This window comes from Pan paniscus, chromosome 9 (assembly GCF_029289425.2).
Source record: "Pan paniscus chromosome 9, NHGRI_mPanPan1-v2.0_pri, whole genome shotgun sequence".
NCBI lineage: Eukaryota > Metazoa > Chordata > Mammalia > Primates > Hominidae > Pan > Pan paniscus.
In genome coordinates, this window is record NC_073258.2 from 111,510,919 (window position 1) to 111,583,007 (window position 72,089).

At 39.9% G+C, this 72,089-nt stretch overlaps 1 protein-coding gene across 1 annotated transcript; it reads right to left on the minus strand.

The window, feature by feature from the left end:
- Positions 1-20,435: 20,435 nt before the first annotated feature.
- Positions 20,436-21,416, minus strand: LOC100990297 (heterogeneous nuclear ribonucleoprotein A1-like). Its single transcript, XM_003805494.5, has one exon. The coding sequence runs from the start codon at positions 21,414-21,416 to the stop codon at positions 20,436-20,438; it is 981 nt and encodes a 326-aa protein (XP_003805542.4).
- Positions 21,417-72,089: the final 50,673 nt, after the last annotated feature.

Sequence of the window (72,089 nt, forward strand, 5' to 3'; positions counted from 1 at the left end):
CTCTTCTTTTAAAACTCCTCCTTAGGTTTTGTGATATTCATTGCGCTAATTTCCCGGTTTCTCTGACCATTCCTTTTTCCTTTACGAGTTCCTCTCTAACCTGTCTTTTAAAAGTTATTTCTTTAGTCCTCTTAAATCTTCTTGCTTTTCATCAGTTTTATCTACTTCCAAGGCATCAACTTCTGTCTCTATACAAATGACTTTTATGTTCTTATATCCAACATCAGCTTTTCTTTTTAGCTGCAAATGCGTATCTCATTTCCAACTATCTGCTGGATATCTTGAACTAGGTATTCTAAAATATGTCTCAGACTTCACCTATCATATAACTGAGAACAGTCCCCCATCCCTTGCTGCCATTCTGACTTCCATAATTATGTTGATGACAACTCCTTTATTTAACTTAATTATCTGGGCTTGAATCCTTAACATAATTTTTGTCTCCTTCCTATCATTTCCTCTTGACATTTTTCTTAATCTTTATCTGAGAGTCTTTTCCTTATGTTTTCCTTTCTACTTAATGTGGTACAGTTGAGATAGCTTGACTACATTTTGTCTTCTACTATAGTTACTTATGCATTTGTCTTACACTTCTTAGATTAAAAAGTTTTTTAAAAGGCAAGAACCAATATTTAGAACATGCTACCTTACATTGCAAGAGGGACTTCTAGATGTGATTAAATTAAAGACTTTGAGATGGGAAGATTATCCTGGATTATTGGAGCAGGCCCAACATAATCACAAGAGTCCTCATAAGACGGAATCAGGGGGTATGAGTCTGAGAAGTGAGGACAGAAGATGAACTCCAGCATTACTTAGGGGACAGGGGCCACAAAATGCAGATGATTCCTGCAAGCTGGAAGAGGTAGAGAAATGAATCCTCCCCTAGAGACTTTGGAAGAAGCACAACTCTGCTGTCATTTAGATTTTAGCACACTGAGACTGATTTTGAACATCCGACCTCTTGAACTGTAAAATAATAAAGATAATAAAGTTGTGTTGTTTTAGTCCACTAAATTTGTAGTAATTTTTTACAGTAGTCATAGAAAACAGATTCGAGGGATCTTGCTGGAAAGTACATTGTAATATTAGATGATGTCAAAGGCATCAGTTCTTAATGGTGGAATTTGAAGTACCTGTAAATCTTTAATAAGATTTTGACTAATGTGATCATGTATATTAATTATCTATTGCTGTGTAACAGAGTACCCCTAAAACTGGTGACTTAAAACAACAATAGGCATTTATTATTTCTCAAAATTTATGTGGGTCCTAAACTGAGAGATGGTTGGCTGGTTGATTCTGGCTCATGATCTCTAAGGTTGCAGTCAAGATGTTAACCAGATTTTCAATCCTCTGAAGGCTGAGTGGGACTGGAATATTCACTGTCAATGCTGAGATTGATGCTAGTTGTCAGTATGAGGCCTTTGTTTCTCTCCACATAGGCTTTTTCATAATAGGACTTCTTGAGCACCCTTAAAACAAGGCGGCATGGACTTCCTCCAGATCATGAAATCCAAGACACAGAAATCAGCAGAAGCCTTCCTTTTTATAACCTAGCCTCAGAACTCACAAAGCAACAGCATCATGTCCATTATATTATATTTATTAGAAATGATTCACCAAGTCTGCCCCACATTCAAGGGGAGGAGGATTAGACTCTCCCTTTTGTTAAAGAACTTGGGGATATGTTTTAAAATCACAACATGCCTTAGAAACATAATAGCTAGAGCAATTACCCATTAACACACATATGGCATCTTGAATTTCACAATAGTATATAAAATAACGTATATGAGATAGTATATATTTTTATATACACCATCTCAATTGAGCTTTATAAAAGTTTGGCACAACAGGTTATTATTATTACTACCCCCATTTTATAGAGAAGGAAAGTGGAGTTTAGAGACCTAAAGAAATTAACCAAATCTAGTTTTGTGACTCGAAAACTCATGCTCAGTTTCATCTTCTACTTTCACTTTTTGTTTCACAGTTGCTTCTTTTCCCCAAAGCACAGATATCCTTGGTGAGACATAGATGTTGTTGTTACTATAATTCATATGGTAATCTGCCTCTACTTAATGTCCAGTGACTCTACTGAGAATAAAGAAGAAATGTGCTGATAAGCAACTTCAGCAAGTCTCAGGATACAAAACCAATGTGCAAAAATCACCAGCATTCCTATACACCAGTAACAGGCAAGCAGAGAGCCAAATCATCAATGAACTCCCATTCACAATTGCTACAGAGAGAATAAAATACCTAGGAATACAGCTAACAAGGGACGGAAGGCGCTCTTCAAGGAGAACTACAAACCACTGCTCAAGGAAATCAGAGAGGACACAAACAAATGGAAAAACATTCCATACTCAGAGAGAGGAAGAATCAACATTGTGAAAATGGCCATACTGCCCAAAGTAATCTATAGATTCAATGCTATTCCCATTAAACCACCGTGGGCATTCTTCTCAGAATTAGGAAAAACCACTTTAAAATTCATATGGAATCAATAAAGAGCCTGTATAGCCAAGACAATCCTAAGCAAAAAGAACAAAGCTGGAGGCATCATGCTACCTGACTTCAAACTATGCTACAAGGCTACAGTAACCAATATAGCATGGTACTGGTACAAAAACAGACACATAGACCAATGGAAAAGAATAGAGAACTCAGAAGTAAGATTGCACACCTACAACCAGCTGATCTTAACAAACTTGACAAAAAACGATGGGGAAAGGATTCCCTATTTAATAAATGATGCTGGAAGAACTGGCTAGCCATATATGCAGAAAATTGAAACTGGACCCCTTCCTTACACCATATAAAAAATTAACTCAAGATGGATTAAAGACTTAAATGTAAAACCCAAAACTATAAAAATCCTAGAAGAAAATCTAAGCAATATCATTCAGGACATAGGCATGGGCAAAGATTTCATGACAAAAATGCCAAAAGCAATTGTAACAAAAGTGAAAGTTGACAAATGAGATGTAGCTCAACTAAAGAGCTTCTGCCCAGCAAAAGAAGCTATCCTCAGAGCAAAGAGAGAACCTACAGAGTGGGAGAAAATTTTTTCGATCTATCCATCTGACAAAGGTCTAATACCCAAAGTCTATAAGGAACTTAAATTTACAAGAAAAAAACAAACCCATTAAAAAGTGGGCAAAGGAAATGAACCACTTCTGAAAAGAAGACATTCATGCTACCAACAAACATATGAAATAAAGCTCAACATCACTGATCATTAGGGAAATGCAAATCAAAACCACAATGAGATACCATCTCAGGCCAGTCAGAATTGTAATTATTAAAAAATCAGAGGATGGGCGCAGTGGCTCATGCCTGCAATCCCAGCCCTTTGGGAGGCCGAGGTGGGTGGATCACCTGAGGTCAGGAGTTCAAGACCAGCCTGGCCAACATGGAGAAACCCCATCTTTACTAAAAATACAAAATTAGCTGGGCACAGTGGCGCATGCCTGTAATCCCAGCTACTCGGGAGGCTAAGGCAGGAGAATTGCTTGAACTTGGGAGGCAGAGGTTGCGGTGAGCTGAGAGTGCACCATTGAACTCCAGCCTGGGCAACAAGAGCAAATCTCTGCCTCAAAAAAAAAAAAAAAAAGTCAAGAAACAACAGATGCTGGTGAAGTTGCAGAGAAAAAGGAACGCTTTTAAACTGTTGGTGGGAGTGCAAATTCATTCAATCATTGTGGAAGACAGCATGGCAATTCCTCAAGATCTAGAAGCAGAAATACCAGTTTACCCAGTAATCCCATTACTGGGTATATAACAAAGGAATATAAATCATTCTATTATAAAGATACATACACACATATGTTCATCGCAGCACTATTCACAATAGCAAAGACATGAATCAACCTAAATGGCCATCAGTGATAGACTGGATATAGAAAATGTGGTACATGTACACCATGGAATACTATGCAGCCATAAAAAGGAATGAGATCATGTCCTTTCCAGGGACATAGATGGAGCTGGTAGCCATTATTGGCAAACTAACGCAGGAACAGAAAACTAAACACCACATGTTCTCACTTATAAGTGGGAGCTGAACAATGAGGACACATTGTGGGGGAAACAACACACACCGGGGCCTGTCGGGGGCGGGCAGGGGGTGGGAGAGCATCAGGAAGAATAGCTAATGGATGCTGCTGGGCTTGATACCTAGGTGATGAGTTGATCTGTGCAGCAAACCACCATGGCACACATTTACCTATAAAGCAAACCTGCACATCCTGCACATGCACCCTGGAACTTAAAATAAAAGTTTAAAAAAAAGAGATGTGGGGCCGGGCATGGTGGCTCATGCCTATGATCCCAACACTGTGGGAGGCTGAGGTGGGCAGATCACGAGATCAGGAGATCGAGACCATCCTGCCCAACATGATGAAACCCCGTCTCTACTAAAAATACAAAAATTAGCTGGGTGTGGTGGTGGGCACCTGTTGTCCCAGCTACTCAGGAAGCTGAGGCAGGAGAATCACTTGAACCTGGGAGGCGGAGGTTGCACTGAGCCGAGATTGTGCCACTGCACTCCAGACTGGCAACAGAGCGAGACTCTGTCTCAAAATAAATAAATAAATAATTAAAAAATAAGAGAGATGTAATGCTTATTGCTCATCTGATATGTCCCAGACATGGTGCTGGTCACATACTGGTGACTTCCTTCAGGTTGAGACTTATTCATCTCTCTCTTCTCCTTCTCCCCACTCAAATACTAAGGAGTGGACTTTCAAAGGGCTTGATTTTTGCACTTCTTTTCTCCAGCTATGCTAACTCTTGGATGATGTCATCTAGTCATGGCTTTAAATGCCATCCATACCATGATGTCTCCTAAATTTATATGATCAGCTGTGGCCTCTCTCCAGTGCTCCACACTCACTTACTTAGGTACCTACCAGACATCTCTACTTGGCATATTCAGCCCAGCCTTTACAAAACTGTACTTTTGACTTCCTTTCCCCTTAAACCTCTTCCTTCCCATTCATTGTGAATGAGGCTTATATTCATCCAGTTACTCAGAGCAACAAACTTGGAGTTTTTTTGACTTGTCTCCTTCTCTCATACCTACTTCATCAGAAAATTCTATTAATTTTATCTTCAAAACATCCCCCAATCCAACCACTTCTCAGCATCTCTGTCACTAACCCCCCAGCCTTAGTTATCAACCTCGTGCGTAACCTGTTCTAACTCTTTCTGCTTATATTCTTGTCTGCCCTCCTCTCAGGTCCATTCTGCATGCAATAGTCAGGGTGATCCCTTGAAAATATAAACCATATCTTGTCACCCCTTGCTCAAAATCCTCTAGTGGCTTCCCACAACACTCAGAACAAAGTCTGAACCTTTTTTCAATGTCTCCAAGGCCCCACCCAGTCTAGTCCTCGCACACCTCTCTGACCTCATCCCCGCCACACTCACCCTTGCTTGCTCTGCTTCAACCATAGGGGCAGACTTGCCTTTCTGTGAACACGCCAAGCATGCTGTCACTGCAAGGATTCATACGTCCTGTCCCCTCTGCTGAGATGCTCTTCCACCAGATGGCCACCTGGCCTGCTCCTTTACTTCATTCCAGTTCCTTAATGTCTCAAACAGTCCTTCCCTGGCCACCCTCCTTCCAGCAGGCCTACTCTTCACCCTCCCTCACTTTCTGTCCCCTTATCCCACTCTATTTTTCTTTAGAGCACTTATTAATGCCTGGCATTATACATAGTTGTTGAGTTAGGTGTGGGTTTTTTTTTTTTTTGCCTGTATTCTTTAGTAGAACATAAGCAAGAGCTTTATTTTATTTGTTGAGCTAATAGTAGATATTTAGTAAACATTTTGTGAATGAATTCATGTTTTTACCCTCCTACCAGTACCTAATTCCAAGTCTAGAACATAAGAACTGCTCGATAATGTTTTATTGGATAATCTCAATTATCATAACTAACTTGAGATGTTAATATTCTTCTTATTTGACATAAATATTACATAATTTGCCTAAGGACACCCAGTTGAACAGAAATTTTATTCCTGACCTGACCTCTTCAACTTCAGAGCCTCCGTTATTGCCTCTTCTTCCCAGGATTTCCACTTCCCCATTCTGTGTCTGAGGTGTTGGAAGGGCTCAAATGACAACAAAGGCTCCTCTGCATTGTGTTCATAAAAGAAAGCTAAGGAAAGCTCAGGTAGATGGGATCTGGGTCTCTAGTAACCCAGAGAAACACAGTTGGCAAATTCCAAGTGCCATATCTTCTCATAGGCGCAGGCAATAGCATTCTTGCCATTTTACTCCTCAAAGAGCTGTCTCAAAATGCATACTGTGAGTTTTTTTCTGGGCAATCAACAAAATTCCCCCAAATAGCAGTCTCAGGCCAAGTCCTGAAGGCTTCAGAGCTCACATCCTATTTCAGTTCTCTTCAGATCTTGGGAGTGGGGATGGTGGATAAATGGGGTAGATCTTTAATGACATTCTGCATGCTGTGCAGGCCAATTTCAACATTCCAAAGAAGCCGTGAGTGGGAGTGACTGTGGTTCTTCATACTTATAGGAAACATTAGTGAACCAAATAAATTACTTTTCCAAATGTCTTCATATAAGTAAGCCTCTGAAATAAGGCTATTTGGTACAGGTATCATTTTCTTTGTAACTACTGCTTCCAAGGCTGCCCAATCTAAAGGGTTCTCTTCAGTGGGTACACGTCTTGGATCCCTAACTAGGTTGGTGACCCTTTGAAAGCAGGGATCACAGTATACCTTTCTCTGCTGTCCTGTTTTATTTGCTATGATCAGCATATAAGCTTATCTCTGAGGAGGTGTCTGAAATAATCCAGGCCAAGGTAAAGCCTATATTAGGAAGCTTCCTACCCCACTCTCCCATATCCCATCTCAATCAGGTTTTATAGTCTAGAACAAATTGTGCTGCATTGACCGATTGACTCATATGCCTGGAGGGAGCTCTGGTTACTTGCCCATCAGCCACAGCATTCCCTGAAGGCTTCTTACACAGGTCACATCAGAGAAACTAGGTGTATGGCCAGCAGTCCAGTTTCCCACAGAGACCGAAGCCCCTTCCTGAAATCTAGTTCTGACAATCTGCAGAGTTCATAGCCAGCCTCCTATTCTGGGCTGGGCCCTATTCTCCACCTCAGCCAGCTTGTGAGTGCAATTCTGTATTGACCAGAGCTAATTTGCCCATACCCAGTTAAGTGTAATATCACCTCTACTTGGACTCCCCTGCCACTAGCTCCACCCACTGGTTTGGTTCTGAAGCATCTCATAGTTTTCGATACTGGATTTAGACAGCAAACTCTGGAACTCAGGAACCTGTTGCCCCAGTACTAATTCCAGTTTCTCACTTTTGTTGCTGACCTATGTTACTGAGTTCTTTGCAAGACTTAAAGCTGTTACCAGAGTTATGACAGCAATAAAGCAGGTACTCAACAATACTAGCTAGAATAAAAAATAAGCATTTCTCTGTTGTGAATCTTCATGTAACAAGAAATGTTGGTAACAGAGGTTGATGTTTCAAGCTTCACTTTGTGGAGGAGAAACTAAAGCTTCTCTTATAGGAGAAAGGAAGATGCTGGTAGATTCAGGAGCTGCACTGTGTTTCCAGGTATCCTGCTGGCACCATTTTCAAACCCTTCAATGCCTCTGACTCAAGGCCCTTAAATTTGACCTATCAAGGTACTTTAGATCTCCTTAGCCCTTTAAAGTATTATGGAACAATAAAAACTGGACTACTCTATTCTGTGTCACTTAGCATCGTTAGTAAATCTGCCTTTTATACCCTTTCCAAAGGTGTTAAACGATGACCATTGTCTCAGTTTAAAAGGACAGCTTGAAAAGTTCACTTTATATATGGAGATGGTACTCCTGACCCTAACAGGAGAACATGCACTTACAGTCACTTTTCCAGGAGTGGGGAGCAGCCTGCTCTCCACTCTATGCATTTTCTCACTCAGCAGTGTGAGAACAGTCAGAAAAGCACAGGATCTGTTTGGTTTGAGATCCAGTGTTCTCACTTATTGACACTTTAACTTTTTTTGTTTGTTTGAGACAGTCTCGCTCAGTCACCTAGGCTGGAGTGCAGTGGCATGATCTCAGCTCACTGCAACCTCTGCCTCCCTGGTTCAAACGAGTCTCACACCTTAGCCACTGGAACAGCTGGGATTACAGGCCTGCACTACCACACCTGGCTAATTTTTGTATTTTTTGGAGTGATGGGTTTTGCCATGTTGGCCAGGCTGGTCCTGAGCTCAAGTGATCTGCTCACCTTGGCCTCCCAAACTCCTGGGATTACAGGTGTGAACAACCATGCCCGGTCGACCCTTTAACTTTTGACAAGACATTTAACCTCTTCCAGTCTCAATTTTCTCTGAGGGCTGTTTGTGAAGATTAAATACTATAGTATATATTAAAGAACTTCAACAGTTATAAATTTATTTACCACATTTTTGGATATATTAAAGATAACAATAGCCAAGATCAATAAGATAGTTAGATGTGGTAATGAGATGGAATTTTCCTTTTGTGCAAAGCTGGCTGGCTCATCTGGGCATTAAAACCATAAGGAAGTTTTCTTTGTAAGGAAGAAAACTATCTCAGTGTTTTTTTTGTTTTTTTTTTTTTCGTGAAAGTAGTTCCTAAGACGTACTGTATCTGAGAGGTGACCCCATGAAACTCCAGCAGGAGAAAGAGGAAGTGATACAGGAAAGGGAAGGCATCCAAGAAGGGGTGTGTTATGACACCATCTACCAAAGTGGGTGACGGAAGATTTTTCCCATGGGAAAACCCTAGGAAAGAGCACAAAACACATGCCTTGGAACTATCCTACTGGAGGCTGAGGGAGCTGGGTGTAATTTGTGCACTCACTCCCATTACTCATTGTTGAAATGAGTACTCACTGCTGGAGGTGATGGTGTTAATTCCTGATATTTCCAGCCTGTGCCCTGTGTGTGTGTGAGTGTGTGTAAAGAGGGTGGCTAGAATTCAGCCTTCTAGAAAAACCCTTAGGTACAGAACTCGTAACTGGAGGTTGTGTGCGGCACACTGGGCAGGATACCGACAGAATCTGCTATGAAATTTATCTGTGGTACAATAGTAAAGACATGGAGTCAATCCAAATGTCCATCAATGATAGACTGGATAAAGAAAATTTGGTACACATACACCATGTAATACTATCCAGCCATAAAAAGGAATGAGATCATGTCCTTTGCAGGGACATGGATGAAGCTGGAAGCCATTATCCTCAGCAAACTAATGCAGGAACAGAAAACCAAACATTGCTCATTCTCCCTTATAAATGGGAGCTGAACAATGAGAACACATGGAAATGGGGAGGGAACAACATACACTGGGGCCTGTCAGGGGAGGGTGAGGAGTGGGGAGAGCATCAGGATAAATAGCTAATGCATGCCAGGCTTAATACCTAGGTGATGGGTTGATAGGTGCAGCAAACCACTATTGCACACATTTACCTATGTAACAAACCTGCACATCCCGCACATGTATGCTGGAACTTAAAATAAAATGATCTGTGGTATTTGAACTCTATGCCAGGTACAAAATTAAGTATTTCCCTCTAGTTAATGATGATGAACCCATGGCTCAGAGAGCTCATATCTAGTTCTGTACTGAGTTGTAATCCCCTTGAGATCAGGGATTGGCTGGTACCTCTTACGTTCCCAGTGCTAGACACTGGGCCCCACACCTTACTGATGCTCCTTAAATGTTTGAGCTTGATAATTATGATGATAATTTACACAAAGCCAACTGTTAATGAATGAATTGGGGATCATACTTTTATATCTATGATTTAATTATACTTGACTTTCATAATAACTTTATGAGTTATTATGAGCAAGAATTGTTATTATAAGCTGAATTCTACAGGTGAGAAGCCTGGCAGTAAGTCATGATATATTTAAAAGGCCGAAAATAAAGAGCTAAATCTTTTTATCTGGAAAATATAACTTACAGAAAAGTTACAGTAATGATAAAAGCTAATAGGTGGTCATTCAGAAAACGTAGTCAACAATGCCTGGAAATTAGAAGCAAAATTCCTTTTTATTTAATAAAGAACATTTAATATAAACTTTAAAAATGGTTATATGTGTTTTAATTGTTCTTAAACTGTTTTTGTAAAACTGTTGCCACATTTCCAGCATTTTTATGGAAACTTGAGGGGAAAAAATTACTCTGTGAACTTTTCCTTTTCTTATTAAGGCAAATAAACAAATAAAGATGAAACTCTGTGCATGCATCTGAGACCCAGATAAGGGTTCCTTTGTCGCTCTCACTAATATAGAAAAATCTATTTAAGTTTTCTTACTTCCCCTTTCCTTTCAAACCTGATCCAGTTAGTCTTGGCTCCCACCCCCTCCTTCCCCAGTTATAAAACCAAACAGAAAGTTTGTACTGAAGGAACAAGTCCCTGCAGTGACTCAGAGGAAACAAGCATTTATAAACCATGTTTCCCTAATGCCTCAGTACAAACATGGCTGTGGCCCAATTCCAGATTGGACAAGGCAACACTCACTCGTGTGGCCCCAGCAAAACTGAGTGTCAGAGGGGGCTAACCAGATACAAGACCTGAGCTGCAAATGGCCATGAGGCAACACTACACCTTGGAGATCTTTCATCACCAAGAATCAAAGCAACGATGGCTGAAACAAAGTCAGGCAAAGAAATGTTGGACTTTGCTGGAATGGAACCTTCTCTTTGAATTTTCTATATAGGTTGGCCCGGCTGCAGCTTCCATACTAGCTAATCCCTTCTTAGTGGTGTCTGCGAGTTGTTTTCTTTGTATAGTATCTTTGCCCTAGGTTCTAGGTAGACCATATCTGCTTGCAATACAAAGGGTTACAAGGACAGTTTGGTTTTGGCTGTGGAGTCAGTCACATCTAGTTTTGAATCTCAGTCCACCACTTCATATTTTCACTTGACAAATGTTTACTAAGGACCGATTTTGTGCCAGCCCTGGTTCTAAGTGCTGAGAATGAGGAAGTGAGCAAGATAGTCAGGGTCCCTGCTCTCCTGCTGTTACATGCTAATTGGAAGAGCTATGAGAAACAAAAACAAAACCAGAGAGATTGTCTGGCAGTGATGGTAATAATGCTATGGAAATAAAATTAGAGAGTTAGGTTGGGTGAGCAGGGAAGGCCTTCACAAAATGGTGAGGAGGAGGCTTCTGTGAAGAGATTACATTTAAGCTGGGAGCTTAATCACATGAAAGAGCCAGTCAGGATAAGAACACTCCTGGCACACACAAAATCCTGGAAGAGGAATAATCTTGGCCTATCTGAGGAACAAAAAGAAAGCGCATGTGGTGAGTGAAGGGAGAGTAGTATGAGAAAAGGCTGGACAATGTGGTAGATGAGAGATGGCCCCTCACTCTTAAAGATGCCTCCCATAGACATGTGGGTCTATTTCCCCTCCTCTTGAATCTGGCCTGGCATCTGACTGTTGTGACCACTACAGCATGGCAGAAGTGATGTGGTGCCCATCCTGAGCCTAGTCTTTAAGATGACTGGCAGCTTTTATCTTTGTCCTCTGTGGCCCTAAACTGACATGTAAGAAGGCTGAAAACCTGCTGCAGGGCCACATGGACAGGCCCTGAGAACACGTGAAGAAAGGGCCTCAGCTGAGCCCAGCCTTTCAGCTGCCCCTGCCAAGGTGCCAGACAAGTGAGTGATATGGTCTTGGACCAGCTTAGCCACAAACTTAATACCACCACGTGACTCCAGTAAAGGCCACATGAGACAGAAGAACCATCTAGCTGAGCCTTGCCTGAAGTCCTAACACAGACAAAAATCATGTGATCATGTGATACAATTCAATGGTTATTGTTTTAAGCCACTAAATTTTGGGGGTAGTTTGTTTCTTAGCAAATGATTTCCAGAAGAGAGAGAGAGAGAGACAGAGAGAAAGAGACTGTAGCAATACTACTTTGACCTTGATCCAGGATAAAGAGTTTGGCCTGAGATGGATGAGAAATCATGGGAGGGCTTAAGCAGAAGGTGTAGAGCTTATAAAAGGTATATTGTGAAAATTATATTATATATAAATAATGATAGTTTGCCTGTTTCCATTTCAATAAGAATTGTATATTGTTGCTTTTATTTTTCTTGTTTTATCCCATTATCTAGGGTTTCTGGTTAAATGTTTAATGGAAGTGGTATTATCAGGAATTTTTGTTTTAATCTTCATCAAAAATGGAAGCTTTAACCTTAATTCTAATACTAAATGTTAATCTTATTCTAGACTGGATATTGGATATTGGACTGGTAATTACACTACTAAATTTGATATTTAAACTAAATCTTTTGTTGACACTCTTTTTTGTTGTTGTTAAGTCTTTGGAAGTTTCCTTTTATTACTGATGTGCCAAATTCTTTTTTAATCACAAATAGATTTTGGAATTCATTAAACTTTTTTCAGCCAAAAGAAAGCTCCATGGTATTTTAAAACTTAATTTGAGTGCTATTTGCTCCTGGCTTTCTAGTTCTTTGACCTTGCACAAGTAAACTGAACTATCTGCGTCTTAGTTTCTCAAACTGCAAAACAGGAATAATAACAGTATTTACATCATAGAGGTGTTTGGGGATTAAACAATATAAAATCATTAACATGTAGCACCTGGTTAAGGGCTCAATAAATGGTAGCTGTACACAATATGCTACGTGCCAGCATAGTGTGCTATTTTTATGGCTCAGTTTCCACCTGAAGTTCTATATATAGCTGGAGGAGACTCCAGCTATATTCAAATTCCTCTCAACTAGTTCAGGAAATCGTTAGAGGAATCATGCACATACTCACATACAGGGCTTTTGCCATCTCAGTTGCATATCCACTAGAATTGGCCAGCCCAACTGCCATTTGGTATCCTCCAGGGCCTCTTCTTCTCTGATAATGGTTCCATGGATTCTCCAAAATGGCAAGCCCTATTAGCCTACTGAACAGTGGCTGCTTTGTCCCTTCCAGTGGGGGACATGCCAGGCTGCTGCCTCTCAGACTGTCAGTTGAGCTGCAGCCACCATCAAGCTCAAGTGGGGCAAACATCCTCACTTTCTCCCCTTTGGAAAGAAACTGCCAAGAGAGTGATTACTTGACCTTCCAGATCCCTGTAGAACTTTCTGTGTTACTATTTTATTGTATTATATTATAATTTATTTCAGTGACACCTGTTATAAGGTGATACAGTCCACTTGTACTCTGTGAGCAAACCTGTTCACTGGCCCTCTACTTGGCCTCTGCTCTCTACTTGGCCTCTGATGCCCTTCCCTTCACCCAACTTCTATCCTGGTTTGTTCCTTAGATGAGTTTTTTCAAAGTTGTGTTGAAAAAACTTTAGTTCACTTCTTCAGACATGTCCCATAAAAGAAAAGTGCTCTTGATTAAATCCCTTTTTCTTTTTACATCTCCATTTCATAGACTCATAGTGCATATCAGCATAGTAAGACCCCAAAATATGTTCTAGCAAGAAGCACTCTTTCACTTGGCTTAATCCAGTATTTCATAAGCCTATTTAAACACAGAATGATTTTGATCTCTCTGATGAAGAATCCATATTCAATAAATGTTGTTTGAGGAATGCTGCATTTCATGCCTTCCCTACTTCCAGGGATAATAAGCTTTTAAAATTTAGTTGTTACCTTACTTCTTTCAGTTACAATAAATACCAAAGTAGGGCAGATTTTTTTTTTGTTCTTCTAGGGGTTAGTCCTATTACATAATGAAAATAGACTGCCTGCATTAGAGTCCTGAATCCATTACTTACTTGCTACGTAACTGGGCAAATTACTTTATTTGCACCTCAGCTTCCTTGTATGTAGAATGAAGATAATTGATAGTATTTTTTTCAATAGGGCTATAGTGATGATTAAAAGATATCATGTATAGAAAGCGAGTTCCATATATTCTGCTCATAGATGTTAGTTGCTATTATTGTAACTATTATATGATTATTTTTACAATTATTATTCAAAATGAAAGAGCCAACGGTTAAGGCCTATAAATCTTTCTTTTATATACAATTTTTCTTGAGACAAAATTGATCAATACTAGATTTGTCCAGCTTGATTTAAACGTCATCCTGTTTTTGTTTTAAATCAGCATGGCTCAACAAAATCTGATTTTAGAATTTATGTGATATTGTACTTATGTATCACTGAAATCAGAAGTTATGTATCACTGATATGAGAAGAGTGTTAACTAAATGTCTTGCCTCTTTCATTCCTATCTATGTAATATATTATGACAATTACATTTGCTATCTTACTAGTGTTAATGCCAAAATAGAAAAACTCAATGTTGATAGTATTATTTAAAATATAGTTATATGCATTTAGTATACTCCAGCCGCTACACATCAAATATCCCTGAAAAAAAAAGTATTGGAGAATTGTAAGCCTCATGTTAGCCAATTGTTTATTCTAAGCACTTAGAATCCTCTAGTTATTAGCTCATATTATGTTCAAGAGAGCTGTGTGTGTTGAGTAGGAATGAGCATTAATCTCATTTTCTAAATGAAGCCTTCAACGCATATGGAAATTTTATTTTTATATTTCTGATGATGGAAGAGGAAAGACACAGGCTAGTTATCAGGGTGGAGGAAACCATGATTAGGACCTTTCCAGGATTAGCTGTTACTATTAAGGGTCTTTTGTTTGGGAACTCAGAGAATAGGAGTGGCAACTCTTTAATCCCAGTCACCAGACAGTGTGTACAAAACAGGATCTTCTACTTTATAAAGGAAACATAAGGCCAGTGAAATAGGGAAGATCAGGGTTGAGTTGAATAGGGATACAGTTTATCACAAACTAAAATTTAGTGATAGAAGAGACGTATGTCCCATAAGTTCCCTAAATCTTGCTCTGTATGTCAGTCTTCCTTAAGTTATGTATATATTACAAATAGGAGAAAAGCAGGTTAGATCCTCTATTCAGTGTCTTCTGCCTTTCCTTGCAGGCAGCTGCCCAAATAGGAGGGATTCTGTATATAAGAAAATATTCTAAAAGCTATCCTTGAAAACTTAAACTTATTCTAATGGCAAATGTATATCATACCATACAATCATTTAATAATCTGTTTTATTGTTTTTATAAAACTCTTGATTTACAAGCAATAAGCTTTTGGGCAAGGGTTCTTTTGGCTAATGTAATGATGGAAGTGATTTTATGATGCACACAGCACAAGGGCTCTTTACAGAATTGTTATTGTTAATATTATTATTTTTGGCTGAATTTCTTGGCTACATTCTCTTTATCCTTGAACAGAATATGATTTTCTTACGATTGGGAAGGGCAGGAGTCCTGAGAAGATTATTTAACTTCCAGTAGGCAGGGCTGTACCTATCTTGTTCACCACTGAATCTCCAGGGCTGGATATATGCCTGGAACCAGAGAGTCTCAGAAAATATTTGTTGAATAAACGGATGAAGGAATGAGTAGATAAAATGTTTTCTCCTTGAATTATCCAAATAAGCTACTTAGAATTCAAATTACTGAATAATTTTTCAGTCCTCCACTTTGCTTGGACACTGAAAATTGCTTTCTGAAAAGTCAAAAATTAATTTGGAGCCCTTTTCAAGAGCAACTTTTTCTAGAATCCAGTGTATAATATAAATATAAAAGATGTCTTATTTCCTATCTATTGCTATCTTCTTAAGTTGCCAAAGGCAAGAAGACAAGTATCTCTCAAATGCAATGCAGACAAACTGCCTACTGCTATTTAATGAAAAGGAAACAAAATTGATCTTACATTGTACTTTTATATAAATAAAAATATTATTTAAACCCTCAAGCCAGAAAACTTCCCTAGAGTAATATTGAATGATTGCTTGGTATTTCTTTCTTTACAAAAATATCAATATCAACTCTCTATAATATATGAATTTTATCTTCTTTTTCCCAAAGTCAAACCAGAAAATAATTGTTAGTATATATAATATACATAGCTCTTTATTGCTGGAGTTCTTCTCAAAAGCTTGTACTCTGAGATTTACCTCAAAGGCAATAAAAATAAAGTTATAAAAATATTTTATTTGGCAATATATTTTTTCCTGCTGTTTCACAGAACCAAAGAGTGAGAAAAAGACTCACTGGAAATGCATTTGTTAATAATTTACACATAGAGTATCATGGAATATTTTTCCTACAAATAGCTTTATATTAGAGATGAATCTTCCTATAGCTTCTAATTCAAACCATGTATTCTGGATTTAATATTAGGAGTCACTCTTAACTATCTCACATGAAGGACAGGGAATAGATCAAAGATGTCTCTGATAATAATGGAATATAGTTATAAAAAGAAGAACCAAAATCAAAAGAAAGATTGCCATAGCCTTCAAAATGTATAAAATTGACATTGGGCTTGTTGCTTTGGATAGGTATAAACTCAGGTTAAAAAGTTTTTTATGAAAAAGAAAGAATCTATAAAATCTCAAGCAAAGCTACATTTCCCAGCTTTATTTGTTTTACCATTATTGACATCCAAAACACAAGTCACACATCAGCTTTGGAGATTAAGTCTCACTCTGTCCTTCTTGGTGTGTGTGTGAGTGTGTGTATGTGTTCTTCCCAAATTAAAGTAATAATTCTATTGCTTTGCAAAATACAAAACATAGGGATTATGGGAAAATGGCCAAGTTTATGGGAAAATGTGCTGGTTTATATATACCATTAGTCTCATTAATTTAAAGCACTTTTCTGTGCTGCTATTTTTCTATTCCCTATCCTTTCATTCAGAAAGCACATATGGAGGCTTCCATAAAAGTATGTCAGCAGCTCCTTTACTGAACCCTCTCTATGGACCCAGCACTGCCTTAGGCTTTATGAGACATGATTCTGGCACTCAAAGATCTCATATTCTAACTGGGATTAGTGGATGATATGGTTTGGAGCTATGTCCCTGCAAAATCTCATGTTGAAATATAATCCCCAGTTTTGGAGGTGGGATCTGGTGGGAGGTGTTTGGATCATGGTGGCCGATCCCTCATGAATGGCACAGTGCCATCTCCTTGGTGATGAGTGAGTTTATGACAGTTTGGGTTGTTTGAAAGTGTGTGGCACCTCCCTCCTCACTCTCTTGCTTCTGCTCTGGCCATGTGATATGCCTGCTCCCGCTTTGCCTTCTGTCATGAGTAAAAGCTCACTTAGGCCTCCCCAGAAGCCAAGCAGATGCCAGTGCTATGCTTGTACAACTTGCAGAACCATGAACCAATTAAATCTCTTTTCTTTATAAATTACCCAGTCTCTGGTATTCCTTTACAGCAATACAAGAATGGCCTAACACAGAAAGTCAGTACTTAGGAGTGGGACATTGCTATAAAGATACTTGGAAATGTAGAAGCAGCTTTGGAACTGGGCAATGGGCAGAAGTTGGAGGAGTCTGGAGGACTCAGAAGAAGGCAGGAAGATGAGGGAGAGTTTGAAACTTCTTAGAGACTGCTTAAATAGTTGTAACCATAATGCTGATAGTGATATGGACAAGTGAAGTCCAGGCTGCTGAGGTCTCAGACAGAAATGAGGAACTGATTGGAAACTGGAGAAAGGTTACCCTTGTTATTCTGTAGCAAAGGACTTGGTGGTTATATTGTGTCCATGCCCTAGGGCTCTGTGGAAGTTTGACATTAAGAGTGACAACCTAGGGTATCTTGTGGAGGAATGCAGTGAAGCATTCAAGATATGGCCTGGCTACTTCTAACATCCTATAGTCAGAGGCAGGAGCAAAGAAATAACTTAAAATTGGAATTTATATTTAAAGGGGAAGCAGAGCTTAAACGTTTGGAAAATTTGCAGCCTGGCCATGTGGTAGAAAAAGAAAGCCCATTTTTCAGGGGAAGAATCTAAGTGGGCTGGGGAACAACCGCTTGCTAGAGATATTTGTATGGGTAAGAAAGAGCCAGGTGCTGATAGCCAAGATACTGGGAAAAAGGCCTGAAAGGAATTTCAGAGGTCTCTGAGGCAGCTCCTCCCCTCACAGGCTCAGAGGCCTAGGAGGGCTGAATGGTTTCATGGGCCAGACCCAGGGCCCCATTGTCCTGTGTAGTCTTGGGAAACTGCTCCCACATCCTCGCTGTTCCAGCTCCAGCCATGGCTCAAAGGGTCACAGATACAGCTCAGGCTGCTGCTTCAGAGGGTGCAAGCCATAAGCCTTGGAGAGTTCCATGTGGTGTTAAGCCTGTGGGCATGCAGAGTACAACAGTGAAGGAGGCTTGGCAGTCTCTCTATAGACTTCAGAGGATGTATGAGAAAGCCTGGGTGCTAGGCAGAAGACTGTGGCAGGGGCAATCCCTCACAGAGAACCTCTACTAGGGCAGTAGTATTGAGGGGGAAATGTGGGGTTGGAGGCCCCATGGAGACCCCACTGGGACACTGCCTACTGGAGCTGTGAGAAGGGGGCCACTGACCTCCCAACCCCAGGATAGTAGATCTACTGGCAGCTTTACATCTTGAGCCTAGAAAAGCTGTAGGCACTCAACTCCAACTAGTAAGTGCAGCCTTGGGGCTGAACCCTGGAAAGCCACAGGAGTGGAGCTGGCCAAGGCCTTGGGAACCCATCCTTGCTATATTATGTCTTGCATGTGGGACATGAAGTCAAAGGAGATTATTTTGGAGCTTAAAGATTTAATGACTTGAAGATTTAATGGAGCTTAAAGATTTAATGGGTTTCAGACTTGCATGGAGCCTGTAGCCCCTTTGTTTTGGCCAATTTCTCTCTTTTGGAATGGGACTGTATACCCCATGTCTGTACCCACACTGTGTCTTGGAGGTAAATATATATTTTTTAATTTTATAGGCTCATAGGTGTAAGGGACTTGCCTTGTTTCAGACTTTTGACTCTGGACTTTTTAATGAAGCTGAAACAAATTGTGGCTCTTGGGGAACTATTGGCAGGAGATTATTATATTTTGCAATGTGAGAAGAACATGGGATTTGGAGGGCCAGGGGCAGAATGATATGGTTTGGATCTGTGTCTCCACCAAATCTCATGTTGAAATATAATCCCCAGTGTTGGAGGTGGGGCATGGTGGGAGGTTTTTTGATCATGGGGGCAGATCTCTCATGAATGGCTTAATTGTATCTCTTTGATGATGAGTGAGTTCATGCAAGATTGGGTTGTTTAAAAGTGTGTGTCACCTTCCTCCCCCTCTTGCTCCTGCTCTGGCCATGTGACATGCCTACTCCCACTTCATCTTCTATCATGAATAAAAGCTCCCTTAGGCCTCTCCAGAAGCTGATCAGATGCCAGCACCATGGTTGTACTGCCTGCAGAACTGTGAGCCAAATCAATCTCTTTTCTTTATAAATTATCTAATTTCAGATATTCCTTTATAGTCAGGCAAGAATGACCTAACACACTGGACGTGCAAGGGAGACACCGGTAAACAAAGTGATACTGTCAAAAACCAAGTGCTCACATAAAAAATAAGGATCCAGAGGAGATGGAAGGTGTGCTTCCATTTCTAAGCCCTTGTTCATGCTTTTTCTTCCACTTTGAAAGCCACCCTCTTCCTTTAGAAATCCTGCCCATCCTTAAAAACTGGCCCAATGCCATTTTCTTTAAGATGCCTTTCCTTATCACTCTAGTCAGATTGATCTCTCCCAGCCCTGTAGTCTTATCTTTTTTTCTGTACTAATTCTACGGACGTTATTACATATGGGTTCTTATTATAAATATTTACATATATTAGGAAAAAATATCTCCTTTGGTTCCCAAATGGCCAAAACCAGATTTTTTGTATCTTGGGATGTTCCACAGTATCAAAAACAGTGTCATTCATTTATTGAGTAGGTGATCAATATGCTCATTGAATGGATGATTATGTAATGAATGATTGAGTCACAGGATTTTGTATAAAAGCTACAAGGATATTTGTATTATTTATTACAGTTTACTAAGACCTTCCCCATATATTATATTTCTTAATTCTGTAAGGTAGTAATTATCATTGTCACCTTACATGTCAGTTAACCAAGGATCAGAGAGGTTGAGAAACTTGTTTAACCTCAGAAAGCAAGTAAATGGCAGATCTGACATTTAAACCTAGGTCCTTTGGCTCCAGAAAAAGGTCCAGTACTCTTCCCATTTCCTCATTCTACTTTTTTTTTTAAGACATTTATTCTGTTCAGCATCATAATTGGACTATTACATTTAGCAATCAACAACATGGTGCAGAAAAAAAAAACATTAAAACCCTTTGTTGGAATGCCTTACACTTTTCACATAACAGAAACTAAAATAACCTGTTATACAATTAGTCACAAATACAGTCCTTGAGGTTTTTTGCCCATACACATGAATATTTGTCTAAAACGTGTCTTCTTTGTAGAAGCTAAGCCCTGCCACCACCCTGCTTGACTGAGTTCACAAATCTGTTATAACCTATAGCTTCCCTGTCACTTATCTGGCTCTCCTCTCCTGCTAAGTTTTGTTTCCTAATTGAAATCTTCTGCCACTGCCATAGCTACTGCTGCTACTGGAACCCCCATAGCCACCTTGGTTTTGTGGTTTGGCAAAGTATTGGCCTCCACCACCATAGAGGCAAGATCTTTTGCCTCCAAAGTTTCCTCCCTTCATGGGTCCAAAATTTGAAGACTGATTGTTGTAATTACCAAAATCATTGTAGCTGCTACCACCTCCAAAATTCTTCCCATCATTACCAAATCCATTATAGCCGTCTGCACTGCCACCATATCTACCACCACCACGGCTGCCACCAAAGCCACCACAACCACTTAAGTTTCCTCCATGACCAAAGTTGTCATTCCCACTGAAACCACCTCCACGACCACCACCAAAATTTCCAGAACCACTTCGACTTCTTTGGCTGGACGGAGCACTAGCCATCTTTTGCTTTGACAGGGCTTTCCTAACTTCACAGTTGTGGCCATTCACAATATGGTATTTCTGAATGACAATCTTATCCGTGGAGTCATGGTTGTCAAAAGTTACAAAGGCAAAGTCCCTTTTCTTGCCACTGCCTTGGTCAGTCATGATTTCAATCACTTCAGTATTTCCATACTGTTCATAATAATCTCTTAGGGGATGTTCTTCAGTGTCTTCTTTAATGCCACCAACAAATATCTTTTTCACTGTTAAGTAGGCACCTGGTCTTTGAGAATCTTCTCTTGAGACAGCTGTCTTTGGTTCCACAACTCTTCCACCCATCTTGTGTGGCCTTGCATTCATGGCTGCATCCACCTCCTCCACAGTGGCATAGGGGACAAACCCAAAGCCCCTGGAGCGATTGGTGTTTGGATCTCTCATTACCACACATTCTGTGAGCGTTCCCCATTGCTCAGAATGGCTCCTCAGGCTCTCATCTGATGTTTCAAACCTCAACCCTCCAATGAAGAGCTTCCTTAGCTGTTTGGGCTCTTTAGGAGACTCTGACTTAGACATGATGGCAGGGAGAAGACAGACTTTATCAATGCTTCCTCAGCAGCATCCACGGACAGACAGGAGTAAGCTGACAAATGTATCTCCTCATTCTACTTTTTATAGTTATTCACTATAGGGTTTATTTAAATGAATTTAAAAGCCTTTAGTAACTGGAGATTATAAGGAGTGTGAGGAAAGACTATTGAGGCTCTGAGTATTCTTAAAAGGCTAATACACCAACTCATTTGTATATGTTTTAATGAATCTGATGCCATTTTAAGAACCAGTATCACTGATGTTTCACTGGATGTCTCAGATTGAGGATCTCTTCAAATGATACAGCTCTTTATCTCTCTTCAGAAAGCAGCTGTTGGGTTCTTCATCTTGTTGCAGGAATTTTTTTTTTTTTTTGCAAATATCAAACCTGCATTCATAAGTTAAAGTGTTGTGATATTTAATACATCAGTTGATGTTTTTAATAAATAAGGCTCTCTGCAGCTTTTCTGTTATGAATCACAGTCTTCAACATTCATCCGAACGATGGATATTCGGCATGCCTTAAGTTCAAGTTTTTGGTTCTCTTATAGCCAAGTGGCTACAAAATAATAGTATCAATCTACTTCAAAGGCAGTCTGATAAAGTGTAAAAGGGCTTCACTTGGGTTCAGAAGATGTGAGTCAAGACATGAGTCAACTGTCCTTTCTTCCATTGAAAGGAGCTGTGTGATGCCAGGCAAATCCTTAATGGACGTGGGTCTTCTTTTCTCCATCTATGGAATGAAGGAATTGAAAAGTCTGATCTTTAAACTCCTTCCAGCTCTAATGTTCTAGGATTCATTTGGTCTTTTGTTGAACAAGAAAGCCCTATGCTTCCAAATGGTTATAGGGGCATTAATTTTAGACGATTAAAGACATCTCTCCTACTCGCAGGTCATGTGAGATTAAATAAATCGCTTAAGCTCTTCCTTGGTTTACTCATCTGAAAGGCAGGTATAATAATAACTACTATACAAGATTTTCAAAAGATGTTATAAGAAAGGCCTTTGTAAACTTCAGTATACCGTACACATATTCTTGGCTGCCTGCTGCTCAAATATAAAATGCAACTTTGTAATATAAAAAATCTGAAATGATAAGAAAACATAATTCTAAGTATTCTTCTCGTATCCATTTTTAATTATTTATTGTCATATAATATTTGATAAATACACGATAATATATATAACATATATGGAAGTTTTGCAGCATAATAATAAAATGAAAACTCATGACCCTACCACCCATCCTAGGTACTAAACCATTCTCAACAACAATGAAACAGCCCTGTATGTTTTTCTCTGATCCAACCCTCTACTTTCCTACTAGAGTTTGCATTTTTAACCATCTAAAATATGTTTACCACATACGTATGTATTCTTGAAGAGTATGTTATTTAGTTTTGCTTGTTTTTTTTTCTTTGGTTAAAAAATGACATGATAGTATATGTAGTCTTCTGAGACTTTCTGTTTTTCCCCACTTAAGGTTATATTTTTATCATTAAGCTGTATTGTATCTTGTACACCTAGATCATACATTTTTGCTGTTGCATAATATTCCATTCTGTAACTCTGCCACATAGTATTTATCCATTTTCATGAAAGTGAACAGTTAGGTTGTTTGCAGTGCTTTTACTGTTGAAACCATAAAACTAAAGCAGCCATGAGCAAGGTGTACTCTCCTGGTGCACATGAATAATTGTTCCCGCTTCCATCTATGCTTAATTTTTCTCCTTAATATTTCTTACTATTTAGCATTATGGGTGCATGCACCCACACACATACATAACATATCTCAAGGTTTTGTATATAAGTATATACAGGCATACACGCACATGCACACACACTAGTCAAAAATCAAAAATCCACAGGTGCTCAAGTCCCTGATATAAAATTGCATTTGCACAAAAAATTAGCTGGGCACGGTGGCGGGCACCTGTAGTCCCAGCTACTCGGGAGGCTGAGGCAAGAGAATGGCATGAACCCGGGAGGCGGATCTTGCAGGGATCAGAGATTGCGCCACTGCACTCCAGCCTGGGCGACAGAGCAAGACTGTCTCAAAAAAAAAAAAAAAATTGTATTTGCATATAACATATGTACATCCTCCTGTGTACTTTAAATCATCTCTAGATTACTTTTAATACCTAATACAATGTAATACGATGTAAATATATATATTCACACACGCACAAATAATTAGCTGGATTCACAGTTGGAATATAATATTTTTGTCTATTTTTTCCCTGCTGTATTCTCAGTACCTAGAAAAGGTACTCAGAAAGGGCTCAGAAAATATTGAATGGATGAATTAACGAATAGGGTTTTGTTGCTTGATTGTTAAATAAATAAATTATCATGTTAGGACTTACTGTTGATGCAGAAATCATCATGGAATATTGAAAAGACACTGAATAAGTGTCTTCTCTCCACATTCAGTTATTCAGTGTGCTTAGGTTATAGTCCCAGATCTGCCACCAACTAGCTGTGAAACTTTGGGCAAGTTACTCAATCTTTTTGATTCTGATTATGAATATTTATATGAAGTTAATAGTAATTTCTGTGTATTGTGATGATTAGCATGTGATATTTATACAAATGCTTTATGAACCATGAACTGATACATAAGTACATGCTGGTTGTCATTATTCCTATGGTAAATGTTCCTCACATTTACTGAGATTTAAAAAATAAGCATGAAGTTACTTGGTTTCACGTCAAGAATTTTTGAGGTTGGGCAAGGAGACTAAGAGAAAAATAAGAGACTGGAGAGAGTGAAAAAGCCCAGCTCTGGGGGCCTAATCTGGTACACTTTGTTTTGGATGTGCAATACCAAGCTTTTGCTGCAAAATCAAGCTATTTTTAACCTCAAGTAAGCATAAAGAATCTTTTTTAAAGTAGGGCAACCAAGATAGTGTGTTACCCTTTCCAATAAGCCTGCCTAAATGAAATATTCATCTTTTATGTCAAAATAAGAAGTGATATATATAGTTGAGCACTAAGAAGGGATAGAGTCTTCTGAGGGTGAATCCTTCAAAAGTCCTGCATATAAAATAACTATAGCAGAAATATCCATTAATATTGAATTAAATTTCTACATTGTAGATAAATGAGATTTTCTCTTTTTTTCTTTTATCTCAGACTCTCGTGAACAGGCAAAGGCAGAGGTGGTGATGTCTGAGAGAAGTTTTTTACCTCCCTGTTTCCAGAGTAGTGCAATGGAAAAAACACCCCTGGATTTATGCTGCTCAAAATTAATAGCTTTGGCCTCCACTTTATCATCTGTAAAATGGATTAATAAGAGAATATTGTCCCACTCCTAGTGGTGTAAGAATTAAGTATAATAATGTGGGTGAAAGCCCTGTGTAAACTGTACAGCGGGATGCAGATGCTGATGTTATGAGATCAGGATCAAGAGACCGAAGCTCAAAGCAAATGTGTGTATTTATATTCTGAGAACCAGACCCTAGGGAAAAGCATGAAGTGAGCCTTTTACCACTGACTTCTTCCTGTCGCCCGTGCCTTTTTTTGTTGTTGTTTGTTTGTTTTTTTGTTTTGTTTTGTTTCCGAGACAGAGTCTTGGTCTGTCGCCCAGCCCAGAGTGCATGGCGCGATCTCGGCTCACCGCAACCACCACCTCCCAGGTTTAAGCAATTCTCCTGCCTCAGCCTCAGAGTAGCTGGGATTACCGACGCACGCCGCTATGTCCAGCTAATTTTTGTGGGTTTTTTTGTTTGTTTGTTTGTTTTAGTAGAGACGGGGATTTCACCATGTTAGCCAGGCTGGTCTCAAGCTCCTGACCTCGTGATCCGCCCACCTTGGCCTCCCAAAGTGCTGGGATTCCAGGCGTGAGCCACCGCGCCCAGCCGCCCGTGCCTTTTATGAGGTCTTCCTTCTTTCTCCCTCATCTCATCTTTCTCATGTGTTCCTGGCACTCCCGTTTAGCCACTTACTGAAGGTCTTCTTCAGCACAGACTTGGCAGTTTTGTTTCCCTGGAACCGAAGCCCCCCCTGCCCTACGCATCTATCCTGTGTTCCCTTCCCCCCACAGTTTTGGCCCTGGCCTCTCCTTCCTAAAGCAATATCAAGGACAGCAGAGGGGGAGCCCAAAGGGTTATTTGGCTTCATGTTCACTCAGAGCCGCAAGTACTGAGTTTTGATACAATCTCTGGTTGAGTTTTGCATGGTCACAGAGATCCACTGATAGGACTGAGGAAGAAAAGGTCCACCTTTTCTTTAAAAAGCTAAACTAAAGCTTTAACTTTTTTACAAGTTGCACACAGGTGTTTTGACATTTTTACATATGCCAGGAACCATTTGGAAAAAGCATAGGCCTCTCTCACTCTTTGACAAGGTCTGGGTGATAGAGTTACTATGAGATCATTGTTAATAGATGCTCATGGAGTAGTGTCTATGGTTTTAATTCCGTGTTTCATAGTCACAGTGAGAATTTCAATAGATCAGTTAGGAGAAGAAACAGTGGATTCCTTAAGAAAAAAAGAGGTGTTTAAAAACTTTTTAAAAAAACGAAGTATGAATAGCCATGTATGGATTGGAGCTGGAACAGAAAGCCAGCTCTAGGGGCCTTCTGCCTTCTTGACTCTCTCTTTTGGCCCCATATAGTTTCTCTCTTACTGTCTCAGCTTCTCTCCACATTCTTTTCCATTCGCTTCTCCGTATTTCCTGAGCCAAATTCCAGAGGAACTTAGCTTGGCTAGCTTAGCTCATTCTACTGCCATTGTTGGGTGAGACCCTTTGAATAAAGCCACCCACTGGTTTCCGGTCCACCTACTCTTGATTCAACCAGCAACCAGTGCTTTGTGGTGAACAACCTGGCCCTGCCTCCGTGGGAAGAGCTGAGAGTCTGCAGGTTTCCAATAGAACAGAAATATGAGTAACAGATCCAGGACACCAAAGTGTCAGGTCCCATTGAGCACGAAGGAGAGAAATTGCTTTGAGCAGATCAATGTCTCAGCTTGAAAGGCCCCCGCAAGACACAACTGCACAGCCCCATTTCCTCCCACCTCTACCATGAAAGATTGTTCCTGCAGATTAGACATAAGTCTGTCTCTCAAATATGTATTCCATTTCCCAAAGACTCCAAAAAGTGGGCAAATCATTCTGGTCTTGGGGCTGAAGTGGGAAGGCTCTTTTTTCTTTTTCTTTTCTTTTCTTTTCTTTTTTTTTTTTTTTTTTGAGACAGGGTGTCTCTCTGTTGCCCAAGCTGGAGTGCAGTGGTGCTATCTTGGCTCACTGCAGCCTCTATCCCCTGGGCTCTAGCAATCCTCCCACCTCAGGCTCCCAAGTAGCTGGGACTACAGGTGCACCACCACAGCTGGCTAATTGTTAAAATCTTTTTTGGTAGAGGTGGGGTTTCTCCATGTTGCCCAGGCTGGTCTTGAACTCTTGAGCTCAAGCGATCTGCCCGCCCTACCCTCCCAAAGTGCTGGGGTAACAGGCCTAAGTTACTGTGCCCGGCCGGAAGGCTTTTTCATAAAAATAAAGCAGCTCAAAGGAATTCACTTAAGATTGTTAGAATTTGGATCCAATATTGAATTTTTTTTCCATCTCAAATCCTAGATCCTATTCTTCCGCTTGCCATTTGTGGAACATTGAAAAAGTTATTTAAGTCTCAGTGGTTTCATCTGTGTAATGGCCGTAATGCTAGTATCCACTTCTACATTTTTGTGAGGATAAAATGAGAGAGCACATGGAAATGCCAAGCTTAGTTCCTGGCACATAGCAAGTATTCAATAGATTTCACCTGTTTTTATTGCTTCTGCTTGATTGCCTCATTTATTATCTCTCCAAATATGTCATTTAATCAACATTTTTTGAAGGCTTACTCTGAGAGATATTTCACTGAAGCACTTAAGGCACCCCAAAATTACTTAAAATACCCAAAATGAAAGTGATTTAAAAATTTTAACAACCATCTTAACAACCATTAGCATTTACACTAATGTTTTCAGCAAAGTCTTTCTCTACAAATGCAGAATCTTATTATATAATATGAGTAAATTCTGGTATGCTCTAAGCTACAAACTAAATAATCTTTTTAAGTTTATAATTGTGAATCTATGTAACTGAGATGGAATTTTATTCAAAAAGTAATTTTTAAATAATGATAAAAGTTCATAGCATTGAAATAGATTGAGAAATTGTGCTGAAAGAGACAGTGTCAAATTTTAGAAAGCACACACGGCTTAAAAGTTATGAATCTGTGTAATTTTTGCATGACATTTCTTCTCAAAATAAATATAACACTTTTTTTCCCTTGAATGAAAAATTCTGTGCTAACTCATATCCTCCCAAACATTTCTTGCCCACAATAACTTATCAGTGTGTGTACAGGATGGAGGAAAAAAATGCTAAGGAAGTAGTTTTCAGTTTCAAGTTTCCAAAGGGTTATTATAAACAACCATCAGTGTGTTTGAACAATGGGGCTTTTTAGTTAATTTAATTTTTTGCTTACCTTTGGATTGGCCTAAATACTTTTTCATTTTAATCCATGCTAAAATGCACTGGAGTATGGTTAACATAAATGAATCTTAGATAGTTTGGGGCGCTGGGTCATGAGCAAGAATGCTAATTCTCACATAGGCATTCAAAAAACTTTTGTTGACTGAATGTGCTAAACTGTACATGTACATGGTCCATGGGCAGAGGATGTGTTAACTGAAGGACATCTCTAGAACAAGGCTTTCAAACATATTTTAGAGAAACCCACATTAAAAGAAATTTTTTTCTATCACAACCCATTACCAATAAATATACGTGTATGTGTGTATTCACATAAAGAGTTGAGGCAAAAATTTTGCAAAAATATACCTACCAGCTACAAAGTATTCTGATAATTATCTTTTTAAAATTGTCTTTCATTTTTCAAAAGGGATGCTATTTGTGACTTACTGAATTGGTTTTATGATCTACCAGTGGATTATGACCTGTAGTTTGAAAAACATTTTTAAAAGCATATTTCTTACATTAGCATGCGTTGTTATTTTGCATAATTTACCTAAGCATTGAACCCTGAGAAAAAAGCTTTCGTGGTTATTTTCTTTTGTAGATTTTTCCAACTTTGGAAAATTGGAACTAAATTTCTTGGTTAATACTGATTTTTAAATTTAGATTAACTTAAATTAGGTTTTGGTTACTGTACTTCAAAAACAGTCTATTCCAAAGACCTGAATTTAAAGAAATTGCTTAAATTTGTTTTACCAAAGTATCCAAACATGAAATAATAGGTTTACACCTATCTGAAACATGAAATAATTCAATGATTAATGAAAGCCTTTAAAAAATAGGAAATTATTAATTAGGGATTACAGTAAAAATAATGACCTTAAAGTGTCTGACATGCCGGGCGTGGTGGCTCACTCCTGTAATCCCAGCACTTTGGAAGGCTGAGGTGTGAGGATCCCTTGAGCCCAGAAATTCGAGACCAGCCATGAGCAACATGTTAAGACCCTGTCTCTACAAAAAAGTACAAAAATTAGCTGGGCGTGGTGGCGCACACCTTGGAGGCTGAGGTGGGAGGATCACTGGATCCTAGGATGCAGAGACTGCAGTGAGCCAAGATCATGCCGCTGCACCTGGGTGACAGAGCAAGACCCAGTTTCAGAAAGAAAAGAAAAGACAAGAAGATTAAAAACTAATCTGAGCCAGGTGAGTGGTGTGCACTCGTAGTCTCAGCTATTCAGAAGGCTGAAGTAGGAAGATCGCTTGGGTCCACGAGTTCAAGACCAACCTGGGCAATGTATCGAGACACTACCTTAAAACAAAACAAAACAAAGCAAAACAGCAATCAAAAAAACCCAATATGAGAAAAAAGTACCTCATCAAACTACTGAATAACTTGAGCACACTCTAGCATCTGTTCTGTTGCTTATTTGTTTTTGCTTTTACTGGCATCAGGAATTATTTCTATAGTTCCTCTGGTATGTTCCCCTGACATGGGATATGCCAGGCACATGTTCTTAAAAACAATTTCTTAACATAAAGAAATTTCGCATTTCAAATCCTTAAGAGTTGGAGAACTTAAAATCTCATATTGGAATGAAAATTGCTTCTTCTGCTTTCAAAGGCCTTTTGATTAAGGGCTTACTTACTACCCTGTCTCTACTAAAAATACAAAAAATTAGCTGGGCATGGTGGTGCACGCAGGTGGTCCCAGCTACTCGGGAGGCTGAGACAGGAGAATCGCTTGAACCCGGAGACCAATATAGTGGGGGTGGGGGACAGAGATGGCTCTTAAAGGCAATGATTTGGCCAGTTGTCAGGTTCAGGAGAGTTCTATTAAGGAGACAAGCTCCCAGGTATTTATTGGGTGCCTATGGAGTTTTAGCCAGTCTTCTGCTTCTAAAACTATTAAATATTAAGCTACCTTGGGATGCATTGCAGAACCTCATTTTTTTTCCCCCTGTGGCTTCCATGTGGCCCTTTATATGGCCTAAGTGGGGCAGTTATGAACCACATAACCTCTCACCAGGCACAGTGTGTTCCTGGTGCCGGAGAGGTGGTGGGGCAGGTCTGAAGTCTCATGGGAAGCAAATACTCAGTCCACATTGATTCCCAGGCCTGACTCAAAAGGGCTGTGTGATTTGAGGAATTACGCTCATTGTGCTTCCCCATTCTCAGAGAGTAAAACCACAGGGCAGTTCTGGCTGACGGGTTTGCACCTATCTGGTGTCTGCTCCACTGTTTCTGTCATGTTGAGTCACAGGGCATTCATTAGTGACTGCCTTGTGCAGTGCAATGATGTAGTGAGGAGTCCGTAGCCCTGGGCCTGAGTGGGTTGATCCTGGTGGGAATTTCAGTTGTGGAGCACTGGCTCTGTGAGGCTGGACACATTACTTTAGTCCTCCAAGCACCTTAAGTTTCTTCATCTAGAAAATGGAAACAATAGTATCTACCAAGTAAGCTTGTTGAGAAGATTAAATAAAAACTAACAAGTGGCTGGGCGCAGTGGCTTACACCTGTAATCCCAGAACTTTGGGAGACTGAGGTGGGCGGATCACTTGAAGTCAGGAGTTCGAGACCAGCCTGGCCAACATGGTGAAACCCTGTCTCTATTAAAAATACAAAAAATCAGCTGGGCATGGTGGTGCACGCCGGTGGTCCCAGCTACTTGGGAGGCTGAGACAGGAGAATCGCTTGAACCCGGAGGTGAAGGTCACAGCGAGCCAAGATCGTGCCACTGCACTCTAGCCTGGGTGTCAGAGACTGTGTTTCAAGAACAACAACAGCAACAACAACAAAACCTAACACGTATCAAAGGCTTGTGTGCCAAGTACTGTTCTAAGCACTTTTTAGCTTTACATGTGTTAACTCCATGAATATTTACAGCAACTCTATGAGGTAGTTGCTGTCATCATTTCCATCTTACAGAGGAGGAAACCAAGGTTGATTTGCATAAGATCACACAAGTAGGAGGTGGCAGAGCAAGGATTAGAATCCAGGCAGCCTGACGCCAGAACCTATGCTTTTAATGCAAAATATTCATGTAGGAATTTAGGAACATAAAACTGTTTTAAAATGGTTCTACTGCATCCAAAATTCATTCAATGAATACTCCACAAATGTTCCTCAGTGCCAACTGGGTGAGAAGCCCTGTGCCAGGTGCTGTGGGGAAGCAAAATTAAGTAAGACATTGTTGTTGCATATAACAGGGAAGAAAGATTCACTGGCACCCCTACAAGGGGAAGTAGTACAGGGTGATTGCTGCAGGAATTTGGGAGTGGGGGTTGGGCAGAGATTGGGAGTTCTGGTGTTGCCTCTGATTGGCTGAGGGTGGATAAAACGAGGGGAGAGGTCAAAGATATTGCTGAGACGTCAAGAAGGGTGGAAATCTGTCTGAAAACCAAAAGGATGAGAACTCAAAAAAAATAATGATCCCATGAACAGCATGGAGGGATCCAGAGGAACTGGAGTGGCCAGGAGAGGAAATGCCAAGGTCACCTGAGGACCTTGTAGGACTCTGTGAGGTCCAGTGGGGTGGCAGGTGGTCCTGGTCATGCTCAGCTTCTCTGTATACCCCAAATTACATCATATAGACAGTGCTGTTATTGAGCTGAACATGTAATACGTGCTTGTTCCTCATTAATTCATTCCACAAGTGTTTAATCAGCATCTATTTTGTGTCATGTGCTCTTAGGGTCTGAAGCTTTCTCATCTCAGAGTTCACATTTACTGTGAATTTGGAGAGGGAAGCCTTTTAATCTATTAGTCTCCTAGGTTTTATCTTTTTCTTTCTTTTTTTTTTTTTTTTTGAGATGGAGTCTCGCTCTGTCACCAGGCTGGAGTGCAATGGTGCGATCTCTTGACCTCATGATCTGCCCGCCTTGGCCTCCCAAAGTGCTGGGATTATAAGCATGAGCCACCAAGCCCAGCCAGTTTTATCTTTTTCTTTCTCAGTTTTATACACTGACTATTGTTACTGCTAACTCCTCACATTAAGGGTGCCCAGGACAAGAGCATAAGTGGAAGTCTAGTTACAAGGCACGTTTTAATTTTTAATTTATAAATCAGGATCACAAACAAGTAAAAAATGTTCTATCCTCTTACTTTGATAAAAATACCCACTAAGGACTTGGAAGGCCAGGTTGGAGTTTGTGATTGTCAGTTGGCTTGGAGAAGTGCACCAAGATGTGGCAGTTTGGAGGGACAGTACTGGCCGGTGGCCGCTTCCTGCTACACAGTAAGGGACCTTGGGAGCTTGTGTGGGACCATCCCTGCCTGTGAGTTTGAACTTTCTTCACTCCCCATACCCCTCTACTACTTCTTGGCCATCCTCTGGAACTAGAGCAGTCTGCCCTTGACCCAAGAGAGAGGCTGCAATTAGCCTTAGAAGTAGGATTGCCAGGCGTGGTGGCTCATGCCTGTAATCCCAGCACTTTGTGAGGCTGAGGCGGGAGGATCGCTTAAGGTCAGGAGCTTGAGACCAGCCTGGCCAACATGGTGAAATCTCATCTCTACTAAAATACAAAAATTAGCCAGGCATCATGGCGGGTGCCTTTAAGCATCATGGAGGCTGAGGCAGGAGAATCACTTGAACCCTGGAGGCAGAAGTTGCAGTGAGCCGAGATCCCAGAAGTGGGGACACAGGCTCTGGGTGGACACGTCCTTTTTGTCTAGTAGGGAGAAATGGATGAAGGAGGCCAGAGGGTGGCCTTTAACTTGTGGAGCTGAGGTTAGGGCCCCACTTCCCTTGTGTTCAATAGTGGCACCAACCAAATGGAATCTTGTCACTTGGACCCTTGCATTTCTCAGGTCAATAATGACAACATGTATTTTCCTACAAGTTGCATAGTCACTAGCCTACCTCTTGAAACCTGTCCTAAAGTTTTCAAATACTCATTTTTGTAGACTTTGTCAAAAAAAAAAAAAAAAGCAAAAGCAAAAAGGTAGTCATGACTCCAGTCTTATTGAAGGCAATTGCAAAAAAGAAAAAACAATTTTCAGATTTTTAACAGTCAAACGAAAACCAAAGAAGATGGGCTTCATTTTGCTGCAAATTCTGTAGACATTGCTTTTACACATAAATTCAGGGAAACCCCTGATTTGCATTATTACATTTTTCAGTTTTCTGTAATTTATTTCCCTTTTGATTTCTCCTAATCATTAATTTCCTATATTTGTAATTTGTCTTCAGTTATTAGAGCTGATTTGTAGCATCCCATCATTTGCTGTGGATCTCCATCTGAAAATCAGAAAACAGTTTTTTTTTTTTTTTAAATGTGACTAATGAGGGCTTTGCCAATTCAAACGATGCACTGCATCCATTATGCTGGGCATTGCTCTTACCCCTAGAAATATTTGAATAAATAAGACCTGATTATTATCCTCAAATTGCTCAGTCTGGTGGTTGAGACACATAAACATATCAATTATAATAAAGCACAATAAGTGCTACTAGAGGGGGCTATGTGAGGAGAGAGGACTGCAAAGTTGATCTACCTGGGGGAGTCCGCAAAGATTTTAACAGGGAGTTGGCATTTCAGCTGGGGCTTAACAAGGAGCAGGAGTTTGCCAGACAAGTGAGAAGACCATTATTGTTCATTTTCCTTGTGAATTATTTATTTTTGCTACTTAATTATGACTCATGAGATATCTGGGCATTATATTCCATTGCCCATAAATCCAGATTTTCTATGTTTTCTCATTTTCAGCCCAGCATTTCACATTTGGGGGATAGTTTCTTAGGTAACTCTCAGTGTTAACATCTATAAAATGGACCTAACAGTGCCTATGTATAGACTTGTTTTGAGGATTTAAGGAAACAATGTGTCTAAAGGCCATGCACTGTGCCTGTGGCTGAGCCAGAATGTGCTTGGACACATGTCATGGAACTTCAACTCTTGTGGTTTAACCAAGTTGGAATTTGTTTTCCTGGGATGTCAGGAGGTCCTGAGGAACATATAGGACTGGTGCCTTGGCTCTCAGATAGGGCCAGGGTCTTGAGCTCCTGCTAACTTTCTGCTCTTGGCCCTTTCACACTTGTTGAGTCATGGTCACAAGATGGCCACTCCGCCTCCAGCCTCCTGTCCAGTGCAGGACGAATAAAGAGGAAGGAAGAAGGTAGTGCCTTTGTCAGGAAAAGCAAAAATTTACCAGGAAATCTCTATCAGACTTCTGCTTATGTGTCAGAGGCCAGAGCTTTTTGACATGGCATCCCCTGATTGTAAGGGAATCTGAGAAGGCAAACATCTTTACTGGACATTTTGGCATCCTAAGCAATACTGGGGTTCTAAATTCAAAAGGAGAATGGCTATTGTGTAGGCAACCAGCAGTCTCTGCTACAGCCTGACACACAATTAACACTCAATAGTTGGCTATGGGTTTGGAGTTGAGGTTACGTTGGTCCAGATCTCTCAGGGGATTCAAGATGACATCTGGTCTACAGGCATATATCTTATTCTATTACTATGAATATATTCTCAGTAAACTATATTACATTCATTTGTTAATATGAATACGTATCTATACATGCATATTATATACTATATTCTTCTGGGTTTATATAAAATATTATTTTATTTTACATGAAACCTTTCTTCCAAAGCCTTTTGGGCCATTTTAGGAGACTCAGTGTATTTTATAAATTTCAACCTCTTTTCAGGAGCATCATCCTTATGTTCTATAGTTGTCATAGGGTTGTTATGATCATACCCCCTCAAATGCTTTCACAGAAAATTATTTTTCTTCTTATGCCTAATGCCAGAAACTGACATAGATATCTGAGCCAATAGTCAGTGTCAACTCCAGAAATCAATGTTGTGAATTTTCAACATACTGTACAATCCAACCTTTCTGAAATGACTGATGCTGTTTTAAAAGAAAGAAGTAATCACAGTGTATGCTGTGCTTTATGACTTGTCATCATTGTGGATCAGAGGAGAGATACTGGCCAGATCTTGGACTTGGCTGAGTCAAATAGGATATGAGTACCGAGTTGCTGTCCTCTGTGTGAAGTGGCTCACAGACCTTCAGCTGGAGGACCACAGTACGAAGGGATGCTGGTTGTAAGATTTCATATCCTTACTTTGCAGTCCTCTGGCATTTACTGTGTGCTATAGAGCATAAAAAGATAGAGGACATATGATTGCCATGAAGGTGGTAGAAGGTGGTTAAAGACATAGCCTTTGGTTCGGTCCTAGTTTACTCTGCTTTGCCTCTTTCCTCTTTAAGCGTCAGTTTCTTCATGTGTGGAGTGATGGTAATTAATACCTACCCCTGTAGAGTTGTTTTAAGGATTAAGAAGAGATGATGCATAGAAAGCAGTTAGCACAGAGTCAGTATTTAGAAACTTCTCAATAAGGGAAGCTATTACATGTTATTACTATCAGATCAATGAACTTATTCATTGGTGTGAAAAGGCACCTACATAAAAATAACGGAAGGTTAAAGTAAAAACAAGGAAGATATAGCAGAAAACATCTATACAAAAATTGCATCATCATGTTGATGATTTTGTGTAAATGTCTTGGTTTGAATCTAATTGCTACATCTACAGTGACCTAAGTATCTAGTAGGTAAAATGAAAATTGTTTGAAAAATCAAGTTCTCACAATTATGTAGATAAGCTCTATGAAATTATCTAGATATTGATAAGTTAATATAATAGCAAATCACGACATGATATACCACCCAGCTCTACTTCTTACCTGTACTCAGCTCCCATTCTAACTGCTGTGCCTCATGGGAGGCAGTATATGCTGTTTTGATTGATAGTATGGGCTTTCTAGTGAGGAAGACCTCATTGAAACACTGGCAATTGCTGAACTTTTCTGCATCCTTTGTATAATTAAAAACAGAATTATCTACCTCAGTGTTGTAAGAATGTTTTAAGAAAATGCCTCTTAAGTCCTTAACAAAGTGTCTACCATATATAAAGCAGTTCATAAGTGGTTGTTATTTTTATTATTGGAAATTTATGCTGCATTCCAATGAATGACATTCTAGTCTTTCACTTAGCTTATTAATAATGTACTCAAGCATCTTGAAAGTATTTCTATGAATAAGATGCAGTTTATATACAATACAGATGTTTACAAATCAAGCATTGGTTAGATCAGCATTTCTCAAAATGTGGCGCAGAGCTCCCTGGGGGTCCCAGGAACTCATGTACAGGCGTCTCTGAGACACTTTCAGGGGATCTGGAAGATCAACTTTTTCTTAATAGTATTACAACATCATTTGTCTTTTTTATTCTCATTCTTTCATAAGTAGACAGTGGAGATTTCCAGAAGCTACATGATATGTGATATCATAATAGATTGAATGCAGAAGGGGATATTCAGCTACCTTCTTTTATTTATTTATTTATTTATTTATTTATTTATTTATTTGAGACGAGTCTTGCTCTGTCACCAGACTGGAGTGCAGTGGCGCAATCTCGGCTCACTGCAACCTCCGCCTCCTGGGTTCAAGCAATTCTCCTGCCTCATCCTCCCAAGTAGCTGGGACTACAGGCACACGTCACCATGCTCAGCTAATTTTTGTATTTTTAGTAGAGATGGGGTTTCACCATATTGGCCAGGATGGTCTCAATCTCCTGACCTCGTGATCTGCCCACCTCAGCCTCCCAAAGTCCTGGGATTACAGGACTGAGCCACCGCACCCGGCCCAGCTGCCTTCTTTTAAGCCAGGTTTTACAACACTCCAAAAATATAAAACAATGCCTCTCTACACTAAAATTTTTTATTTTAGAAAATATAATTATTTTTCATAAACAATTATTTACTTTACATATAATTGGTTTATTATTCTTTTGAAATGAATGGATAAAATATTTTATAATTTCTCAGTTTTAATTTGTAACATGGTAAATGTTGACAGATACAACTCACATAAACAAAACCTCTTTAGAGCATCCTATAATTTTTAAGAGTGTATAGGAGTCTTGAGATCAAAATATATAAAAATCGCTGGATTTGATCATATGGAATATTATGTAGTCATTAAAAAGTCACAGAAATATATTTGTTGATATGGAAAACTATTCATAATATATTAAGTGAAAATAGCAGGTTACAAAATGGTGTGAGATATTACCCTATTCTTGCTTAAGATGTATATACATATAAATGAAAAGATGATTTTAAGTATTTTATGTTTGTTTTGTCTGCATTTTCTGTCTTTTCTCATAATGAAGATTTCTTTAACAATAAGAAAAAGACAGAAATAGATAAAACTTGATTTTGAAAAATAATTCAATTCACAAAGGATCCATTAGTTGCTGTAAGCAAACACTTATGACTCTGAAGATGTATGTTTCTTCCTCTATCTGACTCCAATAAAACAAATCATTTGAAAACAATACAGTACAAATTCTAATCAAATTGTGCTGCATATTTTTGGGATAATTTGAAATAATTTAAAAAAAATTCATTCAAAAGAACGTTGAAATTTGACCAAATATTTTAAAAGCAACTGAACCAAATATTAAGATTCTGGAAAGGCATAGTGTTGTGAAACTAGAACAAGTTAATCATGGCTTAGTCTCATGTCCTGTTCTGAGATTAATTTATTTATTTTTCCTCTTCTTAATACTATACAATGGTGACTTGTATCATTCTCCAGTCGTATCATGTGTATTTGTTTTATCAGCAGCAGATTATATGGTCTTCCAGAGCAGGAACCAGGTCTTAAAATTCTTTTGCCACAATCATAGTACCCAGCAGAGTTCAATATATAGCAGGCACTGAATGAACGCTTGATAAAAAATTTAAGTGTTTCATCTTTCTTGCAGTCTTTTTTTCCATTAACTCATTCTCATTCCATATAAAAGCCTTTAAATGTCTTCATTATTGTATCATAATTTAAGTCTAGAGGGATCTAAAGAGTTCTTAACAAAATAGCCCTGCAGTTTAAAAAAAAAATCATCTTCTATGATCAGATACAGATGTTTATTACTTAAAAACAAAATAAAACTAACACGGTCCTCTCACTGATTTAGTAGCTAATGATTTCACACTCTATGGTGCTAATTGCCTTATTTATGTCTATTTTTCCATTTGAAATACAAGCACTAAAGCAAATATATGAGCAAATTGAGGCTATCCTGAAGAACAAGCAGTCTTCTCTAACAGCTATCATGCTCTGATAATTTCTAAAAGAGAAGGGAGTGAGGCAGAAAACAGCTGTAGGTTTCAAGTTCAAAGGACTACTAGCCAGTCATGGGGCTGCAGCAGTGCCTCCCACAAGTGAACCTGTGCTCTGACAGGGCAGTGGTAGTGGCGATGGCAGGTGGGTTCAATTTTCAGGTTGTAGCAACATAATTTGGTGATGGCTGGATATGAGGGAGAAGGAGGAGTTGAGAATGAAGCCAGAGGTCTAGCTTGGATGACAGGAGATTGGAAATGCCATCAACAGTGTCCATAAGGCATGGCGAGGAAGTGCCTAGAATGGACTTAGATAAGGACACATTGAGTGTAAGTTCAGTTGGGGACTCCTGTGCTATGTGAGTAGCTAACTTCTGAGAATTTCCTCTCCATTAATGGTTATTGTCCTCCTGCAGGCTTTTCAACACGATGTTCCCTGAGAGTAGAAACATCTCTAATCCCTGTTCCCTTGATTTTATTTGTGCATCTTGAGGGTCCACCTTCTGCATCTGCCAGGACCTCTCAGAAAGGTGCCAAATTACCTCAAGTTTCTTCCTGTGGACATTTCTTTGGATGTCATATTAGAATATCTGTTTGTCCAATTTAACATGCAATCTGTGTGTCTTCTGTTTCCACCTACATTCAAAAGTCTTAGATTGTGCTTAGATTATGAGTGCCTTAAAGGCAAGGCAATTGTCTCTACAATATGACTGAAAGTCTTGAAAAAGCAAATGGCACAATATTCCCAATCGGAGAAACAGTGCATTGATCTTCAGAACCTGAAGTGCAGGAATAAACTGTATTTTGTAATGGGCAGAACCCCACAGTGAGGCTCAGAATAACCCAATTTATTACCGTTGCTCTGCCCGTAATTCGCTGTGTGAATCGCTTAATCTCTCCAGGCCATAGTTCACTCAACTATAAAATTAAGGAAAAAGATGCTCATATAACAAGCATAGTTAACACATATTGATTATTTACTGCATAGCAAGCACCATGTTAAACGTGTACATTGTCTCCCTTATCAGCAATCCACTGTGGTGAATGAGTACTGTTTCTACTCCCACTTTAGAGATGAGAAAACTGAGCTTAGAGAGTTTAAGCAATGTGCCCAGGTTCACAAAGCTAGTAAATACTGCATCTGAATTCAAATTTGGATCTGTCACTCTCCCAAGCTTTTGCCCTTATTCACTAAACCACTGCTTCTCCAGGTCCCAACTACTTCTTTCTGAAATTTTCATATCAGAAATAAACAAGTTGGCGAGCATGGAAAACAGAATCATAGTGATTTTCCTGCCTTGCCAAAATCAAACAACAATGTTGGAAAATCAGAACATCTTTACAAACTTGAACAGGGCCAATACTTGATTTCAGTTGATCCTGCAACATGTTGAGAGCCTAGCCTTGTATCATGGAAACATGATGGGCACCACCTGGATTCCTGTTGGCACTGAGAGGAGGCCAGGAATCACAAGGGTGTTGATCAGGCTTTATGTGGTGGTGAGCCACCAAGGTCCCTGCCTCTAGTTAGAGCTCACGATTTATACAGAAGTACTGTGTGCATGATGTAGGCATCACAGCACTGTTGCAATGCTTGGGTGTCTGTGCTGGTGACAGAGCTGTTGCTCTGGGAACATTCCTAAAGGGAGTTTAAGATATTGCTTGTAGTTGTTGAAAGGTGTTTAATGATGATTATTATAGAATAGTCTAATTTCTGTGTCAAAGTAGCAAATTTAGAAAACGACCCCTCCTCCCAAATTAATTCAAGTCCCTGAGCACCTCCTGGGGACCAGGCAGAGGCTAGTTGTTGGGGGCATGAAGCTGAACAAGACATCAAGTACCTGCAGGAGCCTACACAGAGGACGCAGACATATAACAAAAATATGACGTGATGAGTACTCTGCCGAGGGAAGCACAGAGCACTCGGAGCACAGAATAGGCGGAATCTAAAAATGAGTTCAAGGAGGAGATATGTCTATGGACGAAGCTCCCTAAATAGAGGTCCTGTATTTGCTTTCCAGATACTCATCACAGAATTAGATAGTAATCCAGCACAGAGATTTTCATGCTCCTCTCTAAAAGAGAGGCTGGAGGACAGATGCAGCTGGAAACTGAAGAACGTGCTATGAAACCAGGGAGATCCTTTAGAGTCTCATGAGGATCTGTTAAAGGCTTTCTATGAAGGGCCAAATGTTTTCAGAAATTAGGTCACAAACATCTGTGAGGAGATTTTTAACACAGCAAGACCAAGAGCAATGGATTGCACCATTGCATTAGTTAGAGGAGGCTACTGTTGTGACAGAATAACAAGTCCATGGTAGTTCCAGGTAGATCTGGAGGACTCTGCAAATTAGTTGGGGATCCAGATTAATGGAGGTTCTGCTATCTTTGGTACGTGGCTCTCGAGGTGGCCCTGGGCATGGATGTCTGGCCAATTTAAGGAGAAAGAACATGGAAGATCTTATATAAGAGGGTTTTATGGGCTAGGCTGACCAGGAAGTGCCACAAATCACCCCTGTTCACCTTCAGTCTTTGGGCCACTGCTAAGTGGCCAAAGGTGGTTGGGAAAGATAATCAGCTGTGAGCTCAAGAGGAAGAGGAAATGGTTTGGTGAATGGCTCACAGTTTCTGCCGCAACCATGGATGGGGATTGCAGGACTAAACCAGAGAGGCCTTTTAGAAACTACTGGAAAGAGGAAAAAAGTAGAGAGAAGAGAAAAACATGATGACCTCTACTGACACAGTTTAAGTTCTTTATTTCTCCCTGGAATAAGGCAGAATCACAAAGCAATGTACACCTCCAGATTTTGCAAGTGAATTTTGCAGACTGAAGTCTGCAGGAAATCTATGTGTCTTTATGCAATATATACCTTCAATGAAAGCTATGGATATTATATGGTATATTCTAATCATTGTACTTCTAATCATTGTACTTATAACATCACGTTCAAATGTCATAATTGTAATTTCCAGGGGTGTTGGATTAGTTCACCAAAATTTGCATAGATAAAGATGCTACATTGCATTTTTTGAAGCAAACATTTTATTCAGAACACTTTTAGATTTATAGAAAAATTGAGATGATAGTGCAGAGTTCCATATATTCACACTCAGTTGCCCCTATTTTTCAAGTCTTACTTTAGTATGGTGCATTTGTTATAATTAATGAAAGAATGCTAATACATTATCATTAAAGTCATTATTTTGCTTTCCTTAGTTTTACCTAATGTCCTTTTATTGCTCCACAATTCCATCCAGGATACCATATTACGTTTAGTCACCATGTCTCCTTAGGCATCTCTGGGCTGTGATGGTTTCTCAGGCTTTCCTTGTTTTTGGTGACCTTGACAGTTTGAGCAGTGGTGGTCAGATATTTTGTAGAATGTCCCTCAGTTGGGATTTGTCTCTATTTTTCTCATGATTAGATCGGGATATTGTGTTTTGGGGAGGCAAATCTCAGATGTAAAGTGCTATTCTCATGACATCATATCTAAGGTACATACTATCCATATGACTTATTGTTGATGTTAATCTTAGTCGCCTGGCTCAGGTAGTGTTTGTCAGGTTTCTCCACCACAAAATTATCTTTCTTTTTTTCCGTTAAGGATTTTTTTTTTTAATTTTACTTTTCTATAGATTTTTGGGTTGCAGGTGGTACTTGGTTACACCTTACCATATTGTACCCTTTGGAAGGAAGTCACTGGGCACAGTCCACACTTAAGCAGTGGGAAATTATGCTCCACCTCTTTGAGGGCAGAGTATCTACATAAATTATTTAGAACGTATTCTTGCATGGGAAATTTACATTGCATTTTAAAAAGCAGCAAAAATGCAGAAAGACTAAATTAATGCTGTTGAATAGCAAAACTGTTGAGTACATGGACATGTCTTACATTCATTTATATCTTCTACTGCACTCATCACTTCGTAATAATAGTAGTTAACACAACTCAACGTATTGAGTTGTTGTCAAACAAATTCAGTCTTCTCAACAAAACTATTGAATTGCTACTATGATTACAAGAATTTTGCAGATGCAGAAACTGAAGCTTAGGGAGGTTAGAGTTATGAGCAGTTACCATAAATCAAATAACGTTACTTTCTTGCTTAAAAATTTAGTGTTTCTGGTTTCAATTATAATAAATTCAACCTCCTTATCTTGGCCTTCAGACCCTGTATAATACAGCCTAACTTATTTCTCTTGCTTCTCTCCTACCTATCTTCCCTTCCTTCACTATGCTTCAGTCTCAGGGGCCTTCTTTCTGTTCAAACCTCAACAAAATCTTGCTTTAGAGCCTCTGGATTTTCTGCTTTCTTGGTCCCAGATCTTCGAATGTCTAGATCCTTCTTATCAATGTTACTTTTCTGCTTAAGAATTTAGTGATTTCTGATTGAGGAGTGGTGGTTATTTTGTAGATCTATCAGGTTGCAGGCCAAATCTCATCTTTTAAAAGGGGCCTTTCCTGACATTCCATTTTAAATTAGTTCTCTTCTTCCCAGAATCATTCTCTTTCCCTTCCCCTGTGTCATTTTCTGCATAGCAGTTGTGACTCTGGGACGATTTCAGTAATGCATCTTTATTTCCCTCTAGGTTATGAACTCATGAGAATAAAGTTCGTGCCTATTTTGCTCACTGCTGTGTTCCCAGAGCCTAGAACAGTACCTGGCATATAGAAGGCACTTGGTAAATGTTGCTGCAGGAACGAAGAAGAGAGTAACTTGACCCAAGGAACAAGATAAGTAGGCAGCAGAGCTGGTATTCAAACTCATATCCTTCTGATAGCAGAACAAACTTGTAACATTTGCTGTAAACTCAAATAGGCACTCAGTAAGCATGCTGATTTGATCCAGCAACAATATACTCAGAGACTGAAGACAAGGACCTGATGGTTCATTAACTCCCATTAGTAACCTCAGGTCAGGATGCCCTACTTGCCAGCCCTGTCATTTGAGGCAAGCTACACAATCTGCCAAGTCAAGTTTCTCTGTCTATAAAAAGGGATAAAAATACTGCTTATCTCACACAGTTTTTGTGAGAATTAAATAAGATAAATATATGAAAAGTGTACTGAAAACTAAAAAACATGATATAAAGTTTATTTATTAGTTTTTATCAAAAAGAAAAATACACATTTTTTTTCCTGGGTCTTTCCCATGGGGTATTGTTTTGATTTTTGGTCTCACTCTGACACCCACGCCAAAGAGCAGTGGTGTGATCTCAGCTCACTGCAGCCTCAACCTCCATGTGGTGGGGAAGATGTGGTGGTGAGAAGAGGACCAGGTTGGGAAGGAGACACTGAGCTCTGTTTGGACTGGCTTGGACAATGTCATGACTCTGTATGCTGAGATGTCTTACATTCATTTATATCTTCTACTACACTCATCACTTAATAATAGTAGTTTACATAACTCAGTGTATTGAGTTGTTGTCAAACAAATTCAATCTTCTCAACAAAACTATGCTACTATGCAAAACTATAGCTACTATGATTACAAGAATTTTGCAAATGAAGGCAAATGAGGCCTACAAATACATGTTTTGTCAGTACATTCACTTTAGCAAACATTGGAAGCAGAATATACTACAGGTGTTTAAGGTTATTTTTCTCCCCTGGCTTCTGGGGATACACCTGCCTACTATGGGTTGAATTACATCCCCTTAAAATTCATATATTGAAGGCTTAAACCCTGGTATCTCAGAACGAGACTGTTTTGGAGATGAGGGTCTTTAAGGAAGTGATTAATTTAAAATGAGGCTGTTATGGTGGACCCTAATCCCACATGACTGGTATCCTTATAAGAGGAAATTTGGACACATGGAGAGATACTAAGGATGTGTGTAGTATTAGTCTGTTTTCATGCTGCTGATGAAGACATACCAGATACTGGGAAGTTTATAAAGGAAAAGAGGTTTAATGGACTCACAGTTCCCACGTGGTTGGGAAGGCTTCACAATCATGACAGAAGAGCAAGGGAGAGCAAAGGGATATCTTACACGGTGGCCGGAAAAGAAAGAATGAGAGCCAAGCAAAGGGGGTTTCCTCTTATAATACCAACAGATCTCATGAGACTTCCATTCACTATCATGAGAACAGTATGGGGGAAACTGCTCCCATATTTCAATTATCTCTCATCAGGTCACTCCCACAGCACGTGGGAATTATGGGAGCTACAATTCAAGATGAGATTTGGGTGAGGACAGAGCCAAACCATAGCATGCATGCACAGAGGAAAGGCCGTGTGAGGACATGGTGAGAAAGCCATGGTCTGCAAGCCAAGGACAGTGGCCGCAGGAGAAACTAAACCTGCCAACATCTTGATCTAGACTTCTCGTCTCCAGAATTGTGAGAGAATACATTTATGTTCTTTAAGCCACCCGAGCAGACTATTATATTACCCAAGTGAGAATTCATTTCCTTGAGAACTAACCACTATGTATGATTCACTCTGTAGTTTGAAGAAGCCTGTGTGTCCCAGAGTGTGGGGACAATTACCCCCAACAGGAATATGCAATGGGACATGTGGATAATCGTGTTTTGGACAGCAAGTTCAGTTTACTACCCCAGAGCTTAAAGTGAATTTGAATTTGTAGCAATGGTGTTCAAGAGTGGATGGATTTTTGTGATTTCTCTTGTAATTTTTCAGAGCTCAGTATACTGAATTATATTTGCTTCCTCTTTTAGGGTTTCAGTAACACACAAACAAGATGATGAATCTCTGCTTTAAATAGATGCTTAAAATGTTTTCCTGTGTGTTGAGAAGGAATGGGTAGGGTTCTCAGTGATTTGGTCCACTCTGCTCACTTTATGAAGGACACAATGTGGTACTTGTTTTGTGGCAAGAGTTGGAACTAAAATGCAAGTCCTCTGACCCCCAGAGCAGTGCCCTGGCCATACCACCTATTCAACTAGATTATATATTGGAAAACAGTCACATTTTTGTAACGTTTTTCAGCTTTTGCACTTGTTCCCTTATTTTTGGCACTTGTTTCCTCATGTCATCTGCTACTCTTCAGTTCAACACTAACTTTGGTTTAACAGTACTGTATATTGACTTCTGTCTTGTAAGCCTATGTGTATTCTCCTTTACTCAAATCATTGCAAATGCAGAGATTTGCTTGCAGAAATGTCCAGAAGTCCTTTGTAGCTGCCAAAGGGCTGGTAAGCTTAGAGTGTAAGTGGAAATGATTATAAGTCTCTCTGTGGAAGTGCTTCTCAGCCAAGAAGCCATTTAAAAGAAATGTCTTTTGTAAGCTTCAATTAACAGAACTTCTAAATTATTTGTTATGTGTATTTTTTCTTATTTAACTCATGAATTTAGAAGCTGATAAAATTTTTTAAGTAAAAAATTTTTAATTATGGTAATTACACATAATCTAAAATTTACCATGGTAATTTTTTTTTTAAGAGACAGGGTCTTACTCTGTCACCCAGGCTGGAGTGCATTGGTGCGATCATAGCTCACTGCACCCTTGAACTCCTGACCTCAAGCAATCCTCCTATCTCGATCTCTCAAAGTGTTAGGATTACCACCATACTGGCCTTAACCATTTTTAAGTCTACAGTCCAGTAGTGTTAAGTATACTCACATTGTTAGGTAAACAATATCTAGAACTTGTTCATCTTGAAAACGGAAACTTTATACCCATTAAACAACTCCCCATTATCCCCTTCCCCCAGCCCCTGGCAACCACCATTCTACTTTCTGTCTCTATGAATTTGACTACTCTAAGTTCCTTATGTAAGTAGAATTATACAACATCTTTCCTTTTGTGTCTAGTTTATTTCACTTGGCATACTGTCCTCAAAGATCATTCATGTTGTAGCATGTGTCAGAATGTCCTTCCTTTATAAGACTGAATAATATTCAGTAGTATGTATGTACTATGTTTTGTTTATCCATTTGTCTATTGATGGACACTTGGGTTGCTTCCACTTCTTGGCTATTATGAATAATGCTCCTACAAAGCTGGGTGTACAAATATTTCTTTAATACCATGCTTTCAATTCTTTTGGGCATATACTCAGGAGTGGGATTTCTGGATCATATGGTAATTCTGTATTTAATTTTTTGAGGAACCACCATATTGTTTTCCATAGTGGCTGTATCATTTTACATTTCCATGTGCATAAGAGTTCCAATTTTTCTACATCCTTGTCAAAACTTATTGTTTTCTGTTTTGTAAATGTAGTCATCCTAATGAGAATCAGGTAGTATCTCACTGAAGTTTTTATTGCATTCCCTTAATGATTAATGATATTGGGTATCATTTCATACACTTGTTAGCAGTTTGTATGAACATTGGAGATGTGTCTATTAAATTCTATGCCTATTTTAAAATCTGATTATTTGTTTTATTGTTCTTGAGTTATAGGATTTCTTTATATATTTGGATATTAACCTCTTATCAGATATGATTTGCAAATATTTTCTCCCACTCCATATGTTGCCTTTTCACTCTGTTGATGCTATCCTTGATACAAAGAAGTTTTTTATTTTAATAAAGTCCAGTTTGCCTGTTTTAAGTTTTGTTGCCTATGTTTTTGGTGACTTAGCCAAAAAAAAAATTGTCAAATCTGATGTCATGAAGTTTTTCCTCATTTTTCTTCTAGGAGTTCTATAGTTGTAGTTCTCAAGTTTAGGTTTTTGATGCATTTTGAGCTGATTTTTGTGTATGATGTGAAGTAAGGGTCCCGCTTTATTCTTTTACATGTAGAAATCCACTTTAACAAAGCTGTTTGTTGAAGAAACTTCCTTTTTTGTTGGATACACTTGGTATCATTGTCAAAAATCATTTGACATTTAAGTGTATATGAAAAGGTTGACTTTGGGGGTCTCTGGTCTCTATTTAATTCCATTTGTCGATATGTCTGTCTTTCTGCCAGTACCACACTATTTTGATTACTGTAGCCTTGTAATAAGTACCGAAATTGGGAAGTGTGAGACAGCCAACTTTGTTCTTCTTTTCTAAGATTGTTTTGGCTATTTAGGGTCCCTTGAGATTCCATATAGATTTTAGGATAAAACTTTCGATTATTTGTGTCTTTAAATTTTTTTCCAGCACTGTTTTGTAGTTTTTAATGTATACATTTTTTTGCCTCCTTGGTTAACTTTATTCAAAAGTGTTTGATTCTTTTTTATGCTATTATGAATGAAATTATTTTCTTGTCAGATTGTTCATTGTTAGTATATAGAAGTGTAACTAATTTTTGCATGTTGATTTTGTATCCTATAACTTTGCTGAATTTCTGTTTTTTTGTGTAGAATCTTCTTGGCTTTCTACATATAAGATCATGTTTTCTGAAAACAGAGATAATTTTACCTCTTCCTTTCCAATTTGGATGTCTTGTCTTTTAATTCTTTTTCTTGTCTAATTGCTCTGGCTAGGACTTCCAGTATTATATTGAATAGAAGGGGCTAAAGTAGACATCTTTGCTACCGAATAAAAAATTATCCTGTGTCAAAGAAATAGGAACATATAAAAAACTGATTTCAAAGGAAAACACTGAAGCTGACAAAAGTCAGAGGAATTTCTGAAGAGACAGTCATAGGCTTTTGAGTTGCTTTCCTGTGTACTCCAGCAGGGACAGTGGCCTAGGTCAAGATCACATTCAACAAACATTTATGGGCAAACAGATGTTAATCTAGGTAGTGAAGAATTAGGGAGCAAGATGGCCAGGTCCCTGCTTTCATGGAGCTTACAGTCTAGTTACGGTGAATATGTATACATGTCTTGGGGAGGGGCAAACTACAATCAAATAACAAAAACATTTTTCAAGAGATAAGTTTGTGTCCCAGTCACACTTGAATTACTCACCTTTACATGAAGGACATTAAAATTTTCATCCACAGAGATGTCTCCTCTAGGACTGTAGAAGATTTTCCTCTAGATCCCAGATGATTCAGCTTGGAGGTGCTGTTTAGCAATCGTGATGGTTAACGATTTTCTTGGGGTCTTGAGTCTTGACATTTTATATATGAACTCTTGGAAGAATAAGGTGTCTTTATCTAACTATTCCCTGATTTTTGAGTCTTCCTTTCCATATGGAAAGCTGACTGCCTCCTAAGGCAAGTGACTCATTCCTTTTTTTTTGAATGGCTCTGTCTTAGAAAGATCTCCCATATACTAAGCCAATAGTTATCTCACTGTAATGTCCTCTAAATTGTTCCTATTTCTTTTTGTACTCTGCTCAAACAGGTATGGAGCTGGAATTTTGGCCCATCTTACATGTGATATTTAAACAACACTGAAGGCTGCTTCTTTTCCTTGGCATAGTGATGTATAAAACAACCCCATCACAATTTTGCCAGACAAAAGTAACTGCCTGGCAAGGTGGAAAAATTCAGTGTGAAGAAGACAAAAAACAAACAAACAAACAAACAAAAAAACCAGAACCCCAAAGACACCCTCAAATCACCATAAAAATGTGTTTCTTTCACTGCAAATATTTCAGCAGGGCCTGTTCCTTACCATAGGGTAATTTTGAGGAACTCTACATTTAATCCCCAGGGCTGACCAAAGCTATGGTGATACGGTTTGGCTCTGTGTCCCCACCCAAAACTCATCTTGAATTATACTCTCATAATTCCCATGTGTTGTGGGAGGGACCCAGTGGGAGATAATTGAATCATGCGGGCAGTTTTCCCCATTCTGTTCTCATGGTAGTGAATAAGTCTAATGAGATCTGATGGTTTTATCAGGGGTTTCCGCTTTTGCATCTTCCTCATTGTCTCTTTGCCTGCTGCTGTCCATGTAAGATGTGACTTGTTCCTCCTTGCCTTCCACCATGATTGTGAGGCTTCCCCAGCCACATGGAACTGTAAGTCCAATTAAACCTCTTTCTTTTGTAAATTGTCCAGTCTCAGCTATGTCTTTATAAACAGTGTGAAAATGGAGTAATACACATAGTGAGCACCAAGCACAGAGGTTAACAGAATAAGGAGAGAAAGAAAGAGGTCAGATTTGGGTAGTGAACTATGCTGAATTAGCTGCTCTGCTTGGATCAGTGGTGCAAGCAGAAGAAAGAAAGGTGGCCTTCATAGAAAAGACAACTGGGAAAGTGTCTTTTTAAAAGCAGGAGGATTCTCTCACATCGGTAAGAGAAAAAGCATACATTTGGAGAGAAATAATTAGCTATGCTTAATATAGAACATCCTATACAAATGCCTGTACCTAAGAATGGCTATCTAAATACTGAATGTACATTAATTATAATCATTAAAACATGAAACCATAGAAATATAGACAATGGAGGACTGTATATTGAACATAGTTCAAGAAAGTGATTTTTTTCTTTGCATTTTTTGAGCAGTGTACCTTCTTAGAACTAAAGAGGATGTTTTTGCATTATCATACCAGTTTTTTTTTCTTTTTTTTGAGATGGAGTCTCGCTCTGTCACCCAGGCTGGAGTGCAGTGGCACTGATCTCTGCTCACTGCAAGCTCTGCCTCCTGGGTTCACGCCATTCTCCTGCCTCAGCCTCCAGAGTAGCTGGGACTACAGGTGCACACCACCATGCCTGGCTAATTTTTTTTGTATTTTTAGTAGAGACTGGGTTTCTCTGCGTTAGCCAGGATGGTCTCGATCTCCTGACCTCATGATCCACCCTCCTCAGCCTCCCAAAGTGCTAGGATTAGAGGATACCAGTTCTTAGTCTTTGATCCATACACTTGTTCTCAGGATCATATCAATAGCTAAATTTTACTGAAGCACCTATGGAGCAATGTCTTCATATCATCCCATAAAAGGCTCATCTTATAAAATGAGTATAATACTCTCCTTATTTTTTAAGTGTAGAAACTAACGATTTGTGAAAGCAAGCAAATTGCTCAAGTTCATACAACCAGTGAATGACAGACCCAGGCTTTGAACTCAGGATAAGGGCCATAGAGTTTGGGCATGTGATGTCCACCCTGGCCCCATCCAGCTGTTGGTGAGCAAGTAGGACCAATGGGGAGAAAAGCAAATGAAGTGGTAGACACCCATGTCTCTCCTAAGGGCAATCTTGGATCTGAATGAAATGGCATCTGAGATGAGGCTTGAGAGATAAATAGGTGGTGATTCTGCATTAGAAGGCAGAAAAAAGGTTGGAAGGAACAGTATGTGCAAAAGCATGAAGGAAAGTGAATGTATGTGACACTATGAAACATCCATATACATGAGTGTGGCAAGGACAGGACAGGAGTGGGTGTGACAGTTTGTACTTTCCAAAGATGACTGCAGCAGTATGTCCTGTCCTGTATGCTCTTCCACAACCTTGCCACTGCCCCATCACCTGATAGAATCTGATTTTTCTGCCTTTCAGTATGGGTGAGCTTATGACTCACTTGTGCCTAATATAAAGCGATGGAAGTGGCACTGAGTGGTTTCTGAGGTTAGATCATAAAACATGATGCAACTTTTACATTGTTAGCTGAAATACTCACATTTGGAGCCCTGAGTTTCCATATAAGAACTGCAATGACCTTGAGGCCACTATGCTACGAAGTCTGGGCCATGAGGAAAAGCCATTTGTAGGTGTTGTGGCTGAGAGTCATAGATGAAGTCTCAGCTGACAGCCAACATCAACCACTAGATACGTGCGTGGAGACATTTACACATTCTAATCTCTAGCTGTCAAATCACTCCAGCCTTTAAGTCTTTCCAGCTGAGGACCCAGACATACAGCAGAAATAACTGTCCTCACTGTACCCTGTCTGTGTTGCTGATCAGTGTTTTATGCCACTAAGCTTTGGGATGACTTGTTATGCAGCTATAGTAACTGGAACAGGTGGTTGTATTATGTAAATAGTTGATTAAATGTGTCTGGAATTCAGAAGAGATATATGGGTTGAAAATTTAGCCCTCAGAGTTTTCAGCATTATAAGTGATAGCTGAAATCTTAAGAGGAATTGAGATAATCCAGAGAACGATGTAGGATTAAAGGATAAGAGGGTAAGAATTTAACCCTGGTAAATGTCAACACTGAAGAACAGAAAAAGGACACAGAACAAGAAAAAGGCCAAGAAGAAAGCATCAGAGGAAGGACTGGAACCTGGAAAGGGGGTTATTAAGGAAGGCAGTGCATGAGAATGTTTTATGACAGATGAAGAGGTCAACACTCCCAGATGCTGTAGAGAAGGCATTGGAAAGGTGACCACGGGTTTAACAGCCAAAAGATGACATTGTCCAGAGCAGCTTCAGAGAGAAATGAGGATGCAGGACAGTCTGAGGTGTGGCAAAGATTGGGTGCCTTGTATAGTAGGTGCTTGATAAATATTTATGGAGTGAATGAATTTGAGGTGATGAAATAGAGGAAAGTAAGTTGGAAGAAGAGAGAAAAGTAAGAGAGAAAGTAAGTTGGAAGAAGAGAGCTGGAGAAAAGTGAGGATCAAAAGAGTTGAGGAAGAGGAAGAGAAGAGATTTTAGCATTTGTAGCATTTGTGGGTGGAGCTGCGTAGGTCTCTCCCACCAGCTGCCTTTTGCTGGCCTCTCCGATACCAGGGCTGGGGTGGCACTTGTACAGGGCCTGCTGCAAGCACCCCAGAGTAGCAAGGCTGTTCCAAAGTCCCAACCCTGAGTACTTTCCACCACATAACAGCACTGTCTGGATGACAGTGACATGGGTGAGTTGCTAACACTTCCCAGAATGTGCAGTCTTTTGTTTAATAAGGGAGTAGGGATTGGGAGGAGGGAGCAGTCAGCCTGCTATAAAACAGGATCATGAACTGTGGTCTAATATACAAGGGCCATGGACAAAGTTAAGAACAACATCTATTCTGACAGCACCTCCTTTCTTCCAAGAGCCCATAACACTTAATCCAGCACAATTCCCATGTGAGTATTTGGGTAGGGGAAGGAGGAGGGATGCAGAATAATCCTTTCAGACAACTTCATTTTCTAATTTTCCCTTATATCCAGGTTTAGAACCAAACACTTTGCTGTTTTCCCGTAATAGACATTTTATTGACTTTACAGTTTCTGTTTTACATTATCAATTTAAGCTGGTGTTGAAGTAAATTTGCCTGCCACAGATTCTTGACAAGTTGGCTTAGGGATGATTTATGCCCCAAACCCAATGTTTACTAAGTAAGGAGAATCCTTGTCTAAATATACATTGTAATACAGAATTAAAGGGATATATTTTCTCACTCTATTATCCAAGCTGGAGTGCAGTGGTGTGATCATAGCTCATTGCAACCTCGAACTCAGGCTCAAGAGATCCTCTTGCCTCACTCTCCCAAGTATCTGGGTCTACAGGCTCACACCATCATTTCTGGCTAATTTTTTTTCTTTTTCTTTCTGTAGAGAAAGGGTGTCATTATGTTACCCAGGCTGGTCTTGAACTCATGGCTTCAAGCAATCCTCCCACCTTGGCCTGCTGGGATTATAGGCGTCAGCCACCATGCCCAACACATATTATTTTAATTTGGCTTTCATTTAAGCCTAACTGATTTTCTGTTGAGCTGAGGTCTGTCCTGGGCTGGAGAAATTCTAGGTTGATGGAAAATTGTGAATGCTTAAAGCTGGTTTGGAAAATGAGTGAATCTTTGCAAAATCATGTGCTTAAGAGACCAACTTATACTAATCAGGATAGCAAAAATCCTTTAAGAAATGATAATTAAAGTACTTCTGCCTTGTATTTGCTTGCCAAATATTGCAGGGGGATAGACTTCTCCAGGCTGTATTCTAAAGCAGCTTCTTATGAAAAACGGTTAGAATCTCCATTGACATCAAATAATCAACCTGTTCTAAAGAAAAATCAGCCTTTGATTCTTCTCCATGCCCTAGGACCTTGCTTGCAAATGAGTGCATGACACTGTTGTCCTCTTACTATGCCACTAAAACCAAATGAAGAAGCTGTCAACTGCATGCCATTTCTCCTGTCAAATTATTATGAGACATAAGTGTCTCATAATTTGCCTCTTCCAATCTCCCCAAACTTGATATAAACTATATATATGTTAGTGTTCAAAAGGTATATTTCTTTACGTATAGGCAATGGCTTCATTTAAGAAGAACACAAAAGTCAAGTCTCGGAGTCAACAGAGTGGCTGCATCTACAGACATGACGGATTGCAGAATGGGCTATGTAAGGTGGAATCTGCCAGGTGGACACCAGGGAAGATACCCCAGTCTGTGTCTGGAGTGACAAGTTTTCAGGGTCAGCCTTGCTGGGGCTCTTCTTCCTTCCCCAGATGTTGTGATGGTTAATTGAATCTGTCAACTTGAGTGGGCCACAGAATGCCCAGGTATTTGGCTATGCATTATTCTGGATGTGTCCATGAGGGGTTTCTGGATTAACTGAACATTTGAATCTGTAAACTGAGTAAAGCAGATTGTTCTCCCCAGTGGTGGTGAGCCCTATCTAATCTGTTGAAGGCCTGAATAGAAAAAAAGGCTGAGCAAGAGAGCGTTTGCTTTCTGCCTGCTGGCCTCTTAGCTGGGGTCTTCTCTCCCCTCCCTTCAGACTGACTGGGACTGTAATTTACACCATAGGCTCTCCTGAGTCTCAGGCCATCAGCCTGCAGATCTTGGTACTTCTCGGCCTCCATAATCATGTGAACCAGTTTCTTTATCATAAATCTCTTTATGTATAACCTTATTGGTTCTGTTCCTCTGGAGAGGCTCTGTCTAATTCAGGCCTCCTGTCATGATATTCCTGGTCTACCGTGCAGGCTGCAACAACAGATGGGAATTCTGACAAAGTCATGATGTTGCGAACTGGGCATTGTGACCCAATGTTTCACACACAGTGGAGGCCTCTCTCGCACCCAGAGAGGAGACTGTGTTTCTGTCAATCAGATTAAATTGGTGGGGGCCATCACATGATTACATGATGATCTCTCTCCTGCTTCCAATCTTTCTTGGGTTGTTTGATGTGAAAGGTCATTTATAGGGAGTTTGAAGAGAAAAGTTTAGAGCAGATGAACAACAAATTGCTAAAGCAATTAAAAATTCTTGATCATCCTGGGTCGGATTGTCTAGTTTGTCAATTATTTAGGCTCTTTAATGTTGGTCTTTCCAGCTGCTCACCTGCTTGCAGGTTATTTTAGCAGCATGAACTAGCAACTCAATTTGAAGAAGGCCATGAGGAATGGCATTGGAAGAAAGGAAAGCAGAAGCAGTTGATGTTGCTGCTTTCCTTCTTTCTGGTCTAGATGAGGTTAGAGATTACACCTGGATTTTTTGGTACCCTTTACTAGGGGAAAAAGTAAAGAGTATGCCTCACCTCAAAAGGTCAGTTCCTATTCCTATGCTGTCACAATTTAGGAGACAGGCATGTCAGCAAGTTTGTTAAAATGGCAACTGGTAATTTTGCAAATCCAAGGAGACCTGGGGGAGAGGTTGTGTGAGCCTTCAAGGGAAGACACGTTTCAAAAATATGACTCAGGCACTCAAATGCTTGCTTAACATTTATTTGAGACATATAAAGTATTTCCACAAGAAAATCTAAATAAACCCGCAAATACTGAGTAGACGGACACAGAATGGAGCATGAGAAAGAAACCAAAAGGAGGCATGTGCAACAGTCAAACCTGACTCCCTGTTTACAGTGTGGTCTTGGCTACATCACTCCACCTCTTTGGGCTTCTACTGTCATGATGTCACATGAACCACATGAGGAGGTGGGTTCTGATGAGTGTTTTTCAAACTGTGTGTCATGATGTCCTATTGTCTGCAGAAGTGAGGATAGGCTTGCGGGGTGGGGGAGTTCTCAATTATCCCTACCCCTACTTCAACTCGAGAAGCTCCATTTTCATCTGTTTTATATACATGTGGGGCTTCCACACAATATTTCATTTGAAGAAAATTTTCCGTAACTAAAAAGAGCTTACATATCTTTGACGGGATGACCTCTAAGCCTCCTCTTGGCCATAATAGTTTGTGTAATTATTTCAATGCTCCTCACCAAGAGGTTAATCTCTTGGTGAGAGTAATCTCATGTCAGAGTTGCACCTAAGTGTTTACAAGTGGCCATAGTTTTGTTGTCCATTCATTCACTGCGTTTTGTTGGTTCACTATTGCAATTTTAAAAGTTCCTGTAAGAAACAATGGTTAAATTTATCATAAATTTTTCTTTATGGTCTTTTCTTACTTTTACTTCTTTAAGTGTTTGATTTTATTTTGAAGTCTCACAAGTTCCCAAATTAGATATTATTTTAGTCAGAGAAAACAACTGAAAGTTCCCCAAGTCCAAGATAAAATATCAAAAACAAACAAACAAAAACCAAGACCATTTGGCATGCATGTTAATATAAATGGGAGGAATTCCCTGGAACTTCATCTACAGAACCTAAAATTGCATTTGGTACACAACGTCTTATTGGGATAACTTAGCATCTTCATAAACCTTCTATTCTCCAGGCAGAGTTAATCAAAGGTCTGGGTCTTGCTGGAGAGAGGATATCTAAATCTTACCTTGTATTAACTTTTTCCCTGCTATAAAAGTGAGTTATGACATAATGAGATACATTTATAGAAAAAATAAAAGCAAATTGGCTGAGATGAGAGGATCTCTTGAGCCTAGGAGGTCAAGGCTACAGTGAGCTATGGTCATGCTGTCATGCCACTGCACTCCAGCCTAGGCGATAGAGTGAGAATCTGTCTCAAAATAAAAATAAATAAATAAGTAAAATAAAAACATCAGCAAAGATTTGTAAAAGTAGAAATACTCAAAGCTGTCAAGGAAACAATGTGACACTCTTAAACACTTTCCTTCTTTGCTGGTGGGAGCTCAGATTGGTAAATTGTTTCTAGAAAGTGAGACCGTAGCTGCAGTGAGCTATGGTTGTGCTTCCATACTCCAGCCTGGGTGATAGAGTGAAACCCTGTCTATATACACAAAAAACAAAACCCCCAACCTTATGATGTCTTAACAAATGCAGAATCTTTTATTCTTGGTGTCTCAACCAGTTTTAATTCTTTTAGAATTTGTTTCTTTTAATGTATATACAGTCTATTAAAGAAATAAGACATTTTTAGGGTCATAAAGCCAGGTCTGTGTTTTCAAAGAGGAGCTTGAAATATGTACCTCCAAATGTCACTACTGCCTAAAAAATAAGAATTAACTTCTTTATTATTGCTGTTGTTGTTACTGTTTAAAAGTGTCCCAGGAAAAACTCATAAAGTAAAAACATTAGACTCTGTCCTCTGGTCTTTTAGATAATTTTCATTTATAGTTCCAAGATTCTATAATGAGGCCCTCACTAACTAGGACAAAAAATGGGGAAAATCCTTTTATCAACATTCAGGGAACCATCTTCTATTGGCTTTTAGTAAAGTTTTCACAACTCTTGCCAAGACTCCATGAGGAAAATTACTCAGCAAGTACTTAGTCAAGCATGGCTGCTGATAAACCCATTCTTCTTGGTGATCCACTCACTTTCCATCCTCACAGACAGACATGGCCGTTGTCATCAGAATTAGTAGGGAGCAAAACCCTATTTATAAAGACCACTCATGAGCAAAATCAGTCTAAGGAAAGGCATTCCATCTTTGTCCATCTCTATCTCTCTATCAATCTCCATCTCCATCTCTATCTGTCTACATTTCTATCTCATCTAACTATCTCTCTTCTATGCATCCATCCCTCTGTCTCTGTCTCTATCTCTGCATCCATACTATCTATCTATCTATCTATCTATCTATCTATCTATCTATCTATCTATCTATCATCTATCTAATCTATCATCCAACCATCTATATCTATGTTTCTATGTATGTGTGTATGTATGTATGTATGTATGTATGCATGCATGTATCTATCTATCATCTCCTCACTCTGCTATAAAGCTCAGGAGTACAGGGACTTTACTCATACCTGTGTGTCCCACAGCACCTTAACTAAGAAATTAGACAATGTTTGAAGAATTTAATTACATAGCATCATTTTCCACATGTCTAAAAACCAAAATTCAAGAGACAGAAAGACAGCTGTAGACTTCATAACCCAATTATCACCATTTCTAATTAGATAAGTTAAAATGGACATATTCCCAAGAAATTATAGCAAGAATAACAAACTATCACTTATAAAAGGTACTAGAATCTTTTAAAAGGCATGTTAACAGACATTATCATTATTTTCCAAATGTGGTATTAACATTATCCTGCTCATGTTACAAATGAGAAATCTGAGGCTCAGAGATTAGATTCCTGTATGGTCCCAAATACATATTGGCATTATAGAAATGTTTCTTTTACAAAATGCTTCTTCCTAAAAGCCTGGGTCTCATGAGTTACTGCCCGTAAGGCCCAGAACATAATAATTTGAATATTCTCCACCAAACCATGGTATTTTCAAAATAGAGAACTGAAACAACAATGGATTGTAAGGCATTTCTATCTCCTCTATATGAATAGATGCACCAAATAATTACTTGGCAGTAGTATCTACACAAGGAATATATGTGTAAGTGACTATTATCTCAAGCCCAAACAGGTTTTCTAAAGCCAACAAACTACTCTGTGAATATAGACATTGTGTAGGAATCTGTTGCTTTGCAGCAAGTCTTCACTCATGAAAGTCTCTCTGACAACAATCTGGGCTAGGGCTTGGCACATTTCAGCCTCTCTATCCTTTATCGCATTTCTCTTCTCTGGAAATTCTGCTAGTATTTTCAGCAACCGAAACTAGATTCAGAGAGCTTCAGATTTTAGTACAAGTGTCTGATGAGTCTTGCTTACTTGGATCTGGACCACATGGCCAAGTAAAAGCTGCAAATTCTAAGCTTCTGTAAAGATAAAATAGGCAAACAATCTTGAAAAGAGGGATGGTTCACTCTGGCCTAAGAGAGAAAGGTGGCTACCCAAAAAGAGCAGTGGCTACTGAGTAGAGAAGACAACAGGCAAATTTAAAAATCTTACTCCAAGAGAAGAGAAGCCAACCCACAGTTGTGGCACCAGGAGGCTTTTGGCAGTTTGGGCCGTGATATCATGACGTCTATTACTGTGACTAGATTTCTCACTGTACTTACTGCCCTTTCAATGATGTGCCTTAAGTTTTGGCAGTAGTAGATAAACTAACTCTCTGGTTGATTTAAATTTTTAACTGAGCCTATACTTGGTTTTTAAAGTCTAGGGAAGGAAGGCAGTGGGAGAATGGATGTGGTTAAGAGCTTCCTGGGGTGACCTGGTGTGTGGAAGTTCAAGCAAAAGGACAAAGCCTTTCAGCAGCCACTCCTTCCATGAATGAACACTCTACTTCTCTTCCATTAGGGTCTATACTCTCTGCTCTCTGTCTAGTGAATTAGTCTCTCTAAAGCCTCTTCTGGACAACTATGCTGGTGTTCCACTGTCCCAGGAACAAAAGTCAAACTACCTTACAGGGTATTTCAGGCTCTTCACTAGAGGATCCAACCTACATTCTAGTCTTATTTCCTCTTCCTACATTCATGTTTCACATAGAACCATTAGTTATTCCCTGCATATGAACCCCCAATCCCACATAGACCATGTGCCCTTTGGGCCTTTGTGATATTGCTCATTCTGCCTCAAAATACTCCTTTCCTATTTCTGTATCTCTAGATCCTATCTCCTCTTCAAGGCTCAGCTAGAGACTTCTCAATGAAGCCCTCCCTGATTTCCAGGCTCATACCAACCCATATAATCACCTGTAAGCTGGAAGTTCTCTCCTTTGTCTAGAATCTGTTGTTTATGTACATGTTTTATCTTTCTGGGCCGGTTTGAACCATCCCTGCCTCTACCCTGAAGCATTTTCTGCCTTTCAATGCCTTGTTCCATGTGCTGGAATGCTGATCCTTAACCATGTTGCCAACTGGCTCCCTTGCCTGCAAGCTTCCACTTGTGTTCAGCCAATGGCAGGTACCAGAAGAAAGATCAGCTGTTGGGAGGAGAGATCTTCCCTCTCCTCCCTGTTTTAGCACTGTGTATCCACCAGTAGTCACTTCCCTCCAAGATTACAGCTTCTGCCAAGTGACCCCTCTTCTACTCCTCGGTTCTCATGAGTCTCCGGTTACACTCTTTCCTTCTCTTGCTCCTTTGGCCATAGGAGTAGTAATGGCTCATCCCATTGGTAGTGTCTGGGTGCCTCAACAGCCCTTGTTTATTCCTATGACATACATGTCTGTAGATAGCCCTTTCATGAAAGTCTTTTTACACACACCATCTAGAGTGAGCTGTGCTCACTCAATACGATATTGCAAAGGCCTAATGATGCATGTCTTACCTGGCACCCTGACTGATAAACACTCTTATCAGATATTCATCATGAAGGCATTATTTTCATGGTACAGGGAAATAATGTGGGGTGAGGGTCAGTTATCTGTAGAGACTTTTCATCAGAATACAGGGTATAGTGGATTGAATGGTGGCCTTCAAAGGAATATGTCCTGGTCTAATACCCAGACACTGTGAGTGCTATCTAATATGGAAAATGGGTATTGGCAGATATAGTTACATTAATACATGTAATCTTAATTACATTAAAGTATCATCCTGTGTTATTTGGGTGGGCTCTAAATCCAATGATAAGTGTCCTTATAACAGACAGAAGAAAAGACAAATACATGAAGAAGAGTGGTGATGTGACCATGTAGGCAAAGATTGGAAGCCAAAGAATGCCAACAGCTCCCAGAAGCTGGAAGGGGTAGGGGAGAATTCTCCCCAGAACCTCCGGAGGGAGTACTACCCTGCCAACACCTTGATCTTGTACTGCTGGCCTCCAGGACTATGAGACAATGCATTTCTGTTGTTTTGCACTAGAAAGTTTGTGGTCATTTGTTTGCAGCCCCAGGAAACTCATGCATACTAAAAACAATATTTGCAAAAATCCCAGAGGAGAATCCATCATGGATCATTGTCCTCAGTAAGGCCCAGTATGTTGGAACAAGTTAGACCGCTTGAAGTGATGACATGACATCCCCAAGGACCCCAGAAACTTAGAGGGTTAGTGCCACCCTCGATCACTTGGGCAAACTGAAGAGAGAAGTCTATCCAATTCTCTCAGAGTGAAGAATAACAAAGTCATGTGAAGGCTATAGGGATGGAAACATCTACTAAACCCCACTGCCAGAGATGTTTGGATAAATGATGAGCCTGTCTTTTGGATATGAACATGTTTAGCTGTGAAATAAACAGTCTTGGGACCTAAATGGTCCTGCTGAAAAGAGCTGAAGCCATTGAAGAATGCTTGAGATGATGCCCCATATGAAGCTACCCTTAAGAGAGCCACAGAAGAATGCTGCAGAAAACTCAGGGAAGCTCAGTGTGAGGACAAGAGACATTAAAATTGTGCCTAGTAAGGGCTGGAGCCAGATGAACTTGGAAAGCTATCAATTATGTGGAGGAATAAAGTTCACAAGCACATTCCACATGAACGTCTTCATGAAGGTGTTTTGTGGTTTGGAATCACTGCAGTTCCTGCACACACTATTTCTTGCTTCCTGTGGAAAGCTAGGAAACTATTATTTATACCTCCTCAGCCTCCCTCTTCCAAACCAAAGATGATGCCTAAGGGAATTTGTTCCATTTCCCCCTACAGTAATTTATCTTTAGAGAACCTCAAATATTCCTTTGATTGAAGACCAACATTCTGTAACAAATCTTCTGCATCAGGCCAAACCTCTGCAAGTAAGACTTCTTGGTGTTGGCCAATTCATGTGCAGAAGGCTTTATCCTCTTTCTTCTTTACCTTCTTTTCAATAGTCTTGGTCTTCTGAATTCACAATCTTTTTTTTTGTGTTCTTACTATTTGGTAATCATGCTGAACAAAAATTACAACTTCTAACATGTGTTGGGAGTGAAGTTAGTAAGCTTGATGCTCTCCTTATGGGAGGCTGGACCAGGTGGGGTCCTAGAGGCTAAGGCTGGTTTTAAATAGGGTGGCTACCCAAAAGTGGACCCAAGTGGAAGCTAATGCAAAACTCGGCCTAAAACAAGAATGGAAGATTGACAGCCAGAAAAGCCGTTCCAGGCATCATATCTGAAAACTGAGAACAAAGCAAGGATTCATGGCCCAGGTAGGGCCCTAGGGAAGGATGGGGGCCTGCAGCAAACTGGGAATTGAAATCCAGGACTCATTTTTATTTAGCACTGGCCATGATGTACTGCTAGGTCAGCTCAACTTAAGGGAGAAAAGTCAGGGCAAACAAGAACAGATTTGGGCAGTTATCCTGTCTGTGTTGGAGCCTCATTCAGCAAGAAAGAGTGTCCCCCTGCCCCCATTTTTAAAAAAACACACTAGAGCACCTACTGTATCAGAGAATGATTAAATAACACTAATTAATTAACTTTTAAACATCAACAATAAACGATGCCTAGTTTGGAGACTAAAATGACTGAACCCATTTTAACTCTTTAAGGATTAATAATCTGTATGATATCATTCAATTAATGGTCTATGATTAGTCAGAACTACCTAAGACTAAACATTTACACTCCATGTCAGGTCCATAGGTGCCTATTTATTGTTATTTTCACAATAGTATCTTTTAGGTGTTCTCTTCATTTCATTTTTACATCGATCCCTTTCAAAGTCTTACATATACCAGTAAAGCTGATTTTTTTTGAAATGATAGCCACATCTCTCCCAAATTCCCAGACAAAAATGCTATGTGTAACACTAAAGGGTTGCTTTACTATTGATATTGTTACCTTTGCCATATGTTCAGAATGTGATTTTCTGAGTGCCTGTGAAATGTGATCACCTCTGGTATATCACACAAATAAAAAAAAAATCAAGAGACATCTCATCTACTCAGTCTAATTCCCACAGGTTCCCGTGGAGATACCGAGCATGCCTAACTCCAGATGGGGATGTATATTCTGAACTGCTGGTGAGGCCAGGAATGAACAGATCAAGCAGGAAAAAGAAGGCAGCTGAGCAAAATGAGGCATGACATACAGTAGAGAACGCTGCAGCTAGAGTGCAATGCACGCTGCACCATTACTGTTTGAAGCTGTTGTGCAGATAACAGCTAATGGTATAAAACAAGTGTTGGATCCGATTTGCTTCTATACCTTGAATTATACCACAAGCCAAAATAAGAGACAAAAACAAAGCCCCAATCTAGGATGTGGCAGGCAGTGGGTAGCACTTTCAGTTACAGAACTACCTTAGCAAATGAAATTTAATGAAAAGAAACAATCTGGAGCTAGTTATACTTAAGAAGGATTTCACAAAGAGCTGCCTTCAGCCAAAAGTCCCCAGATATTTCTCCAGGGTTTATATTCCAGAGGTCCCAATTTGAGTTTGGTCCTGACTTTCAGGAAATCTGTGTTCAATTGCAGATCCATTACTTGGGAGGAAGAGGAAGTGACTCCTTGATGAATAGTGTAGACCATGAGATAGTCCAACATTCTTTAAAAAAAAAATCATTCCACAGTGGGGTGGGGAGAGGGAGAGCATCAGGATAAATAGCTAATATATATGGGGCTTAATACCTAGGTGATGGGTTGGTAGGTGCAGCAAACCACCATGGCACATGTAACAAACCTGCATGTCCTGCACTTGTATCCCAGAACTTAAAAATAAAATAAAATAAAAATTATTCAATACTTATTATCAAATGCCTACTATGCACCAGGCCTGGGCTAGACATTTCGGCTGTAACTGTGAGCAAGACATGGTCTCTGCCTTTGAGGAGTATGCAGTTAGAGTTGGAGACAGAGCAGGGCGTTACAGGTAGCTTTGCCTGCTGTGAGAGGAGGCACAGTGTGATAAGAAGGCAGGCTCTGAGTTGCATTCCTGCATTTGCATCCTGGCTGTCACCTCCTGGGGTGAATTACTTAACTTCTTTGGACCTCTGTTTCCTCATCTGTGAAGTGGGGATAGTAATATTATAATATCTTATACACTGATGGAGGGGATGAATGAGTTGACGCGTGGAAAGCACTCAGAACACGGCCTGGTGCATATAGAGCACATATGTATTAGTCCGACGGAGAGAAAAATGGGTGTTATGGAAAGCATGGGAGCAGAGCATTTTGTCACATGGGAGTTGGAGAGGCCTCTCTCCCAGAAAATGACATCTCAATAGAGCGCCAAGTATGAGTAGGGGTTAGCGGGTGGGCGAGGCATTGGAGCCTTGGGAAAGAGGGGGTCGGCGTGTGCAGTGAGCAAGGCAGAAGTGATGTCAGCAGACGTCCCCTCAAATAATTTAGTGTTCTCATGTTGCCTGATTCATTTGGCAGGAAAAACAGGTTCACAAGTTTGCTGCCTTCACCAGATGACAGATGATGGTTTCTCCAACACCTCCTCTGTGAAATAGTCCCTGCCTTCTTGGGTTAGCTCTTCTCTTTGCTGTATCTGCAAACCCCTTAATAACAGAGTCCCAGGACACTGCAAGTGTTAACCTGTCAGTCTCCCCGACCAGGCTGTCAGCTCCAGGAGAGCTGGCACTGTTTCTTTTACACATATCCTGGTGTTTCCTGACATCTAGAACAAGATCTGGCTTACCTTGGGTGCCCAGGAAAAATGTATTAAATAAACATCACAGCCCTTTTGTGACAGAACAGAGACTCACTTCACAGTACCATTTCTAATCTTGTATTCTTTCATCAGAATTCAACATCAGAATAATCTCAATGTATCCATTTCCAAATGTTCTATCCTTTTCAAATAGAACATTTAATTTCTGTCTTCCTTCAGGTGCCAAAGTGTGGGCATGATTTGTCCCTCCTAAATCAAGTAGCTAGTATTTTGCTGCAATGAGGTAAACATTACAAAAGAAAGACAAATTAACAAAATATATTGAATTTGAATGAGCCTCAAATTTCTGAGAAGCTTGGCATTCATGACGATTCTCCTGCACACTATAGAGCAACAATACAAAAGTAAACCTCTCATTGCTAACTTCAACCCAAAAGTCAGAATGCTTTGTTCAGCCTTCCTTAGGTTGTCTTAGTTAATTCTCCTTCATGCATTTTTCAAGGGCCTGTTCAAGAAGCCCATGAACGACTCACTCATGGATATTCTTCTTGGCCTTTCTCTTTCCTCCCTTTTCTTGAGGCTAGAGGTTGGGATTTTAAACCTGCAGAGCACTGCTAGCCAAGGAACATTTTTCTCCTCACTCAGAATCACTCATCACTTTTGCATAGTTACCCAAAAGACAAAAGTTTAGGAACATCTCCTATATGTAATTGCAAAGACCATTTCTATATCATAAATACCCGATGCTATGAAATGGGGGTGAGGCACATATTTGGCTAGGTGACTTCCTGCCCACACACTGCAACCAGCAGGGGAGAAGACCCTCTAAGATCCTTGTATGGGAGGGTTAGAGATGGAGACCTTTTGTTGTCATTGTACATGAGGGGGATGCCTCAGGCCTGCCAGGGTTATGGCCCCAAAGGAAGATATAAGAATTATTGATTCATTTATTTATTTAACAGAGATGTATTGAGTGCCCTGTCTGTGCTGGGCACTGTGTGCTTGGCACTGAGGATATAGCACAAACAAGATGGACAAGGACTCTGTACTTGTGGGGCTCGCATTATCATGGGAGAGAGGCAGACATTAAACACATATGGAGATAAACAAATAAGATAATTCCAGATAGTGACAACTGCTCTGAAGCACATAATTCGGGGAAATAGCACAGAGAGTGATCAGGTCCAAGAGGCACTTTAGCTAGGGTGGTTGGGGAAAGCCTCTCTGTGGAAGTGACATTTCAGCTGAGAGTCAATGTTGAGAAGCATTCCGCCAGATGAAGACCTGGGTGGGGAGGAGAATATTCTAGGCAGAACTTAGTGACAGAACAGGACTAGCTATATTTATGGCTTCTGTCTTCCTGCAAGACATACCGATTACACCAGAAAAAATCACAACTTGAGCATTTCCAGATTACTTAGGGCCTCTATGTGATGCCACTCAGAAGACATCATGTACACTCTGATGTTTTGTTCTTTTGCTGTGGGTGTTGGAGCCGATGCTCTAAGACAGGAGTGGCTGCTTTGTCGTGGGGTCAGGGTGGGGTTAGAAAGAAGGATGCTGTGGCTGGAGTGGAACAAACAGGGATGGTGGTTTGGTTTGATTGCTGTAGTTAGGACCTAACAACAACACAATAAAAATTGCTATTAATAATTACCATGCTGATCCTCCAAAAGCATTATCTTGTTTGTCACAAAAACTCTAGAAGGTATTTGCTATTATGTCCTCTTATGTCCTCCTTTTATAGACGAGGAAATGGAAGCTTTACAGTAACAAGATAAGAACTAGAGTTTAGAGAGCAAAAGTGATCAGACCATGAAGAAACTATTGACAATGTTATAGAAACAGGCAGAAAGAGTCCTGACTTGCCCTTTCCATTTGGAGTTTCTGAAGTTTCTTTTCTTCTCTGAGAATGGCTTTCACTTAAGCTAATCACATTAGCCTTGATCCATCAGAGTGAGTCATTGTGAATAATATTTCCCGACATTTGACTTAATGGTACTGGCAGCATCACACAAAACATTTTTACCCTCTTTGAACTCTGTTAGGTAAGGTGATACTGACATTTATTAAACACACTTCACACTCAACTAGGAAATTATGCTCAGAAAGAATATGGAGTTCCCTATATGCATATGTAATTCTGTATAGTGAAATTCACAGAATATCACTTAAGTAAAAGCCACACACAGATTGGAAAGAACCCCCATCTGACGGATGAAAGAGGTGATTATTTTCTGTCTCATTTGGTGATTCATTCTTAAAGATTATATAGTACCTTATCTCTAAAGCCATGGTTTTCCTCAGCCCCCAAGCTTTCTTTTATACTTACAGAGAGCTTTGATTAGAGAAAGGACCATGTTATTCTTTCTCTAGAGCATGTGGACTACACACCAAGTCCTAACCTCAAGGCAGAAGAATCCAGGGGGCTCTGGAGGGTCCAAAAGCAACAAAACTCCAAGAAGCTGCCTTGATAAAACATGGCAATTACCCTTCTATATGAAACTTCTGATTGAAGAAAATGATTTCAGGATACTAAAAGGCAGGTCAAACTCTGCACTTGACTAGGAGAGTAGAGGCATTCTGCCAGTGGTCCTCTTTCCACAACAAAGAGGAAAGTGAACTTCAAAGAACTTGGGTCTGTGTGCAATAACTTTATCAGGAAAAAATGCCATAGGATGTGCATCTTCTCTTCCTACATTCATGATCACCAATGATGCACATTTTAATTGGGGGTCCTGCTTATATAAACTGCCAGAGCTACAGAATGCTAAAGTACAGAAATGAAAATGGAATTAAATCCCATTAAAAGACACATGTAAAATTTAACAAGTCTAATTCTACATCAAATTAAAAAGCTTATTTTAGTTCAAAATAGCTATCATTTCTTATATGGTTAAATTTATTTATCTACAAAATAGTTTCTTGCTTTTTAACACTGATTGATGTGAAATAATTTTACACAGTGCATTTTACCCAAGTCCCCAAGAATACCTCATATGTAACAGAAAATTCCCAAGAAAAGCAAGGTTAAAACGAGTCCCAGTGCTGAAGTGACATGCTTTCTGAAATCACAAAACCAAACACATGGTCTGGACATAAGTTACATTTATATTTACATAAGTTAATTCATTTATTTTTATTATTTATTTATTTATTTGAGACAGGGCTTCTCTCTGTCACCCAGCCTGGAGTGCAGTGGTGCGATCTCAGCTCACTGCAACCTTCACCTCCCGGGTTCAGGTGATTCTTGTGCCTCAGCCCCCTGTGTAGCTAGGATTACAGTCATGAACCACCATACCCACCTAATTTTTGTACTTTCAGTAGAGACAGGGTTTTGCTATGTTGGCCAGGCCGGTCTCGAACTCCTGGCCTCAAGTGATCCACCTGCATTGACCTCCCAAAGTGCTGGGATTACAGGCATGAGCCACCATGCCCGGCCTCTCATTTAGTTTTTATGGTTTCCCTATGCCACGATTGTTAAAGATTGTTAACTCTATTTTATGGATGAGAACTCAGAGGCCCAGGGAGATCAAGTAATTTGCCCAAGGTAGTGCAGCCAGTAAGTAGAGCCAGGGTTTGAAGGGAGCCAGTCCGCTTTCAGAACCTGACCTGGTAGCCACTACAGTAAGTCACTTCTCAGTGCCACATTTTCTCTGATTCACCACTAAAATATTTGAAATCATGCCTCTTCCAAATATCCAGAGCATATTGCTATGGTACTGAAATCATCACTTTTAGGAGTCTATTATTTCTATCTTTAGTTTAAAAAAAACCCCACAAAAGTAATATGCATTCTATAGAAAAATTCAAATAATGCCGATGTGTTAAAAATAGCAAAAAGTCATAGCCTGATCTTTAAAGGACTCCTATTTTACAGGTGATGGATTTGATTTTTAGAAAATCGATGTCGTTATTTATTCCGGATGATTATCGCATAACCTTGTTCCCCTTCATCTGTTCTTTTCCACATACCCTCCACCACTATTTCTTACTGGCTGGACTGCTTTTTGTAGACAGCCCAAGACTTCACTCCTTGCCGATACAGTGACAAGATATGCTCTGCCCTCTTACTCACTCTTATCTAGAAGGTTCCTGAAAACGGAAGACCACGTGGGAGTTCTGTAAACTATGTATGTTTCTTCACTGTGCACAACAGGAAACAAGCTGAGTGCACATGTGATAAGATGGTAATCAAAAAATATCAAACAAATATCTAAGTAGAGGGAGGTTTTGATATCTTAGAACCAGAAGTCATCTCGTAGATAATCTAACCCAAACCATTACTTTACTGATGACAAAATGGAGACCCAAAGAAATGCAGAGGAAAGAAAACATACTTTGGCATCCAAAAAAGAAAAGTTTGAATCCTGACTCTGCAACTAATTGGCTGTTCAATCTTGTCAATGTCCCTAACCTCTTTGAACCTCAATTTATTTTTCTATGAAACTTCGAAGAGGGTTACCACTTTACTCCACTGCCACCACCATCACTCTTTCTAATAGAACACACCATGTTCCTCTGACTGGTTTCTGAATAGCCTCTTGACTTCTTACCACTTGCAATCTGTTCTTAGCCAAAGTGGACTTTAAAAAAACATAAATCAGATCATGTCATACTTAAAGTTCTTCAAAGACTTTTCGTTGGCTCCAGAATCCTGCAAAACCTCACATACACTGATATTGTTTAGCTGTGTCCCCACTCAAATCTCATCTTGAATTGTAATCCCCATCATCCCCATGCATTATGGGAGGGACCTAGTAGGAGGTAATTGAATCATGGGGGCAGTTTCCCCCATGCTGTTCTTGTGATAGTGAGTGAGTTCTCACAAGATATGATGTTTTTATAAGCTTCTGGCATTTCCCCTGCTGGCACTCATCCTCTCTCCTGCTACCCTGTGAAGAGGTGACTTCTGCCATGATTGTAAGTTTCCTGAGGTCTCCCAAGCCATGTGGAACTATGAGTCAATTAAACCTCTTTTCTTTATAAGTTAGCCAGTCTCGGGTGTTTATTCATAGCAGCATGAGAATGGACTAATACATGCACTGACCCAGCCTTCCTGCCTCCCTTCCCTTCTTGGCTTTCCTCAGCTCTCCTCTGGCCACACAGGCCTCCTTTCTTTCCTGGAACATACAGAGCTCTTTCTGGCTTGAAAGCCTTTCTGTTAGCTGTTCCACTGTCTGGGATGCTTTCTGTCTTGTTCTTCCATGGATAGCTCCATCTCATGCTTCAGGGCTCAAGTAAACCCCCATTGATGCCTCTGACCATTCCATCTGAAAAGGCCCATCTATTGAACTTTGCGTATCATATAACTTTGTATATTTCTTTCACAGCACTTTTCATCATCTATAATTATCTTTTTTATATTAATAGATAAAATATGTTTAACCTTAATTATCTGTGTCTCTTCTTACAACACAACATCCTTGTGGACAGGACCCTTATTTGACCAGAACAGCATCTGATGCACAGGAAACAACTTCTCAAGTGATTGATATTTTTTATTAGTAACAATAATAGACATCTAAACACTTTAAGTGAAATCACAGGAAACAACCCCTTGCTCCAGTGGGACTTCCTTTGGGCTAGAAGAGTCAACCTTTAGGCTTTTGCTATCTCCCGGGGACTAGGCAAGTCAGGGAGGGGGAAATGCTGGGCTGGGATCAGAAGATTGAAGAAGGTGTGCTAGAAGAATTCTGGTGCACACAGCCAAGGCCAGGGGGTCAGCATTAGTAATGGCAAGTAAGGCCAGGGTCTGGAGTCTCTGAATTCTGCTCAAACCCTTTCCCTGTCCATCCCCACCATGACTATACCCCTGGGAGCTGGATGTCCAGAGAGCACTCTAGGACATAAAATGCTTAGTGTTACTATCTGGGACTCTTAGTTACCAGGAACTTTTGACTTTGGTTACAGGGAGACCCAAATTGCAATCTTCATCCTCTAGCATTTTGGCGACCCAGTCACAAGTCCTTGCCTAAGCCTAAATGTTTCCTCCTTGGAGGTGGTACAAGAAGATAATCAGGGCAAGCAAAGAAGAAATGCTCAGTCCATAACAAAGGCCGGCAATTCCAGTGCAGCACAGAGGCCTCGGAGTTTCCTATCAGCAAGAGGGCAGCCTTGAGGTTCCACACCTTGAGGTTTCACATGACCCTCAAGGGTCAAAGAGTTATGATTCCACCTGGGGGGCCTTTTGGAGCCCTTAGGAGAAGTTTTATCCAATATAATCATGCAGTAAGGGAACTAGGGACAAGGTAATTCCTCAGAGCAGCACTTTTATGTTTCATCAAGTCTGAGATAGAAGGAGGGGGTGAATATTTAATATCTTAAGTAAATTTCCAACATGGAAAGAAGGAATGTACTAATTGTATCTGCCAAAAGCCTGGGAAGCTTGGGTTAGACTTGATTACCAAGTTCTCCTTGTCAAAGGCTGAGAAGGCCAGAAGGAGTTCTGTGCTTCCTTTATCTCTCTCCAGGCTCCAGCTTGGATGGTGGCCAACCTTTTATTCGGAGTGAGAGTGAGGGGGAGGTACATGGGCTTTCTTAAATACAAGATATATAATTCATAGGCAAATGCCCACTCTCTCTCTTGCTTCCTCTTCCACTCCAAAAGTGCTTTCCCCAGCTGTCCTCTCTTTCTGCGCTTATATATCTTCTGACTTTTGCATTCTGCACATCAAATCCATCTCACTAGTCTTGACAGCTGAACTTGCTTCCTGTGCTGCTTCTGATCACTATCAGTAAAGAGGTTGTGGGTTTAGCACAGGAGCTTATCCTGGGTCCCATATTTATTATTTCTGATAAGCAGCTCAGAGGGCAAAGGCTTTTTTCCTCCCTCCTAGGCCACCTCCCTTTATCATCATTATCTCCATCTTATTATTTTTTTATTTTACGTTAAGTTCTGGGATACATGTGCAGAACGTGCAGGTTTGTTACATAGCTATACATGTGCCGTGGTGGTTTACTGCACCTATCAACCCATCATTTAGGTTTTACGCCCCCCATGCATTAGGTATTTGTCCTAATGTTCTCCTTCCCCTTACCTCCCACCTCCCGACAGGCCCCAGTGTGTGATGTTCCCCTCTCTGTGTCCATATGTCTCCATCTTATTTAATCAGGTACATTTTGGGCAGAGAGTGAAAGAAGAGATATTTTGCTATGGAGCGTGAGTTACCACATTGTACTCTCAATTACAGGCAAGGTCAATGCTAAGACAGTGCAGCCTCCAAAGGTACTACTTGGAGATGACCTGGACCTAGACCTTCCTGCATCCATTAGGATCATGACTGAACTGAGCACTTGGATTTGAGACTTTCAGGACTGAGGTGGTGATGGGGTGATGGGGGAAAAGTGGGGTGGAGGGACTAGGTCAGCCTTTGGTACTAAACAGGTAAAAGAAGGTCCTGGGCACCCATTTGAATTCCTTGGCCTATCTCTCTGCTCCCTTCTCTCTGTTCTTTTAGAGGCAAATTACCCTCTGGCAGGGCTTTGGTACTTCTCCAATTAGATGTAGAAAGCCATCTCAAAGCCTTCTTTTCTCTGAACTCCTCAGGTTTAGCCAGAGCATGCCTAGCACCATTACTCAAGAGAACATTCTCCTCACACCGTATCTTGCTTCCAAGGGCCCTTTTATCTTCTTTGATCTTCCTCTTCTGAATCCTGCTGGCAAACTGCTTGCAGGTCCATCCTGAGCATTGATTTGACCTCATGAGAAAAGCTTGTTTGAATCCCCAGTTCCCGCTTTGACTCTTTCTGATATGGTTTGGCTCTTTGTCCCCACCCAAATCTTATCTTGAATTGTAATCTCCATAATCCCCACTTGTTGAGGAGGGACCTGATGGGAGGTGATTGGATCATGGGGAAAGTTTCCCCCATGCTGTTCTTGTGATAGTGAGTGAGTTCTCATGAGATCTGGTGGTTTTATAAGTGTTTGACAGTTCCTCCTACACACACACACTCTCTCTCCTGCCACCTTGTGAAGACGTGCTTTCTTCCCCTTCTGCCATGATTGTGAGTTTCCTGAGGCCTCCCCAGCCATATGGAACTGTGAATCAATTAAACCTCTTTCCTTTATAAATTACCCAGTCTCAGATATTTCTTTACAGTTGTGTGAAAATGGACTAATACACTTTCTATGTCAGAAAAGATCTCATGTGGAATAAAATCACACAGAATAAACCCGAAACAATTACAGTCTAGTTTCTTCCTAATTCTAGCCTACCCCTTCCAGATGAATGTGGGAATTTTAATTCTTCAAACATCCCAGGACATGTGCACATGTGGTTTTCTCAGCCTAAAAGGCTCTTGTTCACACTCTTCACATAAGAGACTACTCAGAGGCCACTTTCTCATAAAAGCCTTCACTGAGTGCCAGTCTTAAATGGTCTCTGGTGTTATAGTCCTTCTTTCCCGCCCCCACCCAAAGTACTTCTCTTACTGGATACTTTTAAATATGCAGTGTTTCTACTTATTTAATGTCTGTCTTCCCCCTCTGGGCTATATCCTATAGGAGGGCAAGAACCACGCATGGGCTGTGCATCTCTATCTATAGAGTGCCTCATGCAGAGTTCTACAGCATACTAGGTACTCAATAAACATGGGAAAGCAATATGGCAGACTAGTTAAGCATATGAACCCTGGAATCAGATTGCTTAGGTTAGAATCCTGCTTTTATAACTCACTGTGTAAC

Excerpts from the sequence above, each read along its gene's own strand:
- LOC100990297 (XM_003805494.5), bottom strand. The coding sequence starts at position 21,416 with ATGTCTAAGTCAGAGTCTCCTAAAGAGCCCAAACAGCTAAGGAAGCTC.